The sequence below is a fragment of the Macrotis lagotis genome, chromosome 3 (genome assembly GCF_037893015.1).
Source record: "Macrotis lagotis isolate mMagLag1 chromosome 3, bilby.v1.9.chrom.fasta, whole genome shotgun sequence".
Classification (NCBI taxonomy): Eukaryota; Metazoa; Chordata; class Mammalia; order Peramelemorphia; family Peramelidae; genus Macrotis; species Macrotis lagotis.
The window spans coordinates 32,215,310-32,287,398 of record NC_133660.1 but is presented as its reverse complement, the minus strand read 5'-3'; the positions used below and the strand labels follow the sequence as shown (position 1 = coordinate 32,287,398).

The 72,089-nt window shown below is 36.2% G+C and overlaps 2 protein-coding genes and 1 long non-coding RNA gene across 3 annotated transcripts; 1 reads left to right on the top strand and 2 right to left on the bottom strand.

Annotated features, from left to right (window-relative positions):
* The first annotated feature begins 26,645 nt into the window (after positions 1 to 26,645).
* Positions 26,646 to 32,965, top strand: CSN2 (casein beta). The gene is made up of 7 exons (XM_074227374.1): positions 26,646 to 26,701; positions 27,269 to 27,295; positions 28,073 to 28,096; positions 28,198 to 28,233; positions 29,560 to 30,303; positions 31,930 to 31,975; positions 32,668 to 32,965. Exons 1-6 carry the CDS (start codon positions 26,651 to 26,653, stop codon positions 31,936 to 31,938), a joined length of 891 nt encoding a protein of 296 aa, XP_074083475.1. The 5' UTR covers positions 26,646 to 26,650; the 3' UTR covers positions 31,939 to 31,975; positions 32,668 to 32,965.
* Positions 32,966 to 42,693: 9,728 nt separating this feature from the next.
* On the bottom strand, positions 42,694 to 49,295 carry LOC141516031 (uncharacterized). The gene is made up of 4 exons (XR_012476589.1): positions 49,209 to 49,295; positions 47,616 to 47,741; positions 46,346 to 46,391; positions 42,694 to 42,964 (listed from the first exon to the last, which is right to left on the bottom strand). It is a non-coding gene; the product is annotated as an uncharacterized LOC141516031 (long non-coding RNA).
* On the bottom strand, positions 49,296 to 65,948 carry CSN1S1 (casein alpha s1). The gene is made up of 14 exons (XM_074231544.1): positions 65,777 to 65,948; positions 62,676 to 62,738; positions 61,456 to 61,476; positions 59,245 to 59,280; positions 57,672 to 57,698; positions 56,551 to 56,565; positions 55,701 to 55,769; positions 54,882 to 54,905; positions 54,442 to 54,465; positions 53,734 to 53,772; positions 51,530 to 51,553; positions 50,316 to 50,357; positions 49,804 to 49,842; positions 49,296 to 49,352 (listed from the first exon to the last, which is right to left on the bottom strand). Exons 2-14 carry the CDS (start codon positions 62,724 to 62,726, stop codon positions 49,296 to 49,298), a joined length of 468 nt encoding a protein of 155 aa, XP_074087645.1. The 5' UTR covers positions 62,727 to 62,738; positions 65,777 to 65,948.
* Positions 65,949 to 72,089: the final 6,141 nt, after the last annotated feature.

The window sequence follows — 72,089 nt, the reverse complement described above, 5'->3', positions numbered from 1 at the left end:
AAGTGAAAATTGCTTTGAGACACAACCGATCAAGGAAATGCTTTTAGCTGGAAGACTGAATGAAATCTGAATTCTCAAGTTGAATTTTGAAATAAAATTTAGGGTTCCTAACGGCTTTCTGTTTAAAAAATTGCTTTCTAACAAGATCATCAAAAATTTTGGAATTCCATATTTCTTTTCCATTTTGGCACTCTCAGTTTTCAGTTCCACATTTGATAAAGGACTATGACGTCATAATGCATTTTTTTTGCAAGTCATTGGGGTTAAGTGGCTTGCCCAAGACCACACAGCTAGGTAATTATTAAGTGTCTGAGGCTGGATTTGAACTCAGGTCCTCCTGACTCCAGGGGCCAGTGCTCTATCCCCTGCACCACCTAGCCTCCCTGTCATAATGCATTTTTGCTATAACATTGGGAAATAAAATTCAAATCTTAAGCTGACATTCTATGTTAAACAAAAACTTCTTAACTGATAATTTGGTTTGAACTATTATACCTCTCTTAGCTTTGACTGAAGTCCTTCAAAACTGGAGCTCGAAGCATTGTGGCAAATAATAGGAACCCAAGAATTGTCAGTGTTGGAAGTGAAACCAATATTGTTCAAAATATCTGATTATCTCTGATCTCATCCTCAATGAACAAGATGACCTTTAGGATGATTGATAGATCAAAAATTCCATAATATTTGTATTGAAATTAAAAATGAGGCTCTTTCTTCTATGTCATTCCCTTTGAAAATGTCAGCTCTATATCTTGCTGATTTTATTTCATATGCCCTTGGAAAGGTCAACAAAAAGTCATCAGTTTCCACCTTATTGGTGCCATATGGCTGTAATGTCCAGTTTCTTTTCCAGCTGGTTTACATCTCTTTCAAAGGCTGAATGGTATTGGCAGTCATAAATTTCTATTGATCATGACAACCTAAGTCTAAAGAGGGCATGACACAAATTTGGAAGTTGGCTTAGTTAGCTACATATGGTAACTGCTTTTTCTTCCTTCCCTTGTGGGGCATTTTCAAGTGAACATTCATCACAGAGGAAAAAAATGTCTTCAATGGATTCCTATATTTGATTTGAAAACTTTGTAATCAATAAACTTGATAATCTATGAAAAATAAGCTGAAGAGAAAACTTAAATTAAGTCTAAGCAATAAACATTTATTAAGCACCTTCTATATTTAAAATACTTTGCTTTATCTCTTATTTAGTTCAGTACAAGGAAATATAGAGTACAAAATACAATAAGACAGTAGAATTAATCGGATTCATTGAGGAAACATACTTGCGATAAAAAAATAAAAAGTGGAAATAGGTCACGTCAGATGGGAAAGGGGTAAAATTGGGCACTCAGAAAATTAGCAAATTGTGTTGGATTTTTATAGGGTTCTTATCTGGGTCAAATAATAAATAGCACATTTTGGGGAAAGAGAGATGGGAGCCTGCAACTGGGAACTGGTGCTGATCGATGTTATTAGGGGAAGAGTAGGGAACTTTTGGGTAGAATGGAGGTAAGTATATAGTCAAACACCCCACCAACAGAAAAGGGGCATTTGCTACTCCTGATGATCTTATTTTGACAGAATGGAGCTTCTTCCTTTAACCAAATCAGGAAGGGCTACGGAAGTTCATGTAGTCTGCAGTCCTACAAAAAGAAGTGTTCTTTGACCTTAGGAGATTTGACAGATACCCTAAAACCTATCAACCAGAAATCAAAATAATGCGTGGTAATTGAAGACAAAAATGCAAATGATTTAGGTTGGGTGGGGGTAGAGGGAAACAATAATCAGCTGAAGGGATAACAAAATGTATTCAGGAGCAGAGAGTATTTCAGTTAGCTGGTATCCACAGAGAGTCACAACTTTATAAGACTTATGTGAAAACTAGGATTATTACAATAGACATGTTAAGTACTATTAAGGGTCCCCCGAACTTGTTTTTTTTGAGTTGCCATGTTTTCCAAAAACAGTGGACCCAGAGCATACAGGAGACCATGAATGCATTCAAGATGACCTGACAGAATGTCTTATTTGCATCCCAAACTGGACTCCCTGTGTGTCCTTGGGAATCAAACAAGTACCAGGCTGAGAAACTCCTTGAGTAGCTGGGGTCTAATAAATGAGCAGGTCTTCATAATCTAGCAATTCCTAAGGAAAAAGAATGCGGCTTTTGTCAGCACCTCACTCCTCCTCTTTGGGAAGTGTTTTGTCCTTTTTTCCACTTTTACTGCACTTTTCCCCCCTCCCATGTCATACTCCTTAGGTGGAGATTTCTAGTATCTCCTCCTTCCTTTGTCCCACTGTTGTAAAAATGGAAACTTCTGTATAAATTGTGAACACTTTGGGTTCCATAGGTGTGTTCATTTCCCTTGAAATAAAACTAGTTTTCACATGAGTCATAAAGTTATGATTGCCAAGAGATACTGAGAAGTAAAGGAATTCAGCAAAGGAAGAATAAAGGTATATGGGAAGGTGTGAGAAAAGAAATAAAATATCACATTCCTCTTCTAAACAGAGAGAGCACAGATTAGAGGTGCAGAACAAGAGATGAATTCTTAAATGCAGGTAATTTCTGATTTCTTTTGCTGAACAATGCAGACTTATTACAAGGGAGGGATTCCACGTGCATGGGAGTGGGAGTGGTCAATTCTTGAATAGTGAGAGAAGTGAAAAAAGGAAGCATCAGTAGCATGCACAGTAGAAAGCAAAATAAAATGAAGATAGACAAATAGAACAGTTCAGGTTTATCACTTCCCTGTTAAAGTAGATACTATATGTCCCAGAAATCTTCGTGCAGTTTTAAGTTTTAATAGCTTAAAATTCCACTAAGTTTGGAATGCCCTGAACATATATATATATATATATATATATATATATATATATATATATATATAACCTAAAGAGAGAAAGGGAGCCATATATCTTTTATAAGTATGTAAATGTTCATATACATATTATATATAAACATTGTATCCTTGTACATGTGTATTTTATATATAGCTTTTCTTCGTACATTGAAATGATTAAATTTGGTGATGATTAAGTTATCAATAGGAAAATAAATTTTTCTTTGAAAGATCATGTATATAGTATGTATGGTTAACAACAACTAACCAAATTTGGTCAAAGCAAAAAGGATGTATATGGAAATTCTATGTGGCACCAGACTGTGGAAGAGTCTGAGTACCAAGCCATTGATTATGAAATTTTCGTGGTGGGCAGTAGGAAGACACCGGAAGGACTCAAGCAGAGGAGTGACATTGATCCATAAGGAAAACAAGACTGAGGTAGGAAGACTTAATAGGGGAAGAAAGACTCATGTACAAACTATTGCTATGAAATGATAGATTCAGAAAGAAAATCATTAATGAGGTAGAAAAAACTCTGGCCTTTTTGCTGGGGGGGGGAGTTAGGGGAAGCAGGCACTCAAAGTCAAAGGTATTGGGTTGGTAAGATCAGTGGAATTTGCTAGCTAACTAGATAAGTAATATGAAGGAGATGAAAGAGTCAGAGATAACAAAGATTTTGATTTATGTAAAACTATGGAACTGGTGGACATGGACAAAAATGGACATGACAATGGACATGACATGGACAAAAATCCTGAAATAAGAATGAGGGTTTGGAAAGAAAGATATTAAACCTGGGGCAGCTAGGTGGAACAGTGGATAAAGCACTGACCCTGGAGTCAGAGGGATCTGAGTTCAAATCCAGCCTCAAACACTTACTAGCTATGTGACCCTGAGTAAATCACAACCTCAATTGCCTTGTCAAAGAAAAGATAATTTGGAATTGTTGTCTGTGAGAGACCAGTAAGACATATGTAGAGATGTTCTGTAGGCAGCTAAAGTTGTGCACCTAAAACTTGGGAGAGAGGCTAAAACTAAAACTATAGATGGATTAGTCACTATATTCCCATTGATGGTTAAAGTATGGTGTGAATCAATTGGGAAAACACAGATCCTATATAAGAAGGAAAAAAGAAAAGTTCCATGAGCAGCATCCACCTAAAGTAAAAAACAGAAAAGAATGTCTAGGGGCGGCTAGGTGGCCCAGTGGATAAAGCACCGGCCCTGGAGTCAGAGTTCAAATCCGGCCTCAGACACTTAATAATGACCTAGCTGTGTGGCCTTGGGCAAGCCACTTAACCCCATTTGCCTTGCAAAAAACTAAAAAAGAAAGTCTCCAAAAAGGAATATGAGAAGGCACTTCCCACTAGACTCTGAAGAAGTGAGATGATCATGACTGTAGTGTATACTACATATATTTTCAGACTTTTTTCAGTTGATCAGTTTTGCTGATTATTTTTCTCTTCTTTTTCTCCAGAAATATTAATTGGGTATAGAAACTTTGGGAGTGCTCCATCAATTAAGGAATGGCTAAACAAGTTATGATAGTTAAAAGTAATGAAATAGTTTTATTTTGTAAGACAGGATGAATGGGGACAGTTTCAAAGAAATCTGGGAAGACTTATTTGAACTGATCCAGCTTGAAGTGAGCAGAACCAGGAGAACAACTTATACAAGGAGAGAACTATTCTAAAAATCAACAACTTTGACCTAGGAACTATGTCAATACAATGACCAACCACAATTCCTGATAGAAAGGAGCTGGACTGACATATTTTTAACATGGCCAATGTGAGAATTTGTTTTTCTGGACTATACATGTTTTCACAGGGGTTTTGTTTTCTTGGTTTCCTTTCATGTTTTCTTGTCATGATGGTTCTCTGGGAGTAAGGAAAAGGGAGGCTATTAGGGGAAAATTTGATGTTGTTATAAAAAATTGAGACCAATAAAATTTTATTCCATAATAGAAAATGTTCTTAAATTTTTATGGATTATTTATGGTGAGAAATGTTCTACCTTATTCCCCCATCCCATCCCCTATAGGACTGGCTGGTCTTACCCTAAAAGGTGTTCAAGGAGCCTTCAGGACTTAAGTGCCTCAGGGGACTCAAGACTTGGGCAGGTGAGATCATTTTCATTCACTTGAATAAAAACAGCTAAAAGAGTCTGAGGTTTGACTAGCAGAACACAAAGAGCAATTCAGTTGAGAGGGACCTTCACACAGCTGAACCAGCTCCAATGTAATTTATGCATATCCCTGTTGAATATGCTTCCTTTGCTAAGTCTAATCTCCCTTGGCTAAATGTTAAATGACCTATAAACATACTCTTTGGTAGCAAACCTAAACTCCCAAGGAACTGACCTGAGTCTGACCCACCTCAGAACATACCAACATTATGTCTAAAACAGACCAACAATAGTTCTTCATATTAATTTGCTCTGATTTTTGTTATAAAGGGGAAATGTTCAATGATTTTAAGAGAAAAAAGGATATATGTGTGTATAAATATATATATATATATATATATATATATATATATACACATATATAATATATTGGGGGGCTGTTTTCAAGACAATGGGGTTAAATGACAAGCCCAAGGTCACACAGTAAGTATCAACTGTCTAAGACTGGATTTGAAGTCAGGTCCTAAGGGCCACTGCGCTATCCATTGCACCACCTAGATGACCCAGAAAATATCTTTTTGAATGATAAAAGGTGGCTGGTTCCTTCTCCACAGGATTTAAGTATCCAGATGATGAGTGTGAACACTGCACTGGAAGTAGGACTGATAGAAGGTTGGGAGCAATGCTGCTTCTCTTGGGGTTCTCATATTTATCTGTCTTGGTGGCAGCTGATCACCATTTGTTGCAGATGATAATGAGGAAACTGGGTCCTCTGTCAAATCACATAACATCTCTCAACCTCAACTTCTTCATCTGTAAATTGAGGATAATAATAGCATCTATCCAGCAGGGTACTGGGAGGAACAAATTAGACGATATATACAAAGTCCTTTGCAAAGCTTAAAGTGTAATGTAAAATGTTATGTAAATGTTATATAAAACTGTTATATAAATAAGTTATATAAATACTAGATAATATTATCTTTTCAAAATAATATTTCCCTAATTACATTTAATTTAAATTATAAAAATATTGGAGGGAGTTAGTTTCTGAGGGTTTTTTGGTCCAATGCTCATCTGGAAGTACCTTATTTTAAATATAGCTAGGCTTGGATTACGTTCTGTGGGAGCATTCATAGAACTCTAGGCTGCATTTACCTGGCCATTTCCAGAGACCTGTATGAAAGAATTTCATACTTTGATATAAAGAAGCAAGTCTTAGGAAACCTGTTGTTCATTCCTTCAACTCTTTGACAGTGAAAGGAGGAAGGAAACAGTTACTTAAAAAAAGAGAGAGAATTTCCAGCTGATTCTCTTAACATCTACCTTCCAGGTGGCACTATGTAAGTCTGGGACATGGGGGGAGGATGAAGGAATATATACATATTTATTTATTATTTATTTATTCATATATATGTATACATATTTATCCATTTACCTATATTTATATATCTATAAAACATATGTTTATATATTTAAAGATTTATAAAATATTTATATATCTTTCTAAAACATATATCATATATAATGATGTTTATAAAACATCATTAGCACAATAAATATTCCCAAATCTCATTAGAGGTCAGGAGAAAAAAAAGAAAATGTATAAACCTTCATTACGAAATGTAAATATGAAACCCAATTGATGATGTAGAAATTTATTTCACACCTTCTTATCTAGCATTTCAAACCCTGTTTAATTATATGTGTTTAATTAAATGACAATTTGGTCTTTTAAGAGTGCCAGATATCAGGAGTTTATATTCTTGGAAATCTATCAGATTGGAATTTCTTTTCTTCCAAATTGTGATCCTCAGAAATTCTAAGAAGCACATTAACAGGGGAGTGACACACACACACAAATACACGATAACAGAAACCTGTTTCAGAAACACAGTGGTTAAATGCCCAAAGCCAAGGATCAAAGATTCCAGCCACACTCTTTTAATCCCAGAATAATTTTTAACATTCTATTCCCCAACTCACATTTTATATCTAAGGGAGAAAAAGCTAGTACATATGAGGACTGAGATCTCCCATTTTCATATTGGCATGCTACAGAAAGAGCCAAAGATGATATGAAGTATGACTTCCTATCCTAAAGAAGATGGACTTTCCCAGTTTGAATCAAAACAAGAAACCGAAGAAACAACACTGGCCTGTTCCTGGAGTCTTTTTACTTGAGAAAATGACTCAAATTTCACTACTTAGTAATTTATAAATGGCAAAATAAATTCTCTTGGTGGTGAAGACAAAAGAGTCATGAATTCATCATAAAGGTCCACAAAATGTCATTTATAACTGATCATTAATGTAATGTAATAGGGTTATGTAATCAAATGCTCTGAGTTTCATTGGATTTAGGTATTGTAAACTCTTTTGATTGACCAGTGAATAAATCCCCCCCCCCATTGAAAAGCAGTTAGTCATGTTACTATTCAAGACTTGTGGTGGGGATCATTGACATGGTAAACACAAATTTTAAAAAAATTATCCAGGAGAGAGTAATCTTCCCAGACCTTAAATAAAATAAAACTTCTGAATCACTAAACTCTGTACTAATATGGGGCACCAAGAGTAAGCATAGGAAAGGGAACATAGGCTTGGACTGCAAGTCAGGGGATTTGGGTCCTTCTCCTAAACTCTGCCACTTATCAGCTGTGTGACCTCAGCTAAGACTCTTAACCTACTTGGGTCTCAATTTACCCATCTCTAAAATGAGAGCATCTCTCAAGTCCCCTATACTTCAAAAATTCTGTGACTTGATCAGAAGTATGCTGGCAAATGTTTAACAATTGACTCTCCAAAAAAAATAGACATAAAACACATTTTTTTTTTTAGATTTTCTAAGGCAATGGGGTTAAGTGGCTTGCCCAAGGCCACACGGCTAGGTAATTATTAAGTGTCTGAGGCTGGATTTGAACTCAGGTACTCCTGACTCCAAGGCCAGTACTCTTATCCACTGCACCACCTAGCTGCCCTACAAAACACATTTTTTAAGCTTAATCTGCATTATTAATATTTTCTTCATAACTTTCTTAAATCTAGGAATCAATAAAATAATAACTCAAGCCCTGTTTTGTATTATTTGTCAATAACCAAGGTATAAATGTACCAATCATTTCTTAAAAGCTGGTTGGAGAGGATCCTTTATCCCTCTAGATTTGATAATCCTAACTCTAAGAAAATCTCCCAAAGGAAAGGAAAGCGTAAGTCAATTTCAATATAGACATGAAATACTTCATTTGGAAAAAAAAGAATTCAAATCAAATTATAGAGTGATAGCTTCAATTTTATAGTGTATGAAAGACATCTAGCAAGTATTCTGATTTCTCTTTGAAGTTATCTGCCCATGGGCCATTGAAGCCAAAAAAGCCTACATCTGAGACATGATATAACAAAGATTATGAAGGACTTTGAATGCCAAACAGAAGATATTGTATTTGATACTATATGTTATTGGGAACTGCTAGGAAAAGGGGTGGCCAGGTTGCACAATGGATAGAGTACTGGGCCTGGAGTCAGGAGAACCTGAGTTCAAATCTGGCCTTGGGCAAGCCACTTAACCCCATTTGCCTTGCAAAAAGCTAAAGAAAAATGATAGGAAAAGAGCTTCACTTTAGAAAGAACACTTTGACAGCTGAGTGGAGGATGAACTAAAGTGGAGAGACAGGCAGACTCATCAACAGTTTTTGTAATAATCCATGCAAGAGATGATGAGGGCTTGCCCCACAGTGGGGGCACTGTCAGAGGAGAGGTGCTTCAAAGGTGAACTCAACAGACATTCTTGAATGGGGTGGCAAGTTTGGGATAGATGGTGAGGAGTCCAAGATGACTCCTAAGCTATGAACTGGAGGAACTGGGAGAATGGCACTGCCCTCTATAGTAATAGAGGAGGTAGGAGGTTGAGGAGGATTTAGGGGAAAAAATAATGAGTTCACTTTTTTGGACATATTGAGTTTAAGAGGTCTACTGGACATCCAGTTCAAGATGTCTGAAGGCAGTTGGAAATAGAAATCTCAAGGTCAGAAGAGAGGTTTAGGGCAGGATGGGGAGGTTTGAGAATCATCAGTATAGGGATGATGACTTAATGCAAGGGATCTAATGAGCTCATCAAGGGAAATAATAATAATAGTGTTTGCCCTTCATTTTTGAAGAAGACTATGACATTAGGGAGGTAATGCCATGACAAGAACATGAATTGGATTTGAGTGAGAGGGATGCTGTACTAGGTCACCAGCCCCACTTTCTCCTCCAGAGCCATCTGGGTCCAGTGACCAGATAGGAATCAGGACAACTGGAGATGACCCTGGATGGGAGGTAAGCAGGGTGAAATGATTTGCCCAAGGTCACACAACTAGTAAGTAGCAAGTGTCTGAGGTTGGATTCAAACTCCCCATTCTCCTGAATCCAAAGTCAGTGCTCTAGCCACTGCACTTCCTAGCTGCCCAAGCAAAGTAATATAGAGGAAGGAGAGATGACGATGTCTGTTCTTTGTTCCTGAAGATCATAACATCAAGAAGGTGATAGCATGACAAGAACGTAAATTTGATTTGAGTAAGGGGATGCTGTGCTCACTTTCTTCTATGGAACCATCTGATTCCAGTGACCAGATATGGATCAGGACAACTGGAAATGACCCTGGATGGGAGGCAAAGGTTGAAGAGAGTTCAAGAATAAGGTTTGAGAAAAGGCCATTGCATTTGGCAATTAAGAAATCATTGATAACTTTGGAGAGAACACTTTCAGTGGATGATGAGATCAGAAGCTGCATTTGTTAGGAGGTAAGAAGAGAGTGGGAGGAGAAAAAGTGGAAACATCTATTGTTGATGGTCTCTTAGCCTCAAAAAACAAGAAAGTCATAGATTTATCGTTAATGGAATTGGAAGGATCAAATGCAGGTTTTTGATATAAAGAGATTAGCCTGGTCAAGCATCTCATTCATGTGAGACAGTTCCTGAAGAAAGAGATAGAGGCAGAAAATATTTGGGTGGTGTGAGATTAGGAAGAAGAGAAAAGAGGGAGCTCTTAGCACATGACTTCATTTTTTCTAGAAAAATATAAGCAAGATCCTTAGTTTAGGGAACCATAGGACGTTTGAGAAGAGCCTCTGTACTAAGTGGGATAGTGAGTTAACTAGAAAAGTATAAAAGATTATCTTTTATCAGTGAAGGGCCATTTGAGATTATATAACCTCATTTGTAAAGAACACAGGAAAGGCCATTATGTAATTTTCTTCACCTTCATTCAGCAACTTGTGCATAAGGGTGAAGGCAGCTGATGATAGAGATGATCTCTAGCTGAGGCTTGCTAGATTAAAAACAATGATAAGATAATGGAGACAGGGAATGAAAAGAAAAAGGGTTTCCAAAAGTACTGGTTCACCAAAAGGTCAAGATATAGTAAAGAAGAGAGAGTTGAAAGAATAAGTGAGATGACCAGGAGAAGAACTGAGGACAAATAGAAGATTTGGTATTAAGAGGGATAGAGAGAGAGGAAAAAAAAAGGAAAGGAAAGAGAAAGAAAGAAGGGAGGGAGAAAGGGAAGGAGGGAGAGAGGAAGGAAGGAGGAAGAAAGGGAGAAAACAGGCTAGAGTTCAAGTTTCTACTAGGATATGCTAGACTTTGTTTTTTTTTAAATAAATAAGGAAAAAAGAAAAAAGATTCCTGAGCATACTTGATGTTTAAATGTTTGTTGGACTGAGTATAACAAAGCATTGAAAGTAAGGATTCAGAGTGGAGAAAATCTACTTTTGTTGGTTTTTTAAAATCACTATTTCCATTTTTTCTAATAAGTCAATTCAGTACAACTTTATTAAGCATTTATTATGTTCCAGGTCCTGTGGTAAGGACTGGAATATCATTACAAACAAAACCAGTCCCTCCTTCAGGGAACCTTTGTTCTAACATGAAGGCCATCACATACAGGGAAGTTGAAAAGTGAAGGTGGGCTGTAAAGCCGGACATATTTGGTCCTGATATGAATTTCTTAGTCATTGTTATAACAACTTGTTTATGACCCTCAAAATTGATCTCTGATAAGTCTCCCATGCTCCTAAAAGGTCCTGCCCTATGAGCAGACTGAGAATTAGCCAATTGACTTCTGACTTGATTGATTAGTGGATGGATTAAGGGTGTGGATTTGGGGTCCACTGCCTCTTGAAGCTGCCTGTTGCCACAGCTACACAAATAAATGACATGCATCTCTTTCCCTCTAGGCTTTCCAACATTTCTTTGTTCTGTCTGAATCCACAACGTGCATTCAGGAGAATAGGACTTACATGAGGAATAAAGTGGAACACTTGACTGATAGAGAAGTCCAAAGAGTAAGTAAGGCAAATGTTGGAAGTGAATTTATGGCCCATTTAGTCCCACCCTCTAATTTTACAAATAAGGAAATTGAGGCTGAGAGAGGTAAATGACATGCCCATGTTCACACAGGCAGTAAGCCTCAGATCGACTTCCTTTTTTATCTCTTTTCTTTTATAATTACCATACTGCACCTAAAGCAAAAATCCTCTAGACTTTCTCCCCCAAACAATGATTACCATGCAGAATGGAGATTGAAAAGAACAGGTTTACCGGCCAAGATGGCAGAGAGAAGACAGGCACAGTTCTAAAGTCTCCTGATTTCTTCCCCATCTATCACATGAAACAAACCTCTTAAAAGAATTCTGAGCCAGGAAACCCAGAAAGAAAAGCCAGGAGAGAAAAATCTACCTCAGGATTTGTCTCCCACTGCAGCCTTGGCTGAGTACCAGCTGGTGAGTCTGGGCACCCAGGGAAGATCAGCCCAGGATCAGCCAGATTGACAGCTGAATTGGAACCAGGAGTCTGAGGGCCTGAGAGCCGGACCTGCTGGATCAGCGGTGGGGCTGTACGAGGGGGGCTTGGGTCCACGGGGAAGCAGAGGCACTGGTGTTGGTGCTGTCCCCCTGGAGCTGGGGGAAGGGGCTGCAAGGAGGGGTCTGGTGAAGGAGAGCTGCAGACACCATCCCTGGGCTCCTCAGGTCTGAGAAACTGTGAGTCCACACCTCCATTGCACTGAGGCCTCCTCCCAAACAAATGCAAACTAATTCTGCCTCAGGCCCAGGTGTGTGAGCAGAAGAACCAGCCCAGCTGAGGAATGACCTCAGGCCAGGGTAAAGCCCACCATTGATTGAAGGCAAAAGAATTCAATAGTTCCAACTCCTCCCTTTGGGCAAAGGGAGAAGGCCTCGCAACCAAGGTCACAGACACTCCAGAGAGGGCAACCAGCACCTCCTACTGGCCAGCCAGTGAAACTGCACTTAGTAAAGCCTTTAGCGATCCCAAGCCCAGGTGAGCCAGCCCCCCCCACCAACTCAAGGTCTTAGCATAATGAAGAAGGGTCAGCAGAAAGGTGGATCCATAGAAAGATTCCTGGAAGGGAAAGACCCCAAATCAGAGAGACCTGGAACCTCTGAGGAGAATACAATCTGGTCTCCAGCACAGAAAGACTTCCTTGAAGAAATAAGGAAGGAGCGTAAAAATTTGGGAGAGACAATTAATACCTTGTAACAAGAAAAAAAAAAACCTTAGAAAGTAGAATTGGACAAACACAAAAGGAGAATAAATCTCTCAGATCCTCAAATGAGCAAATGCAAAAAGAAATTAATTCTCTCAAAACCTCAATTGGTCAAATGGAAAGCTCTTTCAAAAGTAGAATTGACCAATTGGAAAAGGAGTTACAAAAGGTTAATGAAGAAAGCTCCTTCCCCCCAAAAAGAACAGAGTCTACAGAAATTAATGACTCCATGAAACAGCAAGAGTAAGTTAAACAAAATCAAAAAATAGAAAAAATAGAAGCAAATGTAAAATACCTCATCAACAAAACTACTGATCTCGAGAATAGATCGAGGAGGGACAACCTGAAAATTATAGGACTTCCTGAAAACATTGAAGAGAAAAAAAAAAGCGTGGATTTAATATTACAGGATCTAGTGATGGAAAACTGCCCTGATATCATGGAATCGGAGGGCAAAGTAGTTATTGAAAGAGTACATCGATCCCCACCAGAAAAAGATCCTAATTTGAAAACACCAAGGAATGTTGAGGCCAAACTGCAGAACTATCAGATAAAAGAGAAAATCCTGCAAGCAGCCAGAAAGAAGCAATTTAAATATCAAGGAGCCACAGTAAGGATCACGCAGGACCTGGCTGCATCAACTTTAAGGGATTGAACGGCCTGGAACAAGATAATTTGAAGAGCACGGGAGCTTGGAATGCAGCCAAGAATCTACTTTCCTACAAAGCTGAGCCTTCTCTTCCAGGGAAAGAGATGGACATTTAACGAAATGGAAGAGTTCCAAATTTTTCTGATGAAAAGACCAGAGCTAAAAAGAAAATTTGGATATCAAGCAGGAGGTTCAAGAGACACATGAAAAGGTAAAGAAAAAAAGGGGGGGGGCAGTAAAAGGAAAAAAAAAATGCAATCCAGTAAGTTGAAACTGGCTATATTCTAGCATGGGGGGGGGGGGGGAAGAGACTCTCATAAAGACTGAGGAATGTAACTCTAACAGAGAGAATACACCTAGCCAGAAATGATGGACATCCATGACCTATCCATGAGACTGATATCTAATGGGATATACCTGGCTTTAACCCCACTTGGGAGAAAGACTCAGGAATTTTGACTCTATCCAATAGAATATACTGAACTAGAAGGGACAGACACTCAGAATTTTCTATGACCTAGACACAATGATCTAAAAAAATACACTACTTCCCTAAAAAGGGGGACAGGAAAGAGACAGGAGGAGGGAGGGGATTGAATGGGACAAATCTCATTACACTAAGAGGTACAAAAAACTTATGGTAATAGAGGGGAAGAAGGGAACAGAGGAGAAACACCTGAATCTTCTTCTCATCAGACTTGGCTTAAAGTCAACCTACACATACTCAGTTAACTTATAAAACATCTAACCTTTCAAGTATTAAAAGGGGAAAAGGGGAGGGGGGGAAGAGAAAGGGAAGGGGAGTGGGGGAAATAAGGGTAAATAACAAAAGGAAGGGAAGGGAAAAGGGAAAAAGGGAAAGGGGAAAGAAAGGGGAGGGTGTGATATAGGAGGACAAACATACTGAAGGGGGAGGTATTCAAAAACAAAATACTGGGGAATATGGATAAAAGGGGGGAAAGGGGGAAAAATACAAACAGAGGGAAGATAGCACAAAGGGCAATAAAGAATTAGGAATCATACCCTTGAATGTGAATGGGATGAACTCTCCCATAAAAGGTAAGCAAATAGCAGAGTGGATTAAAAAACAGAATCCTACAATATGCTGCTTACAAGAAACTCATTTGAAGCAAAGAGATACATATAGAGTAAAGGTAAAAGGTTGGAGCAAAATATATTTTGCTTCAGCTGAAGTAAAAAAAAGCAGGGGTAGCAATCCTTATCTCAGACAAAGCAGAAGCAAAAATAGATAGCATTAAAAGAGATAAGGAAGGAAACTTTATCCTCCTAAAAGGTACCATAGACAATAAAGTCATTTCAATATTGAATGTATATGCCCAGTGGGAAAGCACCCAAATTCTTAGAGGAGAAGCTGAAAGAATTACAGGAAGACATAGACAGCAAAACTCTACTAGTAGGAGACCTCAACCTCCTGCTATCAGATCTAGATAAATTGAATCATAAAATAAACAAGAAAGAAATTAGGGAGGTAAATAGATTGTTATAAAAATTAGATATGGTAAACTTATGGAAGAAACTGAATGGGGATAGAAAGGAATATACCTTTTTTCTCTGCAGTACATGGAACTTATACAAAAATTGACCATGTACTAGGACATAAAAACCTAATGATCAACTGCAGAAAGGCAGAAATAGTGAATACATCTTTCTCAGACCACAATGCAATAAAAGTCATATGCAATACTGGGCCAAGGAGATATAGACCCAGACCAAATTGGAAACTGAATAACCTCATTTTAAAAAATGAGTGGGCCAAAAAACAAATTATAGAAAGAATTAACCATTTTATACTAGATAATGATAATAATGAAACAACATACCAAAACCTATGGGACTCATTCAAAGCAACTCTCAGGAGATATATTATAGCTCTAAATGCTTATATGAATAAATTGGAGAAAGAGGAAATCAATGAACTAAACATGCAACTAAAAAAATTAGAGAAAGAACAAATCAAAAATCCCCAATCAAATACAAAATTAGAAATTTTAAAAATTAAAGGAGAAATTAGTAAAATTGAAAGCAAAAAACTATTGAATTAATAAATAAAACCAAAAGTTGGTATTATGAAAAAAAACAATAAAATTGATAAACCTCTGGTCAATTTGATTAAAAAAAAGAGCAAGAAGAAAACAAAATTGCTAGTATTATAAATGAAAAAGGTGAACTCACCACCAATGAGGAGGAAATTAAAGTAATAATTCAAAATTATTTTGCCCAACTCTATGCCAATAAATTTGATAATCTAAGTGAAATGGATGAATATTTACAAAAATATAAGTTGCCCAGGTTAAATGAAGAAGAGATTAAATACCTAAACAACCCTATCTCAGAAAAAGAAATTCAACAATCCATTATTGAACTCCCTAAAAAAAAAAAATCTCCAGGGCCTGATGGATTCACAAGTGAATTCTACCAAACATTTAAGGAACAATTGGTCCCAATCCTATATAAACTCTTTGGAAAAATAGGGAAAGATGGAACTCTGTCTAACTCTTTCTATGAAACTAATATGGTACTGTTACCTAAACCAGGAAGAGTTAAAACAGAGAAAGAAAATTATAGCCCTATTTCCCTGATGAATATAGATGCAAAAATCCTAAATAAAATCTTAGCGAAATGACTACAACAAGTCATCACTAGGATAATACATTATGATCAAGTAGGATTTATTCCAGGAATGCAGGGATGGTTCAATATTAGGAAAACTGTTAGTATACTCAATTATATCAATAACAAACCTATCAGAAATCATATGATCATATCAATAGATGCTGAAAAAACTTTTGACAAAATACAGCATCCATTCCTATTAAAAACACTAGAGAGTGTAGGAATAAATGGACTGTTCCTTAAAATAATTAGCAGTATCTATCTGAAACTATCAACAAGCATTGTATTCAATGGGGAGAGGCTAGAGGCATTCCCAATAAGATCAGGGGTCAAACAAGTTTGCCCATTATCACCACTACTATTCAATATTGTATTAGAAATGTTAGCATCAGCAATTAGAGAAGAAAAAGAAATTGAAGGAATTAGAATTGGGAAGGAAGAGACAAAACTCTCACTCTTCGCAGATGACATGATGGTCTACCTAGAGAATCCCAAGAAACCATCTAAAAAACTACTGGAAACAATTAGCAATTTTAGCAAAGTTGCAGGTTATAAAATAAACCCCCATAAATCCTCAACTTTCCTGTATATGTCTAGCAATAAACATCAGGAAGAGCTAGAAAGAGAAATCCCATTCAAAGTAACCTCAGACAGTGTAAAATACTTGGGAGCCTATTTGCCAAGACAGACTCAGAATCTTTTTGAAAACAATTATAAAACACTTCTCACACAAATTAAATCAGATTTAAATAACTGGGCAAATATCAACAGCTCATGGATAGGGAGAGCTAATATAATAAAAATGACAATTCTACCAAAACTATCTGTTTAGTGCCCTACCAATCAAAATTCCAAAAAATTACTTTAATGAGTTAGAAAAAATTGTAAGTACATTTATATGGAGAAATAAAAAGTCAAGAATTGCCAGGAGCTTAATGAAAAAAAAGTGCAAACGAAGGTGGCTTAGCACTACCCGAACTAAAATTATATTATGAAGCATCAGTCATCAAAACTGTTTGGTATTGGCTAAGAAATAGAGTGGTGGACCAGTGGAATAGACTAGGTGTAAAAGCAGGAGAGGAGTATAATAATCTGCTGTTTGATGAACCCAAAGAGTCTGGCCATTGGGATAAAAACTCCCTCTTTGATAAAAACTGCTGGGATAATTGGGATAATTGGAAGTTAGTATGGAAGAAACTTAGATTAGACCAACACCTCACACCCTTTACCAAGATAAGATCCAAATGGTTACAGGACATAGACATAAAAAACAATACTATAAGCAAATTAGAAGATCAAGGACTAGTCTACCTGTCAGATCTATGGAAAGGGGAACAGTTTATGACTAAGGAAGAGTTGGAGAACATCACTAAAAACCAATTAGATGATTTTGATTACATTAAATTAAAAAGCTTTTGCACAGATAAAACCAATGTAATCAAGATCAAAAGAAAAGTAGTAAATTGGGAAACAATCTTTACAACTAATGATTCTGACAAAGGACTCATTTCTAAAATATACAGAGAACTGAGTCATATTTTTAAAACAAAAAGCTATTCCCCAATTGACAAATGGTCAAAGGATATGCAAAGGTAATTTACAGATGAGATCAAAGCAATCCATAGCCATATGAAAAAATGCTCTAAATCATTAATTATTAGAGAAATTCAAATTAAAGCTTCTCTGAGGTACCACCTCACACCTCTCAGATTGGCCAATATGGCCAGTAAGGATAATGATCATTGTTGGAAGGGATGTGGGAAATCTGGGATACTATTACACTGTTGGTGGAGCTGTGAACTCATCCAACCCTTCTGGAGAGCTATTTGAAACTATGCCCAAAGGGCAACAAAAATGTGCATACCCTTTGACCCAGCAATACCACTACTGGGTCTATACCCTGAAGAGATGAGGAAAAAGGGTAAAAACATTACTTGTACAAAAATATTAATAGCATCCCTGTTTGTGGTGGCAAAGAATTGGAAATCCAGTAAATGTCCTTCAATTGGGGAATGCCTTAGCAAACTGTGGTATATGTATGTCATGGAACACTATTGTTCTATTAGAAACCAGGAGGGATGGGATTTCAGGGAAACCTGGAGGGATTTGCATGAACTGATGCTGAGTGAAATGAGCAGAACCAGAAAAACACTGTACACTCTAACAGCAACATGGGAGTGATGTTCAACCTTGAAGGACTTGCTCATTCCATCAGTGCAACAATGGGGAACAAGTTTGGGCTGTCTGTAAAGGAGAGTGCCATCTGTATCCAGATAAGGAGCTGTGGAGTTTGAACAAAGTACAAGGACTATTCCCTTTAATTTGGAAAAAAAACCATATATCTTGTTGTCTGATCTGGTTACCTCTGAGAATTCTGTTCACTTTAAGGATATGATTTCTCTCTCATCACACCCAATTTGGAGCAATGTACAACATGAAAACAAAGTAAAGACTGACGGAGTGTTATCTGTGGCATGGGGGGAAGGGAAGCAAGATTGGGAGAAAATTGTAAAACTCAAATAATATCTTTATTAAAAAAAAAAAAGAAAAAAAGAAAAGAACAGGTTTAGTATGCTAGTTAAAAACAAAACAACATTCTTTTTCATGCAAAGAATAAGGGCTCTTCTTTTTTCCAAAATAGTTTACCATAAGTGATGATCCATATCCTCCTTGCCCCATTTGTGTTTGACCCTGAAGATAATCCCTTTTGAACCCAGGTCTTGATAATGAGACCTATGGAAGCAGTGAGGAGATATGAGGAAATATTCTGACCTCTAAGGTTAAGCCAAAGGAGTCCATTCTTTTGAACAATTGAGTCAGCAAAGAACATTCCCTGAAAGGAAGGATGGCACCAAGGCCACAGGTGCCAGCGTATGATTTCCGAGAAACAAAAGAACAAAGAACCAGGTACTATCAGAGCAATCATTTGTATTTTTCAGCAGATATTCTTTCTGGAACTTATCTGTGGACTCAGCACTTTACCAGTTCCCCACTGTCAGACTTACAAAGTACCAGCATTTCAGGGTAACATTTTCTAGAGGAAGTGACCCAATATGTCTGCTAGGCAGAAAGATGAAATTTCATGTGTTACTTCTGATTAGAAGAGCTAAAAAATCTCAAATAAATCAGAGATATCATAACTATCCCATGGAAACCTCAGAGAACCTATATGATCCCAATTGGAAGCAACTTATCAATGGGGGTGGAGGGACTGAAGGAGTGACTTCTAAAAGAGTATACCAGAGGGGAGGTGAATCCCAAATCTGCCACTTGCTGGTGACCTTGGACAAGTCGCAACCTCTAGGACTCATTTTCTTCATCTGCAAAATGAGAGCTCTGTATCAGATGAATTCTAATGCTTTTTCTATGTCTAAGTCAATGATCCTACAAAGTTCTGTCCAAGTAAGCAAGGATGGTGCTGTCACTTGAGTGGCTAGACCTTTGTACACTTCCCTCCCCTAACTTTAACAAACGTTCTGCCATTTTATTCTTTTAGTTTTATTCCTTTTATTCCTTTGAGTCTTGAAGGTGCTTCTAACTCCCAGAGTCCTCTTTTAAAATGAAAAGATTCCTGGAGGAGTTCCTACTTTGCCTTATTATCAACTGACATCTGAATGACAGTGAAGTGAAAGCAGGACTAGAACCAAGATGAGATTAAAAGGATAAAGGAAAGGATAGTAATAGAGAAAGAAGGCATTTAGCTTTTCTCCCTTTACCTCACATCTAAACCCTTCTTTCTAGTTCAGATCTTCCCCTTCAGGATGAGGGTAGCCTACTGGTTCATGAGCCTCCCTTAAATTTTCTCCCCACTCCACTCCACCCAGGTTTAACTCAGTCACTCTCTCCCTGCTCAGTAAATTCAATAGTTCCCGTTTCTTCCAGAATCAAATGCAAAATCCTTCATTATTTAAGACTCTTCATAGTCTTGCTCCCTTCTACTTTTCCAGTCTTTTCATATTTACTCTTCTCTATGCACTCTTTGGTCCAAAAAGACTCTCCTAATGGCTATTCCTTCCATGAGATAGTCCATCTCTTTTTCCCCTGGCTGTCTTTGATGCTCTTCCTCCTCATTTCTCTTGATATCCCTGACTTTTTTCAAGACTCAACTGAAATGCTACCTTCTGTAGAAGATCCTTCTGATCTCCCATCTTCTTCAGTATTCCTCTGTAAGATTACCTTCATTCCACTAAGTCTCTATCCTATTTGGACCATTTATTTATGTGTTGGTTCCTCCATTAAAATGGAAGTTCCTTGAGGAAGGTAGGGATTTTTTTTTGGTAGTTTGGCTTTTTTTGTATACCCAGCATTTAGCATATTTTCTGACTTATCATAAGTGTTTATTAAATGATTATGAACTGATTGATGGAAGTGGGAGAGTACTATAAGCATAAAAGCTATTTATAAGTTTATTAGCAACAAGGGTTGCTACAGTGTTAGGAATCTTCATGCAATGAAAAACTCTTAAAGCTGAAATTAATAGAATTAAATATGCCTGAATGTATGCCATGCCTGCATGGATGAATGAAGCAGTTATTAAGTATATTCTATGCACAAAACACTATTCTAAGTACTGGAGATAAAAATAAAAAATAAGACAATCTCTGCTGTCAAAGAGCTCACATTCTTTTATTAATCACCATCATTTCCTCAGTTGCTATTGCTGCCATGCAGACAGTTAAGTGACTCAATGGATAGAGTGCCGGTCTTGGAGTCAGGATGGGAGTTTGAATACAGTTTCAAACACTAGAAACTAGCTAGGTGACCTTGGGCAAGTCACTTAACCCTGATTATCCAGTAGTCCATCATCCAGTCATCCAGTCATCCAGTCATCCAGTCATCTCTAGATGGCTTTGGAGAAGAATGGATGGCTGGTGACCTAGCACAAACATCCCTCTCTCAAATCCAATTCATGTGCTTGTCATGGCATCACCTTCCTGATTTCATGATCTTCTTCAAAAACAAAGGACAAACAAACATCATCATCATCATTGCTGCTAAGGCTCCCATCCTGTCTCTCTTTAGAATGGCTGACTTGCCTGTTAATAGCCACCCTTTCCAAGGTTTATTTTTCTTTTTAATTTTTAATTTGTGGGATAAAGCAAGCATTTTCATAACATAGTACAATAAAAAGGTGATTGTCCATGTAACTGCAAATCTATTATGCATAACTTGCTATTATTTCCAAATATACAACAAAATTATCATATACATTTCTTTTTTTGTCCTTCCCTCACTTTAGAGATGACTATCATTGGATACAAGTAATTATACATATATATATGAATACATGTAAAATTATTCTATACATTCTTCTATTTATCAGTTCTTTCTCACATTCTAATGGAGGAGATTTTAATTTAAAATCAGGTGGAAAGATTACATGGTCATTAGGGAGCATTGACAAAGAAAATATTGATGCTAATTCTTAATATCTTTTCCACTGATAAAATCATATCTATTTCTGATATTAATCCATTTGGTAGATTTTAGTGGCTAGAACTTTCATTAAAATATCATTTTAAAGATAAAGAAGCTGAAGTTGAGCAAATAACTCATTAAACTAGTTAGTTATTGGTAGAATCAATGTCAAAATATAGATCTCCTGTTTTCCAATTCAATACTTCCATTATATCATTGGTTTTCAGTGGATAATCCTCAGCACACCAATGTGTGAGTTTTGACTAGGTATGGCAAGCATATGATGAAACTTCAGTGGAATGATATTCATGCATCTCCTGAATTTTCATAGTGTTTCATTCACAATTTCTCAGAACAAAGAGCAATCCTGTACCATGAGCAATGAAATTTTAGAACTGTGTTGCAATACATTTTTATAAAGTCTATGACTATTTCAATCTCCCAAGCAAAGATCTGAGGGGTTGAGTATGTAGGAGTCAGGCATGACATGGTGGGAAAGAAGACTAGGCTTGAAATCAAGAGACTTGGGTGCAAATCTTTTCTTTCACACTTGGAAGCTAGGTGAGCATGGAAAAGTTACTTAACTTGGCTTGGCTTCAGTTTATATTTCTGAAAAAGTAAGATAAATACTTACACTGTCAAATTTAGTGGTCAAATCCAGTGGACTCTCCTTGGTCCTTATCCTTCTGGATTTCTCTGTGCCATTTGGCACTAATGATCACACACTCCAGCTGGACACTCAGATCTCTGTGATATTCTGACACTCCTATCTCTTGGTTTCCTTCTAAGTGTATGCCTGTTCCTTCCCATTCTTCTTTGTTAGATATTCATCTGTATCCCATACACTGACTGTGGGTATACTTTTTTCTCTATGCTATCTCATAAGGTTATCTCTTTAACTCTTAATGGCTCCATTATCATCTCTATTCTGATAATTCTCAGATCTATATATCCAGCTCTAGTCTCTCTCCTGAGCTTTATTGTCACATCGCCAAAGGCTTATTGGACCTTTTAAACTGGATAGCCTGCAAATATCTCAAATTCAGCATGTTCAAAAGAGAAATCATTGCCACTTTTCCATATAAAAGCCCTAAACCACTATTTGAAAAAGGGGTTCAGCCTAGTTTTTCTTCCCATTTCCCATCCCTTGTACTGATTTTGGACTTCTTTGGACCTCTTCATCATGCCTCCCCCCCCAGTAAACTCATCATTACAAAAATTCATGATCCTACAAGAATTTGCCTCTTACTCAGATTTCATCAATACCTTCTTCCCCTCTGTTTAGACTTTATATCTACAGAGCCGTCATGGTCTCCGAGGCCCCAATTTAAGGAAAGGATTCAGAACTGTCTTTTTTCCTTCTTCTTCCAGTGGTGTTGCTTTTAGACTTCTCCATCACTCCCCAGGACCAGGTGACTTCTTCCTCCCATCTCCATTTTTCAGTTTCCTTTTGTGTGTTGTCTTCCTCCACTAGATTGTAAGGTCCTTTAAGTTGGGGATTCATTTTTCTTACTTGCATTTTTATCCCCAGTGTTTAATCCATAGTAGGTAATGAAGAGGTGTTTGTTGATAAATACATAATAGCCTTCTCGATTTTTCTGACAATATCTTGTCTCAGTTCCTTTGGAGTGGCTACCCCCTTGGCTGCAATATTCTCCCTTTCCATGGAATTCCTTGTCTTTTTTAAATCTTCAACTCAAAGACTACCTACAGAATGTCTTTCTTTCTTCCCCTCAGATGCTAGTGCCTTCCATTTCAAATTTAATATCGCATATATAACTATTTAGGGGCAGCTAGGTGGTACAGTGAATAGAGCACTGGGCTTTGGAATCAGAAAGACTCATCTTCAGGACTTTAAATCTCACCTCAGATACTTATTTGCTGTGACCCTGTTTACTTCAGTTTCCTCAACTGTAAAATGAACTGGGGAAGGAAATGGCAAATCACTCTAGTATCTTTGCCAAGAAAACCCCCAAATAGGATCATTGAGAGTCAGACATGGCTCAAATATCAGCATTTTCAATGCCAAAGTTTTTTATAAATTCTTTTTAAATTTTTATTGATTTTTTCTAATTTTATTAATTTTTATTCTAATTTTATTTATTATTTTTAATATGCATCCTTAACATGTGGAACAATGCCCATCACATAGTAAAAATTTAATAAATATTGATTGATTAATTGGTTGACACTGATGAATGGACTCAAAATATAGTCCAGAGACCCCTCTGAGTCCCCTGACCCCTTTCATGGGGGTCTAAAATTTCACAACTAGTTTCATAGTTATACCAAGGTATTTTAATTTTCAACATAGTAAATTTTGATTTATAAAGCATAAACAAAAGCTCTTTGGTAGGTACTCCATTTTTAGGAGGATAAAAGATTTAGGAAAAAAAAATTCTGAAACCAAAAAATTTGAAAACCAATAAAGGCCAAAGTTTTCTCATCTGTAAAATGGAGGGGTTGGATTAGATGGTCTCTGAGATTCCATCCAACTCAAATTCTAAAATTCCATGAAGTAAACTATAGTAGTATTCAAAGGGGGCACCTCTCTGGAATTATATATTGCAAAGAGAGTGTTGACTTGAATTGGGAGAAGGACTTTCCTCATCTGGGCATTCCCTACACCAATGAAAACCAAGTCCCATCTGTGTCCTGTTAGTGTGTCTAAGGGGAGCAGACCCACAGAAAAGACTGGCACAATTCTTCAACAACTCTTCCCTTCCTGTTCAAATTTAGGTTATCACATAAATCACTCCATTGTTAAAGTACTCCTTGGAAGTGCTATGGGCAAAATCTAAGCAGAAAAAAAAATTATCATCCTAACAACTTCTTCGAATTCGTATTTCTTATTGGTATTTTAAAACCACAAAATTAGCATTTCGTCAAGCTTTGAGTTTAAATAGCCTTGAGATAGAACCTCTCAGTCACCAGCACAGCTTCTCCTGACCCTTCTTCTCTCCTCTTGAGGAAAGAAGGTAATATTTGCAAGTATAATTTCATGTTATTATTTTATCATTTTATTTTCTTCTCTTCTCTATCACTTATCCCTCTATGAGCCTTATTAATAGGAAATATTAGTGATATTCTGTCAAAACACTAAATGAACTGAACAGATTCTTTTGCCTCTTTTGTTGGTGACTGTGACTCTAGACTCTTCTATCCTCATGTCTCTCAAAGTCTATTCAAATTCATGTTCATTGTTTCTATTGTTACCTTCTATCCATCTTATCCTCTGCCCTTCCCTTTTCTTTTTTTTACTTTCAACCTTCCTCAACATTGGGATCTTTTCCAATGAATTCCATCTGCTCATTATATGGCCAAAGTATTTATGCTTCAGTATCTGGCCTTCCAGTGTATAGGCTCAATTAATTTCTTAAATTTTGATTAATTTGCTTGATCAAGAGACTTTCAAAAGTATTTTTAAAATTAGATTTGCTTTTACTTGAATATAGATTATAAAAAAAAAAGAGGGAGAGGGAAAAGAAGAGGGTTTCCTGTGGTCTAATCTGATTGATCATCTTCAGGACAAATGCAAAGCAAAGGCAGTCAATGGATAAAATGTTTGACCTAGGAATCAGGAAGAGCTGAATTGGAATCCTGGAAAATTGCTAGCTGTGAGACCATGGCCAAATAACTCAATCTGTCCATGCCTCAGGTTTCTTACCTTTGAATGAGGAAGTTGGATTTAATGATCTCTAGTTGCTTCCAATTCTAATATATAATCTTATGAATAATTATTTTATAAAAGTAGCTTGAATCTTAAGCAATTAAGAGTTCATACATACATTTAATCTCTTAAAGAAAACATCCACAATTTACAATGGAATGGGCACAGCAGTAAGGCCCTTTTGCTTTTACTTTGATGGAAGCACAGGGAAAAGGACCTCTCTGAAATGTCCATAAAGTAGATGGATCTCTTTGGGGAGGCTAACTCCAGGTTGACATCATTATTTCTTACTGGATGTAGATGTCTTAGCAGTCATCCAGTTTCAGAGACCTAAGAAAGAAGATGGACAAATGAAGATCTGATAGAATAACCTAGAAAAGCTCCATATGGTTCTAAAAGAAGATACATCCTCTTAAAAAAGTTTTCCTGTTACTGTAATGGGTCCCTTCACTGGACAATGTATCGCAATGATACAGTAATTATGGCAAGATTGGACTGAATGCTTTTTGAGGAAAACTCAAGTTGATTAAGATCCTGGCTTTGCTTTTCTCCCCAGATAGAGAAGAGAAGAAACTATCTCAGAACTGTAACTAGAAGGTAGCAATGTTCCAGTATAGTAGGAGTTTTAAAATCTCTCTGAGGAAGAGGGAGGGGGAAGAGACAGAGAAGGAAAGAAGGGGAGAGACAGAGACACAGAGAGAGAGAGAGAGAGAGACAGAGACAGAGACAGACAGACAGAGAGACAGAGAGATAGAGAGACAGAAAGACAGAGACAGAGGCAAAGAGAGAGACAAAAAACAGAGACAGAGAAAGAGACAGAAGGAGAGAGAGATCAAGGTAAAGACAAAGAGTGATAGAGACACAGAGAGACATAGAGAGAATAAGAAAGACAGAGAATTTTTTTGACTCATAGAAGTTTTTGAGGAGTGAAAACATTTAATTCTTTTTTGAGGAAAGAGATGGAAGAAGCTGCCCCAAAGGCACCTCAGAGCAGAAGGTTCCACTTATTGATTGTAGCCACCTACAAGTTGGCAAGTTCCAAGAAAAAAAAATCTTCCTTCTCAATTTCCTCTTCCTATTACTGCCTATTATGAACCAACATCATTACATAATTTAGTTGTTTCTTGAATTCAACCTTTCTATTAACTCAGAGTTTTGTCTTAGCCATACAGAGGTCAGGGGGTTAAGTTAATTTAAATTTAAATTAAGGCAAAAATTCAAATTCCTGTTAAATTTGGAAATTTTCCTAGTAGTGTTTTCCAAGAAATTATAATCATACTCCTAATTTTTCATTCAGTATAAACTCTATAGAGTAGCAGAGGATGTGGGTGATTACATCTTCAGAGAACTAGAGGGTAGGAGGTCAAAGAAGGGGAAGGTTAATAGACAAACAACTGTACTTTCTGCAAAGATCCTGAAAACCATTATATTTGAGAGGTTGGATCAAAAAATCTTCCTTTTTTTTTCTTTTTCTTTATTTCATTCCTTTTATGCTCTTTTGTTTTTGCAAGGCAATGGGGTTAAGTAGCTTGCCCAAGGCCACACAGCTAGGTAATTATTAAGTGTCTAAGGCTGGATTTGAACTCAGGTACTCCTGTCTCCAGGGATGATGCTCTATCCACTGGACCAGTGCTCTGTCTACTGCGCCACCTAGCCACCACCCCCCCTTTTTTATGCTCTCTGGGAAAAGAATATAAAATTCAGAAAAAAATGTCATAAAACCAATCTCTTTTCTCATATCTCTTTTCACAGACATCAACAACCATGAAGCTCCTTATCCTCACCTGCCTTGTGGCTCTTGCCATTGCCAGACCTGTAAGTACCTCATGTAATTTAGAAAGGTCTATTCATATTAGTGGTTAGAAAAGTTTCAAAATGCCTCCCTAAAAGTTGTTCTTTGAAACCTTTGCAAGTAATAAAACTTCAAACAATCCAGAATTACAAGGGATCATATAGTCTGCCATTAGCACCGAAGTTTTCAGATAGCAGAATTTCTTCTGTTCTGAACCTAGATTTAAATGGCAAAGTCATATATAGACACAAAAGTAAACTGAATAGTGGAGGAAAGTTTGCATTCAGTTATCAATGAAAGGCAAGAATTGAAGAAATAAAACAAACCAAAAAATGACACCAATATGTGTTTACTTAAAACCTTTTTCTTTTTCTTCTTTTAAATTGACAAATGTTAATATTGGCCTTCCTAACTCCTACCACTGGAAAAACAAAAAGAACCAGACCTTTATAACCTTTATATGCATGTTATATATGCATAATCAATCAAACTCAGTTTCTTTATCTGTAAAATGAATGTCAAATCCCTTTGCCAAGAAAACCCTAAATGGGGTCATGTAGAAAACTAATTATCTTTGCTTTATTTTGCAGATGGTAGAAAAGATTTCAGAAAGTGAGGTAAGATATTTTCCTATCAAGTCTAGGATCCCTGGGGTTTCTGCATCAATAGATAAATCAGCAAGCATTTTTAAGTGTCTGTCACACACTTCATTTTTGTTTGGTAGTAGGCCACAAAGATAAAAAAAAAATGAAATATCTTCCCTTAAGAAGCTGCCTGCTATGTTGCTTGAGGTCAGTCAGACATAGATTCCTGTATTTACACTTAGAAGATGAAATGTGTTTTATGAGTTAAGATAGGGTTGCAATCTAAATTTTAAAAAATAATCACATTGTTAAGATCAAGGCTCCATTTGAATCTAATCACTAGAAAGAGGGTGTATCTAGGAGAACACATAGAATGAGATAAGATTAGAGTCCTCAGATGGAAAAAGTATAGGGAATATAGACAGTTTTGTTGTGAATCTGAAGTTGTCGATATGACTTAGAAAGTTAGCAATTTAAGATATAATATTTATGTATGAGATAAAGTATCCTTTAATAAATTTTTATGTTGCTTAGTCTTACATCTCCAATTTATAAATTCCCAAGGCAGAGATGCACACAAACTTTTACTTTTTTTCTTTTTCCTTTATCCAACCATAGCACTTAGGAGTCAGTCAAAGAACATGGTGGAAACTTCAGAAATTACTTCAATAAAAACTTGTCTAATTAGTCAAATAATTGCTCCTTGCTTTGAGCTCACAAACAATTGCTTTGAATTAGGGTGGTGCATTGAATATTTAAGTGGTACATAATCAAGAATGCTAAATTCGCTTTTTTCTTTCCTTTCCTAAGGAAGAGGTCATTGAAGTCCCTGAGGTAAGCCCATTCCACTCAAATGAAAATACTGTTAAATTCAGTAGCACTTTCATCTTTAATAGACAATGAAATTATTTTATATTTTAATTTCTTTTGTACAGAAGCATCTCCATAGGAGATACAGCATTCCAGTAAAGGTAATTTTAGTGTATCAACAAGGAGAATTCTTATTGTGGAATGGAAATTCTTGATTAAAGCCTTTGCTCAAACCCTTGATCCCATTCCCTCCCCTCTTCTTCAGCAAGTTGCCTTTTTAATAACCTCTACTCTCTCCTTTTGATCATTATCTTCTCCTTAACTAATGGTTCTTTCCTTTCTGACTTCAAACACATCTACTCTCCATCCTCAAAACTGCGTTTTCAAGACCCTACCATTCCCTCAAATTATTGTCCTTCCCTTTCAAAATCAATTTCCAATGAACTCATCACATTTCTTTTCATATTCTCTCTGCTTTCCAGATTCTATTTATGTCTCTAAGATTCATAACCTAGTTATGAATTGAATTCTTGAATTCAATTATTCTTGAATTATTCTTGAATCTTCTATATACAGTCAGTCATTATGTCCCTCTCCATGGTATATCATACATATAACCCTTTCTCTCTCTCTTGGAATAGCCACCACAGTAGTTTAAAATCTCAATGATTCTTTCCTAAACTATTGTTAGGGTTTCCTGGCTCCCCATCCCCCTACTCCAATTCATTTTCCACCTAGCTTCCAAAGGTCATTTTCCTCAAACATAGATCTAGACTAGATATTCCCCTATTCCTTAGGCTATGCAAGGAGAGAAGAAGTTTAGAATTGTTTTTTGTCAGGAGAGAGATAGGAAAAAATCAGGGAGGACTAGAAGGACTGCCTTGCTGAAATGAAGAGACAGTTGAAGTTGGATAATGTAAATTAATAATGTAAGTAGTAGACTTTGTTGTCTTCCTTCAGCTTTATTCACAGTAATTTAGTAGGAGCAGTGGAGGGGGTTGGTTAGAACAATGGAGGATTTGGCAAGGCTGAATAATTACAAACTAATTTGTTTGAATTTTAAATTTTATTTAATTAATTAAATTTAGCTAATTACTCCAATTAATTAATTGTTCATAGGGATTAATTAAATTCATTCATTTATATAAAATATACAATGGAAGTGTCTGTAGTGCTAAGCATCAAGAGAGATTCAAAGCTCAATGAGAAAGAGTCCCTGATTGTTAGAAGATTTCCATTTCATAGTTTTAATTAGGTTTTTCTAGCCCTAGGCTATATGTTCAATGCCATGTCAGACACTAGCACCAGGTCTATCCCTAAACAGAGGTTTTCATTCACTGGCTTATAATCAAAAAGGTCTTAGGATAGGATTCTAGCAACTAAGTTTTTATTGTTATGCCTGTGTTTTACCCCTACCTTATCTTCCGGTGTCATCATCATCAACTATAGTTTCATCATTGATTTATTCATCTTTTCTCTCTTTCAAGAATGAACATCAAGTTGAAGACCGTTATGTTCTGCCTGAAACCAACACGATGAACCTCTATTATCAGCATCTTAATTGGCCTGAAGAAATGCGAAAAATCAAGATGCCCAGCCTTCCAACAGACAAGAAAATGGTGGTCCTTAAATCTATTACCCAAAATGAGATGTTGTCTCCTGTTCAGCATAGATCCCTGCCTCTTCCTAAGGCAAAAGTCCTAGCTCGGGCTCATTCACAAATGCTGCCAATCCTTCCCCTCAGAATGGTGCCTCTCCTTCACAGACAGCTGGCCATTCCTAAGCAAGAGATCCTGCCTATTTCTGAGAGAGAAAGAGAAATCCTATCTGCTCATGAGAGAGAAAATCTATCTGCTCACAAGAGAGAAATTCCCCTTGTTCTTGAGAGAGAGATGCCACTTGTTGCAGAGAGAGAGATTCTAGTAGCTCCTGAGAGAATAGTTCTTCCTGAGAACAATATTCTACCTGTTAATGAGAGAGAGGTTCAGTATGTTCCCAAGAGAGAGGTTCTGTCTGTTCTTGAGAAAGAGAAGTTTCTGCCTCTTTTCCAGCACGTAGTTCTGCGCATTCCCCAGAGAGAAATGGAACCCATTCATCACAGAGACACTAATACTCCAAGAGAGATTTTGCCTATTGTTCAACAGGAAGTCATGCCTGAACTGGTCCCTTCTGAGTTCTATCCATTCTCTCAACCAGTGACCAACTTTTATTATCCCACTGAGCTGAATGAGGTAAATTCATTTATCGTATATCCTTGTAGCTATGGTTCAAAGATGATAAAATATGATCATAGCATTATAAGAAGAAATGCTAAAAAAAACTATTGGAGATGAGAAGTCAGATTTGAAAAAGTGATGTGGATGGAGAATGTTCAGGAGGGATGAAAGTATAAGTATTGGGGAACTGGGGTCTGAGTAAAGGGCACATGACTACATTTTCAAAATGGTTGTTGCCTTAAAAGAGGTATAATTGCTAATTAATTATAATTCCAAAGCCAGGAGTTCATGAATAGATTTCAGGGGATCTTATTGGGGGGGGAGAGAAATTGGATCTTCATTCTCATTCATTTATAAATGAAATTAATTAAGAATATAGGCAACAAAAACTATTCTGATAAGAGGTCGGAATGTTTTACAAGATTCCAATAACATAAAAAAAGTCAAGAACCCCTGCTCTAGATTATCAAAATTATCTCTTTATACAGAAATTTACAAAGACCACATTTTGCATTTCTTTTCATTGTTCTCTTTTAGATAAGCACTCAACTATAATTTCTTTATATTAATAGAAGAAAAGACTCCACATTAGGGTATCTGTTACAGATGGTGAAATTAAAACAAGATAGTTTTGTTATCTTCTTTCGTAACTCAATACCATGACTTAGGTCTCTGATAGAATTAAAAGAATTGGAACCCTACAAAAGGATCCAAGAGTATTTAAGTGACTTTTTTTAGACCCAACAAGGCTTAATTATCATCATGTGTGTAGAAAGTAATACTATGCCATAAGAGTTATACTGGGAGTGTGTTGAGTTCTTTAGGGAGCAAAGTGGCTGCCCAATTTCACTGTCATAGCTCTTCCCATAGTTCAGGGTCAATGAGAATAATAGTAAATGTCTTTGTTTAGAACAAAGCCTATCATAAATTAACGGCAGAATTTAACTTAATTCAGTAAGCATTTCTCACTCATCTAATTCATGATTTTCACTATGTCAGGTCTTGGTAAAAACAAAGTAGAGGAAAATAGCCTTGATAGCTATGCTTCAAGTCTTGGAAGGAAGAAAATAGCTATTTATTAAGTGCTCTACTGTGCGCTAGGCCTTGGTTAAGAGCTTTACAGATATTATTGCACTGAACCTTAGAACAAGCCTGGGAGATAGGTACTATCATTATACCCACTTTACAGATGAGGAAACTGAGGCAGACTGTGGTTAAGTGACTTGCTCAGGTCACATAGCTAGTTGGTGTCTGAAACTGGATTTGAACTCTGGGCTTCTGGACTGCAGATCCAGTATTCTATCCATTGTACCACTTTGCTGTCCCTATAGTAACAAGAAAACCATCACCCTGTTCTTACAATGTAGAAATCCATCAATCAATGACCAATTATTAAAAATCTACTCTATGTTAGACACTACTAAGTGCTGAAGATATAAAGAAAGACCTTCAAATGATTCACCATCCAATGGGAAATAAGAAGTTATAGCAAATAATTGAAATCCTTAGTTGTACAACTTGTATTAAATAGAAATCTTTTCCCAACTCATCTACTCAAATGTGGATCATCTTTTTTACATTCCTTTTTCTCTTTTTAACATTCCTCTCTCTCTCTCTCTCTCTCTTTCTTATTTTTTCCAGAAGAACTAATAGGATCACTCAGATGACTATATCTTCCTGGCATTGGGTAAGTCATTTAGGTTTATAAATTAATCAACAAATCTTCTGACTGTTCTCTAGCCTGATGAGGTTCTTCATATAGAGGAATTTTTTTCTTTTCACTTTCCCTTGGCTCCAGAATTGCTCATTCCTAGGTTCATAGTTTTGGAGCTAGAAGAGATCTCAGAAGTTGGCTAGTTCAATATCTTCACTTTACAGAAGAGGAAACAAAAGTTAGGAAGTTAGGTGATTTGCTCTAGGTCACCCAGGAAGTAGTCACCTAAGGCAGGAGAGCAGCATGTTGGAATAGCTAGGGTATCAACCTCAAAGCCCAGAAGACCTGGATTCAAATCTCATCCCCTGGATGTCTTTTTGACTCCAGGATCAGCCTTCCATCCTCTGCAATACCTAGCTTCATTTATTAAGCTTCATCACTTCTTAGCTGGATAACTTTGAGCAAATCACTTAACCTTTCCCAAGCCTCAGTTTCTTCATTTGTGAAATGAAAAATAATGTTTCTTCTACTTACTTCCTCACAGAGTTAAGAGAAAAAAATTTATAAAAATGTTAGTGTCATGCATAAAAGAGCTATTATCATTGATCAAGTAGCAGAATTGTTAGCCCTTGAATGTAGGCTTTTATTAACCCTAATGCCCAATAAGAGATTATTTCTGAAATAGGTTTTAAAATAACCAATATGATTTTCTTTTTTATCAACAGATTTGACTGCGACTAGAAATTCTACTTGCCATCTCTCATCTATTTTTTGGTGTTGAAAGTCAGCCCTTTTCTCCTTGAGTCTTCTGGCAATCTCCATATTAATTGGAATTTGAAGGATTCACCATGTACCAGTTCCCAGATTCAGAAAGGCCATCTTGAGTGACCACCGGATGAATAAGCACCAGAAATATTTGCCATATTTCTTTCATAGTCATTTTGTAAGGACAGTTTCATGAATTGTATTACTTGTTAATGCCGGGATGCCTACCAATTCTGTATATGGTCATTGTCTTTTTTCCAGCTCCTACAATAAATTATTCCTGTGGGCACATTGCACTTGACTTGTCTTGATCTTCATTCTTTTGCATTGATTGTTGCCCTAGTAGGCCCCCCATCATGAATGTGGCCACTACAACACAACTGCAGTGTGCATCTTATCTGATTGTTGATTGCTCTAAAATTTGATACTCATATCATTGAGAAGCCCATCAAAGCACAGTGTGACAATCACTAAGGGCTTCATGATTGATTTCTCAGTCTCAAGTCTCTTCTCACTCCAACCCATCTTCCATCATGCTGCCAAAGTGATTTTCCTTAAACTGAGATCTGATTATGCCATTCCTCTTTCTTCATAAACTTCCATGGCTCCCCATTTCTTTTAGGATCAAATATAAACCTTCTCTGTTTTCTTATTAAAGCTCTTCACATCCTGACCCCAATCCACCTTTCCAGCCTTATTATACAAAACCCTATCTCCAGTACTCTGTCCAGCAAACTGACCTTCCCTCCAGTCCTTATATATCGTCCTTCGTCTTCTATTTCCATTGACTGACTATCCTCCATCGCAAGAATGGACTTTATCTTCACCTCCTTTGCAAAAGGATTCCTTTTTTCCTTTAAGACTCAACTTAAGTACCAACTTACACAGGAAACTATTCCTGATCTCCCCACCTTGCTCTTAAACTACTTGTGTCCTTGCTCTTAAACTACTATTTATAGGATTCCTTTGAATTTATTTTGCATTTATTCTCCATATGCATGCATCTTTTCCCTTTGATAGAATATAAGCTTCTTGTGAGTAGAGATCATTTCTTTCTCTTTTTCTGTCTTTAGATCCTTAGTACCTCTCCACAGGTATGATGCATAGGTCATTACTAAGTGTTTGCTGATTAATCACCTAATAGCCAATCATCTTAATGATGTCTCTTCAAACTTGACTAGGCCGATCTTCAAACATGAGTGTTTGAAGGAGTTTCACTTAAAGTCTATATAACCTTATTACTGGATATACTACATTCCCCTATTTCCACACCATTTTTCGATATTTGGACTTCAATGTTGAAGAAGACCTTGACATCCTATAATGCCATGGATTGGATTTGAGTGAGGGGGTACTATGCCAAGTTATCAATCTCACTTTTTCCTCCAGAACTATCTGGGTTCAGGAGCCAGATATGGACAGATATGAATCAGGACAACTGGAAATGGCCCTGGATATGAGGCAATCAGGGTTAAGTGACTTGTCATAGGCCACACAGCCAGTGAGTGGCAAGTATCTGAGAGAGAATTCAGACTCCCTCCTTTCTTACTCCCAGATCAGTACTCTATCCACTGTGCCACTTAGCTTCCCTTTCCACACCATTAGAAGCTGCCATGATGCTGGGAAGTTTGCTTTTCCTTTGCTACTAGGTTATCTGTGTGAAATTGGATTAAAAGGCAGTTATTGTTCAAATTTATGTCCTTACATTATGACTATTCTTTTAGGCTACCAGAATCACAAAGCCTCAGTCAAATGGGACCCCAGAGATCAATAAAGCTTATTGATATAGGATCAGGAATACCTTTTCAGCATCTCCAATAAATGGCCATTTCTTCAGGAGGATACTCTGAGGTGGAACCTACTGCCTTCTACTGCCTTTCCCCACTTTGAGGAAACTGTTCCTTGTGAGCAGGAAACTTAAATCTGCCCCTTTGCAATGTCTATCCACCACTCCTGGTTCTGCCTTCTCAAACCCTCTTCCACAATAAAGTTCTTCAGTTATTTAAAGACAGGTCTGGTAGCCAACCTAATCCTGTTATCCAAGACGAACACCCCCAGTTCTTTCATCCAGTTCTCACATGAAATTATCTCAAGGTTGTATCATCCTGCTCACCTTTCTCTAGGTGCTTTTCATCTCATTTTTGTCCTCCCTAAACTTCGGTTCTTCAAAGTAAATGCAGTAATCCATATGGGACCCCACCAAGCCAGAGTACAATGCAACAACCCCTTTCCTACACCTGAATACACAGCCTCTCTTAAAATGGCCTAATATTTTATTATAGTTTTGGGAAAGAGGCTGTTACCTTATAGTGATGGATCTTGTTAAGCTTGAAGCCCACCAAAACCTTCCCATCTTTTTCAGACCCAATGCTATCTTGCCATGCCCTACCACTTTTTGTATTTGGGGCTTTGGCATTTTATGCTCATCCGTAAGATTTAACTGTCATTTCTAATGAATTTTATCTAATTAGGTTTAACCCAACTCATCAAGATGCTCTTTGGAACTTGACATTGTGTGAATTTTCTCTCCCATAGTTAACATTTTCCATAATACTATTAATTAAAATAATAATAGCTACATTTAGCATTTATGATTTGCCAGATAAGTGCTTTATTACTGTTTTCTCCTTTGATAATCATAATAACACAATTATTAAGGTGCTATTTTGATCCTTATTTTATATGGGCATGGAGAAAAGGAGGAGAAAACTGAGGTAAAGAGATGTGAAGTGACTTGTTCTGGGTTACAGAGTAAGTGTATGAGTCCAAATTTGAGTAGGTCTTCCTGATCCTAGACCTGATGCTCTTGAAAATTGTTTCAAATAATCAACAAATTAATCAACAGTGAAAATCAAGCATCCATTTTTGTGTTTTTCCATGAGAAAACTTTTTTTTCCCTACTGACATCTAACAATTAATAAACACTATTTGATTCAATTCATTCAATCACTTCTGAATCTGCCTAGTTGCAGTTTGAGCTCACATTGATCCATTTTATCCACAATAATACAACAAAAGTAAAGTTATTTACTCTAAAAAACTGTCATCCTTAGTACAATTTACCCCCTTTCCTAACACACCGCCAAAATCACTCCAGAAACAGTCCTGTGTTATCGGACACCCAGAACTGAGGGTCATTTTGGTGTGTTCCTTTTTTTATATGACCAACCTATTTTTAAGGGTCCTTTCCATTATCTCTGAGACTGATATCTAGAAAATAAATCTTGTCTATTCCTGGGGCCACTCTCTGAACTTTATGATGTAGTAGAAACTGCCAGATCATGTACATCATGTACACCAGCCTTCAAGAACCCACATTCACTTCTAAGCCACACTATAAGACATTGGAATAGAATTTCTATAGCAAGTCACTTTCGTATTTGAACAATACAGCAAGAGGAGACCTTTCCTCAAATTATCTGTCTATTATTTATACTAATAATAGTGTCTTTATGGAGGTTTAAAGTTTATATAGAGTTTTACTTATATTACATCATTTGAGGCTCACCAAAAACTCCATGAGACAAATACTAATTTTCCCATTTTATAGATGAAAAAACTTAAGGTTGAGAAAAGGTCAATGATTTGCATGGTATTATACTTCTATAAGTGACTGCTACAGTAGGTTTCAAATCAAGGTCTTTCTTTATTCCAAATCTAGTGTTCTATCCATTACCCAAAATAGTTTCTCAAAATTTTAAAACAAAGAGGTCATATTGATGATTTCTAAGGTTCATTATAAGGCATCTATAATCCATAGCAGATTGAAAAAATTTCAAATTCTTTAGCCTGGATTCAAGATCCTACACAATCAGAGGTCAATCTGCCTTTCTATCCTTGTCCCTAATAGTCACCTGAATGCCCCCTTCTGTCCAAATAAGTAGTTCAAAATCATGGTCTCTAAGGTCAAAGAAATTGGTATATTCCTTGCTCCATAAACATATTCTGGGCTTTTCTACTGCTATACCATTGATAATCATATCCTATACAGGGATGTCATCCCTGACATCACCAAAAATTGAAATTACACTCATCCTGTAAAGGTTTTTCTTAGCACTCCTTCTCTTCCTTAGCTAGCCCTTGTTCCATTGATCAGGAGAAACAGAAAATCAGATAGGCCAGGCAGGAAAAGCAGGATTCATTTGACAAGAACTGGTAATGTGGCTTTTGAAGTCACTTAATTTCTCAGAGGTCTAGACAATTTTCTAAGGCTACAAGATGTAAAAGAAATTACTGACCTTCATTTGTAAAGTCAGTCATTCAACTAGCATGTATTGAGTACTTAATACATAGCCACCACTGTATCAATCGCTAATAATAAAAATTATTCTTTATATTTGAAGAGTGTTCAATAATGAACACTACACTCTGTCTAGAAAATTCTCTTATTCTATATTCTGTAGCACTTCCCATCGATTAACGCTCAAAAGAATGAATGTTTTTTCAAAAAATATTACCCATAAAAGGAATGATTCCAAAAGAGTGAATATCACAATGGTTCAAAGAATTGTTTGCAAAAGTGTAAATAGGGGACTGGGATTCATTTCTTTGATTTTTGCCAGATCAACACCATGAATACTAGCCATAGTTGCAACACTGGCACATTCTTCATCATGACAGGTTTCTGAACAGTCCAGTACTATCCAATGCTTTAAAAATATTTTTTGTGAATTCAACAGCAATCTTACCCAGAAGTTATAAGGAAACATAAAATGATTTCTTCATTTCAATGTTATCATCGTTATTATGGACATGTCTGATCATCTCACACATTTGGTCACTATGCAAAATGTTGGAAATGCTATCAAAAAGATTTCCAAAATATTTTTCCTTTAATAATATCTGCTGGGGCAGCTAGGTGGCATAGTAGAAAGAGCACCAGCCCTGGAGTCAGGAGGACCTGAGTTTAAATCCGACCTCAGACATTTAATAATTACTTAACTGTGTGGCCTTGGGCAAGCCACTTAACCCCATTTGCCTTACAAAAACCTAAAAAAATAATAATAATATCTGCTACTATCTTTTTTAATGTAACTTCCCAGAAAATGAGCTTAATTTGAATGTTTTGGAGTATGAATATGAAATCAATCAATTGTATGTTTAATTTTTGTAAAATATTCCCTCAAAATTGGGTCATAATTTGAGAGCAATTCTACTAACTTTCAAAATGACTCTTGTTTGCTAATGGTATATCCTTTTTATGACCATGGAAGGGAAAATTTTATTTAGGCAAACACCTCCAAAAAATGACGTAAAATGTCTCTTCATTTTTCTCTCTCTATTCATTTTTACTTGATTGATTTTTATCAATAGGGTTTTTTTGGTGTTTCCATTCTATTGCCAAGTTTTCCCATTTTTCTTAGAAGGAAAGATATTGTTCAGATATCTCATATTCATGGCCTTTTGGATTTAATTTTCACCAGGATTTGTAGTCAGTTATAAAACTGATATTCCAATTTTTTGAATCATTATCTGAATATAGAACCAAAACACCACAATATTTTATTTTGAATAAATTATTCAAGTTCTCAATTTATTCATTATTTGATGGAGATTTATAAAACCATAATGAAGTTATCAAAATCAACTTAAGAGCCTTTGTTCTTACTGTTGAATGGCAGAGAAAGGTTTATCTTTTAGTCTGCAGACAATTATTTTCCTTCTTAACAAGATTAACTCTCAAATCATCTGGAGAAGTATTGGACAAGCAATGAAATTAAAATAAATTAAGACATGATTCATAAAAGTGTTAGTCTCAGTCTTTACTAGCATCTCTTCCAGATCCATTATTATTCTTATCCTATTGGTGGTTACTCTTGTTAACATGTCTTTTCTCTTCCTTATATATGAGCTTATATATATATATATATGATGCCCTATCACCTTTTAGCCCTGTGTCATTTGAATCTTGAATTGTTTCTAGAGTGGGTGCTTTGGATGTGCTCCTGTATTTCTTCAGAATTTTCACTGCCAATACATGGTCTTGAAAGCATTAAATATTTAATCAAGATATTAATTTCCTAATCTTCTAGTTTTTAAATTTAAATTTGAGTTCCACTGGGTTAGTCAGTTGATTAAATACTTACTGTATGTCAGACACCATACTAAGCCATGGGACAAAAATCAATCCATGTTCTCAAATAATTCACAGTCCTTTGGGGAAAAGCAACATGAAAACAAGAGATGCAACAAGGTACAGAGAGGAGAAAGAAGGAATAATCAACAGTGGGAAAAAAGACATTAATATTAAGGAGGATTTGGGAAGATTTCTTATCAAAGGTGACATTTTACCGAACTAGAAGGAAACCAGGAAATCTAGAGCCAGAGTTGAGGAAGGAGAAAATTCCCAGACATGAAGAAATGGACAGAGGTGAGAGATAAGTTGTTTTGTGTGAGTAACATCAGAGAAGTTCATATCACCATATTGCAAAATAGGTGGAGAAAAGCAAAGTATAAGGAGAATAAAAAAAGGTGTAGAAGGCCAGGTTGTGAATTGCTTTGAACACTACACAGAGGAAATGATTGGAAACTTTCAGAGTTTATTGGGTAGGAAGATTAGACATAATCTGAACTTTATTTTAAGATGAAAACTGAGTGAAGGATAGTCTGAAATGAAGAGAAACTTGAAGTAAGAAGACAAGCCAGATGATTACTGCTGTAGTTCAGAAATGAGGTGTTGGTAGTGTCAGAGTAGAGAAGGCAACATAGAGATGCTATGAAGGTAGAAATGATAGTATTTGGCAACAGATTGGAGATTAGGGGTGAAAGAGAGTCAGTATGACTTCTTGATTTTTCACTCCAAGGCAAGATCAAAGCATAAGTGAATAAGATTGCAGAAAAGAAGACAGTATCCTAGAATTGAACTACAGGAAAGGATCAACATGGAGAAGAAAGGAGGGTAGAAAGCATGCAAGAGGTAATGACCTGGAAACAAATTGAGGTATGGAGAGATTGAAGGACATGATTAGGTCAAAAAACAGTATTAGGGGTTGAAGGCAGAGGGAGAGATAGAATGATTACAAATTAAGATAAGAAAAGGGAATGGCAAGTCAATGATGTGGCTGTATGTAGCTCAGGTGGATTAAAGAAGTAGACAATAGAAAATGAGTAAATTGGGGAATGGAACATAAGAGTATCTGAGGTAATCAATAGTATGAGGGCTGAGCTTGGGGAGGAGAAAAAGTCTCTGACTAGAATTTGAATTCATTGAGGAAATAAAAAGAGCGGAAACAGGATGGAGACGGATAAAGAACATATATAAAGGGATTTATCTTGTCAAAGAGAAGGTCCACTTATTCATGTGAAATTGGGGTAAAAAAAGGAGACAGTAAGCAAAGACAGATGAATAATGTGAGATAGAACAAGAAAAGAAGAAGGAGCTCTCTCCAAATGGCTTTACTTTTTTTCAGTAAATTCTGAGGCAAAATTTTCAGCTGAGAGGGCAGAAGGGTAGTGTGAGAAGTCTGAGGATAAATAAAAAGATTTAGAATGGTCACTGTAGTAAGTGAGAGACTGAATAATTAGGGAGGTGTAAAATGTTTGACTTGTTGCCATGAGAGCCTATTGGAAATTAAATAATATAAATTGGCACTGGATCTAGTCACCATGATGTCATGAATTTCTCCTACTCCATTCACTAGCAATTGATTTTAATTGGAATTGACAGAATAATTCAAAGTTGGTGTTTTACAGGAAATTGGAAAGAACTAAAGGGTGCAGGGACTGGAGAACATAGTGAAGAACAGGGAAAAGAAGTTTCCTCATTTGGGATTTCTCTAAACCAGTGAAATCATATGTTCAGTTCTGATTCTTTCTCTAACTGCTCCCTCAAAGTCATAGTAAATAGAGTGTTCAACTATGAGTCCAAAATACCTCAATTTGAATACTGGATCAGATATTAACTTAGTATGTGACCCAGGACAATTCTTTTTCTTCCCTTCTCAAAATTTCATGACTGGCTTTCTCCCTCTCAGATGAGAATGTCGCTTTACATTTCACTGAAGAAATTGAAGCCATTCATCTAAAGCTCTCTCTTCTCTCATCTTCATCTCACATCAATCAACACTTTCCCTGATATCTCCTCCTTCACCCTTGATACACATGAAGAGATGGCACCTCTCCTTGCCAAGAAAAATTCCTTGATGAATAAACAATCCCTTCCCTTCCATTATCCAGCATATTCCCCCTCTCTATCATCCCCACTGTCTCAATAACCTTCAATCTCTTTATATCTATCAGTTGTTTCTTTACAACTTACAGATATGCCCATGACTCCTTTACACTGGAAAAAAATTCATTTGATCCCATAATTCCAACTAATTAAATATATATATATATATATATATATATATATATATATATATATATATATCCTCTCTTTGATGACAAAAGTCTTTGAAAATGTTGTGTACAATTAGTGAATATATTTTATTTCCTCTAACTCTTATTTTTTTTGCAAGGCAAATGGGGTTAAGCGGCTTGCCCAAGGCCACACAGCTAGGTAATTATTAAGTGGTCTGAGACTGGATTTGAACTCAGGTACTCCTGACTCCAGGGCCGGTGCTTTATCCACTGTGCCACCTAGCTTTCCCTCTCTCTTCTTTTTTTTTATTATTGTTTTTCCAATTACATGCAAAGGTAGTTTTCAACATTCATCCTTTTGTAACCTTTTTCTGCCATTGTTCTTACCCTCCACTCTCTGTATGACAGTGAAAGATCTGTACATGTGTACAATCATGTTTAACATATTTCCATATTAGGCATGGTGCCTCACTCTCTTCTGTTCAGCTTCCAAAATCATTATTCAGATTAAACTGTTCTCTCCAAGTCACCAATGAGCTCTAGATTGTCAAATGTAATGACATTTTTCCAGTCCTCAAATAAATATAAAACATTCTGTTGGACCTGTATATCTCTTTATAGCCAGGTCCCTTGCTACCTTTCAATTTTCTCACACCTTACTCCTTCACTCATATTCTAGTGACACTGCCCCCTTTGCTTTTCCTCCAATATGGTGCTCCATCTTCCATATCTTTCCTTTTTTTAATAGTTGTCTACCATACCTAGTATTCAGTTCCTTCTCAGTTCCACTTCCTGGCTTCCTTCAAGTCTCAGCAAAAATCAAAATTTCTACAAGAAGTCTTTCCTGGTCTCCCTTAGTGTAACTTTCCTCCATCTAAGATTTTCTTCAATTTGTTCTGATTATATCATGTTTATACACAGTGACTTTATGTTATCTTTTTCCATTAGATTTGAAGCTCTCTGAGAGCAGGGAATGTCTTTGCCTTTTTTTTTTGCATGTCTGACACATGTAGGTATTTAATAATGTAAGCCAACTTGATTTAGTCCCTCTGAATTTCAGTTTTAATCTATAAACTGAATTGGATTCAGTGACCTCTAAGGATTCTTACATCTTTAAATCAATGATCCTATCACTCTTTTCCTAATAATATTCATGGCACTATTCCAATTACACAACTAACTATGAAAGTGAATGACTCAATTTCTGCACTTGATCACTTTTCAGTCATAGGGAAAACAAGCTACCTACACTCAAAATGTGTTACAGGTAGACAAGTAAAATATCATGAATCCAAGGGGGTGGGGTGAATATATGAAGTGGCTTTTGATCCAGACTAGGAAGTCTAGGGAGGCTTCCGATGTACAGAATCAAAGTTGAACTTATACTCTTCATGAGCTATCTTTGGGGTCCCCTTTACATTGTTTTGTTTTATTTTTAATCCCAAGGTTGATTTTGTGTGAATATGTTAGATGCCAGTGCATGAGGCATCAGGATTAAATAAAAAGAATTAAGAGTAGGACAAAGGCCAAATAAAATGGTGCCTTAATAATTCATTTATTAAAAGCAAGAAAAAAGAAAAATGTTATTATACAGTAGCTAGGAGAAGTGCTAAGAAGTTAAATAATTCAAGAACTCTTTCATATATATATATATATATATATATATATATATATGTTCCCTTTAGCAACAGCTTTGGTACCTATAAATAATGTGTCCATACTGGAATGCCCTATACCTGACTTGTCAGGATTGAAAGTAGAATATAGGAAAGAGTTTTTAAATCAAATTTGATTAAGAGGAACAATGGCATGTAGTACACATCAGAGAAAGATTCCACTCTTCTGAATTTTGTTTTGCTTTGGTTTTTTCATTCAATAATGAGCGACAAATCTCCTGCTTAGGATGATACTATTTGTAGACACCAATAGAAGACAGATTGGAATTTTCCATCAGAACTGTGAATAAAGAGATAAATTCAGAATTAGTGATTGCCATTATTTGTGGATGGAAGATAATGTCTTTTAACAGAATTTTTAATGCATATTTGCTGTCCATCATTCCTTGTTATCACTAGGGGAAACTGAGCCATTGGTCTTGACACGAATTGTTTTCTTTCCCAATAGCAGAGCAACCAAGGCCCCTCAGACCTGGCTTAGCAGGCCAGTCACAGCACTGGTCAGTCACAGAGCAGGTCAGCCGTGAGACCTCCAGCCCCAGCACAGAAGACAAACTGTAACCGTGGAACCCCCAACACAGCAGGTGATTAAGTCAGGTTACCCCAGCACAATGAGGAAGCTGCCCATATCGGAGGGTCCAGTGGGAAATCCAGTGACCTGGCTCCGGCCCCCAGCACAAGAAGCTTGAGATAGTGCCTCCTGTGCCCCAGGAGCAGAACTCAATTTTAAAAAGCGAACAAAAAGCCAAATAGAGCCCTGACCACAGAATGCTGCTATGGCAACAGGGAAGCTCAACACACAAACTCAGAAGAGGACAACAATATCAAAATTCCTACATATAAGGAAATATGAATTGGTCACAATAGCAGAATAAAAAATAGAAAAGTCATCAGGGCTTCCACATTTAGGATTTCCTATGCAAATGAAAATTAATCCAACTTTATATAAAGAGGCAGCATGGTGTAGTGGAAAGGGCACTGTTTTTGGAATCCAAAAGAAGTGGTTTCATTGCTTTGACATTAATGCTGTGATTCTGAACATGAACCTCCCTGTGACTCAGTTTCTTCATCTGTAGAATAAGGAGTTGGATTTGACCCTAATTTTTAGTTCTAAATTTATGATGCTGTGTTTTCATGGCCATTCAGCAGACAAAGCTATTGAGCTCAAATGATCGATGATTGATTGCATATTTGGACAACTATTTATGTATTCATTCAAATATAAATTATTTCTATATTTGCTCCTCCAATTTTTATTATTCTCAGCAGCCAGTAAGTATCTGGCTTATATAAAAGTTTATTGAAGTGACTAATCATTCATTCTAACCATCTCATTTTATCAAGACTCTAACAGAGCAAATAACTTGGTCATGGTCACATAGACAATAAGTGGCAGAGTCAGGATTAAAACCTAAATTTTTTTTGGCAAGGCAATGGGGTTAAGTGACTTGCTCAAGGTCACACAGCTAGGTTATTATTAAGTGTCTGCAGTTGGATTTGAACTCAGATCCTCCTGACTCCAAGGCCGGTGCTCTATCCACTGAGACACCTAGCTGACCCCAAAATATTTTTTAATCCAAATTCAGTGCTCTTTGCTCTTTGCCTCCTAACTGAAGTGAAGCAAAGTAAAAGTAAAGTGAGCCAAGTCAAAGTCAGTCCACTATCCTCCCAATCTGCTTTAGTCCACTAGGTTTAAGATTCTATGCATCTTCAATATTTGGGAGAAGACTTTGTCACAAGAAAACTCAGGCTAGTTCAAAAGAACGTTTGTCCTGTATGCATTTTGCCTAACATGACTATTATTTTCTAATTTGCACATGATTCTGCTGTTGCAACTTATGCCCATAATCCTTGCTGGATCATTTGAATTTAGGAGTTCTGAGCTGCAATAAGACAAAAGTCAATAAGGTTCCCACTAAGCTTGGCACCAAAATGGAGAGAGAGAGAGAGAGAGAGAGAGAGAGAGAGAGAGAGAGAGAGAGAGAGAGAGAGAGGTATATAAATCCATACATATACAGATAGATAGATATGTTTATATACACATAAAATCTGCTTATCTTCTAAGCAGCATCCTTCAAATGAGATTTTGCCAAAGAATTTTTCTTCTCCCTTCTGTACTTCTTGCTAATTTTTTTAAAAGCCAAAACAAATAAATAAATAAATAAATGCTGCATGTTCACTAAAGGATACTTACTATTTCTACCAAATATTTGTTTCTAAAACCCCATCTTTTAAAATCCATTTTAATATGGAGTTAATCTTTTAACTTCTGCATATTGAAATGCTTCAAAAGACCTGTTTGTTCAGATGTCTGATCCCTCCCTCCAAGGAACACAGCTCATATGACCTTCACTCAAGTAGATTCTTCTTCCTTAGTTACCATGCTGAATGATTTTTTCTCTAGTGGACAACATTAGGGAATTCCGGTCATTTCTCATGTGTACATAAGAGCAGTTCTGACCAGTTTTAGCCTTGATTTGATCCCATTCCTGATGCTGTTGAGTCATTTCAGTCATGTCCCCATTTGGAATTTTGGAGGGAGTTTGCCATTTCTTGGTCCAGCTCATTTTACCTGAGGCAAACAAGGGTAAATGCCTTGCCCAATATCACACAGCTAGCCAGTGTCTGAGGCCAGATTTGAATTCAGGAAGGGGTGTCTTCCTGACTCCAGGAAGATCCCACAAGGACGTATTTATGAAGCACAATATCAAGTGCCTAGAACTATCCCTGGTGAAATGAAAATGAAATGAAAACAAAATGAAACAGTCCCTACTCTCAAGAAACTCAAATTCTAATGGGAGGCTTGTAGACCAGACATTCATTGAAAACTTCACTACTACGACCAGTAAACTTTTACTTTAAAAAAAATGGCTAAATAATGCTTCCCTCACCCCCACTGGAGATGCTTCTCATTATGAAATTACTTTGTCCAGAATGATGGTGAAAACTGCCCCTGTTCTGTTATAGATGAAAGGCAATAACAGTGAAGTCAGACTCATGTGGAAGGATACACTGCTGAAAGATACGGTCACTGGAGAAACACAGAATCCCATATTCTAAAAAATTGACTAAGGTACCTCAGCATCATTTTAAAAAATTATTTCTGAGCAGCTAGGTTGCCCAGTGGATAGAGCACTGACCCTGGAGGCAGGAGGACCTGAGTTCAAATCCAGCTTCAGATGCTTAATAATTGCCTAGCTATGTGACCTTGGCAAGTCACTCTTAACCCCATTGCCTTAAATAAATTTTTTTAAGAAATTATTTCTATTCTAAGGAGGACCTGAGTTCAAATCCAGCTTCAGATGCTTAATAATTGCCTAGCTATGTGACCTTGGTAAGTCACTCTTAACCCCATTGCCTTAAATAAATTTTTTTAAGAAATTATTTCTATTCTAAAAATTGATTAAAATGAAATGTGATGTTTTCAAATTATACTTAAATATAATAGTGAATCCTAAAGTTTCAGTTTATCTATCACATATCATATATAATATATAATATAATATTATTTCAATAAGGTTCAGTTTAATAATTCCCTAAATGATAATGGGTTAAAATAGAAGAGATAAGTAGCATATATAAGGGTTTTTTTAAAAAGTATTTTCCTTTGCACATATCCATGATATAAAAATTGGATCTAACCAAATTACAAATGGCTTACCTAGAATCAGGAGAGAGAGGGATCTGGAAAGTTCTTCTTAGTTCTTCTAAAAGAAAAATATTCACTTTAAATAGAAATACATACCTGGTTCACAACAAAATAGAAAATTTAAAATGATAGAGACCTAAACTATGTACCAAAAACAGCTCAACAGTCTGGCTGTATTCATCCTTCTACGTAACAAGAGTAGGAAGAGTTGACAGTTTTGTCAAACTAAGAAAAATGTATTTGCTCTCTTTGCTTGAAGTCTCTTCACGTTCTGATCCATCCTCCATACAATTGCCAAAATGACTTTCCTAGAGTGACCATGTCACTCAATACACTCCCATTAATTCTAGAATAAACTGTAAAATCTTCTGGCATTTAAAATCAGCCTTTCTCACCCTGGCCCCTTCCTCCATCTTTGATATATTTATACCTGACTTCTCTCCATGAACCTTATAATTCAGCAAGACTGACCTGCTTCTTGTTTCTTGAATGTGATATTCTATCCCCAGACTATATACTTCTTTCTACCTATATCTCTTGGTTTCCTTGGATCAGCTCAAATTCAATCTTCTATAGGAACCCTTTATCCCTCCATGACTATTCTCCTCTGAAATACCCTTCCATTTACTCTGTATGCATACTAGTTGTGTAAAATTATTTGCAAGTCACTTCCCAATTAGAATGCTGTCTTCAAAGGACAAGAACCATTTTGGCATCTCTTTGTTTTCCCTCTGCCCACCACCCCACAATGCCTAGTGCATCATAAGTGATTAATCACTGCTTATTGACTGACTGACTGACTGACTGACTGACTGACTAGGTCACTAATGCCTAGAAAAGAATTTTGCTTTGTCAAGAACTTAATAAAGACAAATTGAATGCCATTGAATTAGGTGTTGTCATTGGGAATGAAATTCAGAGAGGAGTTGATATTTAGGATGGATCAGCTTTATTTTTCCAGTAGAGTAACTTTATCCTCTGTTTTCATTTTGAATTCTATAAATATGAAGATCTTTTTTCACTCCAGATGGATTCCCCTTGAAAACTCCAACTCCTTAAACGTAACTAAAACCTTAGTGATGATCATATATGTGCCATAAACCGTGCAGAGGCTGACCTTGAATTAACCAAGGACTAAAGTATGCTTTCACTCTTACAAGAAATTTTACCTTTGACTCTATCCTAAATACATTTTTTGATATTTTTTATGAGTTTTTGATCTTCTTTCTCTGTAACATATTCAAAAGATGGTTGAATAAGACATAATCAAAACAGAACTCACCTTCTCTTCAGAATGGGTATAGACTACTTCAGTAGCCCTGTTGATAGAAGGTGCTGGGGCACTATGGGCAGATGGAATGGGGACTTCTGGAAAATGATCCATGTAAACGGGAAGATAAATTTCTGGCTGTTAATATAAAAAGTAGATGATTTCATAAGCAATTTTAAAGAAGAAAAAAGGAGAAATAGTTCAGTCACTTTAATTCACCATGAACTACTTCTCACTTGTGCAATTGGTTTTGCAGTTTTCGAAACTTTTTTCCTTACAATAACTTGGGAGGTAAGTGGCAAGAGTATTATTTTTCCCATTTTGTAGACACAGAAACTTAAGACCCAGAATAATTTGATCCAGTTCTCCAGATAGTATAGATCAATATTTCTTTTCTTCCATAATGTTTTCCTTAGGTCATGTAGTAACTATACTAACTTTTATTTTCTGGGATGGTCAATTTCCCCATTTCATGGAAAGAGAAAGCAAACTTCTACGTGGCACCTAGTAAAAGGTGACATGTCTAAGGAATAGGAAACAAATTATTTCTTAAGTCGATTATTGCCTTATAGCCATCTATACCTTAAGAAAATCTAATTCACTAAGATTTTCTTGAAATATTTAGTCCTGAATATAGTAGATGTCTTGAAGATATTTTCTTAGAAATATCTAGAATGTAGTAGGGAATTATGAAGGTATTTCCCTTCTAATACAAATATAAACAGGAAACATTAGATATAATTTAGAGGGTCACCATGGCAGAAGAAGTTAACTAGTACAGTAGTAGTAATACAGTAGAATTGAGGTCAAATCTGACCCCAGATGGTTCCTATCTCTGTGACCTTGAGCAAGTCATTAAATCTTTCTGCCTCAGTTGCCTTATCTATAAAATGAGGATAATAATAGTACCTACCTACTAGAATTATTGTGAGGGTAAAATGAGAGATAAACTTTAAAATTTTATATATATATATATATATATATATATATATATATATATAAATTTTTGTTGTTATCAAATTATCATATTATTATCAGTATTATAATCATCTTTATTGGTGGTAGTAGTAGTAGTAGTAGTAGTAGTAGTAGTAGTAGTAGTAGTATTGTGCTAGAATGGATAGAATGCTGGATCTGAAATTAGGAAAACTTGCTTTCAAATATAGATCAAAGAAAATATTGAATCAGAGTCAAATGATTATCTGGCTGAGTATCAAGGAGAATCTAATTAAACTACTAAAAGGATGAAACATAGCTTGATTGTTCATTTGCTCATTTTGGGTGAAGGTGATAGTGGTATTGGGGTTTGCTTTGCTGTTGCTTTGTCTACTTGCAAATTGACAGATAGAGGGAAAAACGGATTACCTATCTTAGGGGAAAATATGTTTATTACACTTAGGAGAAAATGAACCATTTATTTTCCCAGACCCAATAAACAATCAAAAAGAAGGACAAAAACTTGGAGACAAAGAATTATTCTGAACTATTCAGAATTACACGATTTTAGGTTAGGATCTGGGTGGACGGATCGGTAATATGGAGAAGAAAGGAGAAATATACTGGTAAATTTCTTTTCATTTTGTTCTGTCTTAGATGAAAGCTTACCATGTAGGATTCTCTGTATAGTTGATATTTTCTTAGCTAAAAGAAAATACATATATTTAGTAAAAATCCACAATAATTTGAATAACATTAAAGTTTGTAAATTAAATTAATATATCTTGCCTCATAAGGATTATAGAGATATTCCTGAATAAAAGAAAAAGAAAAATCTTTATGAAAATTCACATTAATATATATGTATATTTATAGATCATTTTACTTTTACGGTTTAAAATCAAGTTAAAATAGTAATTAATAAAGTCTCTACCATCAAGATATATTAGAAGTCTTTAGTAACTACTTCTGAACTAAGGGGCAGAATAAAGTATTTTTCTTTTGTCAGAATGAGTGATTTAGCTAAGGATAGCAGTTTTAGGAACCCAAATTGAAAATGTATTTGTCTTAGTTGTTATTATTTTAGTTACTGGTCCTAAACTACTAATAATACTTGATGAGAATGGATATGAGCTAAATCCTCCAAATGATATCTTTTTGTGTTACCGTCATAGAATGCTGTGTTCTTAGCTACTACTGGGAAGAATATCATTATACCCCATTCTCTTTCATTCATTGGTTCAAATCTTAAAAGAAATTTTACCATATACTGGAGATTGAGAGGTCTCTCTTCTTGAAATCTCTGGTGAAATAAATTCATAAAAACATTTATGAATGAGTAACATGAATGAATATATAAATAAATGAAATATAGAGCAGACAGTACTTTAAGGTCATAAGTACCAAAAGTCCTATTTATTAAGAACAATAAAGAGATTAATGAATCTTGAGAAGGAAATAAACTCTCTCTCAAAACCCCAGTGAATACAAATAACCAATGGGAAACCAAATACTCTATAGGATGAGCCCATGGTCTGATTCTTTGGACAAAGATAAAAACAATAGTCAGTTTCTTCTTTTCAGTGGTTCTGAATTTACACTGTAAAAATCTGACACACATGAGGGAACATGATCACAAAAAAATATTTCCCAAGGGCACATTCTTTCACGTAAAGGTAGGAAAATGATTCTAGTTCAAAAGGACCTGTCAGTTTAATATCACTTTTTCTTTAATTTCTTAATGATATGTGCCCCAAGTCTTAAATGAGATGTTACCTGATAGTGCTGATATTGTTCACTGACATCTTCAATCTTTCTCTGGTAAAAAAATAAAATGTAAATTAAATAAAATAAAAATAGGAAAAATATAGGATTCCTTGGAAAATATTAACACGCTTAAAATTAAGCTAGTGTATTACAACTCATTTGGAGGAAATATTAGTATTGCAAGTAAGTAAGAAAATTAATTTTTTTCTATTTTCCTATCTATGGAATCTTCTTCTATTGCCAACAAATGTACTCAATCCCCACCATCTTCTTATATTTTTCTTTCCTTTCTCAGTCAAACTCCTAAAAAGAATCACCATTTTTGTGTTTCCATTTCCTCTCCTTAGATTCTCTCTTTTTAAAATTATATTTAAAACATGTATTCACATTCCAAAGTGACAGTGGTAAAATTCCACACTGAGATACTAGTGCAAAAGTATACAAAAAGTTAGTAATTAACAAATCATTCAACTGTTATATCCAAACTTGTCAGGTCTCTTAATTGTCTAGTATAAGGGCCTTTCTTTAATCCTTACCCTTTTGGTGGTCTCAGTAATATTTAATACTATTGATCACCCTCTCCTCCCAGATTGCCTACTCTCTAGGTTTTAATAACGTCAGTCTCTCTTGGTTTTCTTCCTACATGTCTATTTTCCCTTTCTCAGTTTTCTTTACTGTTACATTATCCAAATTATGTCTCTAAAGCTCTTTCCTGAGTCCTCTTCTTTTTTAAAATACCATCACATGCATAAAATTATCTCTATAGAAGATCTACATATCCAACCCTCGTCTTTCTCCTGGGTTTCAGGGTCTGAGTCTGTATGGCATAATAGACAGGGTACCAGATTTGGAGTAAAATCATTCAGACATTACTAGTTTGTGACTATGGGCAAGCCCCTTAACTTCACTCTTCCTTAATTTTCTTATCTATAAAATGGGAGGATAATGCTCACCTGCCTCTAAGATTCCATAGCCCTAAGTCTATGAACCTGGAACTCCATGGTCTCCTAGACATTTCAAACTAGATGTCTCATATGTATCTCAAACTCAATATTCCAGTAACAGACCTTATTATCCTCCCACCCAAACTGTCCTCTTACTGTCAAAGGCACCACCATTTTTCCTATCAACCAGAAAGTCTAAATAGAATAGGTTCTTCATGAGGTTCATTTCATTAAATTTACTGAGATTCTGACTACAGAAATAGAATCAAAGTAGCTTACTTCAGCTGGAGCAAAAGTATCTTCCTATAATAATGGAAAAAAAGCCAATGTAATTTTTAAGACAGATTCAGAGTGTTTTTTTAATCCTAGAAGAGAATTTAGTAGTAGTGTATTTGACACTGAATGTGCAAATGTTTTTTTTCTAAACTGTGCAGCATTATACAAATGTAAAACATAATAACATGCCTATTTTATAGATATAATTATGAAAACTAAGGCCTAGAGTTGGATAAATAGACTGCAGAGAGATGGTGTAGACAATTCAAGGGAAAATAGCACTGAGGAAAATATTGGGACCTAGGATCAAATTCTGTCATTTATAACCCAAATGTCCTTGGGAAGTCATTTAATCCTCTCTGGGTCTCAGTTTCCTTTGAGTTCAAAATCAGGGAGTTGGACTAAGTGATCTCAAAAGTTCAGTCCAGTTCTATATCAATGATCCTATAACAACACAAGAAAAAATAAAAATAATCAATGGAGTGATGTTTTAAAGGACACAGGAAGGGATGGGATCAAGTGGTTGGGATGGCTCTGGTCAGGAGAGTAATTTAGTCATATGTCTGAGATAAGAAGCAGTGGATGAGTTAAGAAAGGGAAATATTGAAAAAAATGGAAAGGAAGTAGTAAGTACTTTGTCAGACTACCTTAATGTCAAGAAAAATAGAAGTGTAGAAACTCTGGCTGAGGCCAACTGAAGATTTAGGTAAAAGAGAAGAGAGTTTGAAATATACCCTGTGGGAAATGAGAAAAGGAATTTATTTATATTAGATCACTAAGCAACAGTGAGGTTGTGCATCATTGATCTACAAGGGAAAAAAATCATATAGCTTCATGATTTTTTCTGACAATGATTGGAAGCAAATTCAAAGAAAGCTGGCGAGGAAGTAATGGGGGAGGAAGGAGGAAAAGAGGAATTTTAGGGTACTGGTGAGCATCTCATGGAAATGGCTGAGTCCTTGTTAAGTATGAAGACAGAAGGATAAGAAATTATGGATTGGAATAAAAAAGGGATTGAGAATGAAAAACAAGCTTATCAAGAATAGGTAGGAAAGAAAGGGAGACAGAATATTGAAATACAAGGAAAGAAACATTTCAGAGATAAATATTTTTGGAGTGCAACAACATAAGGAGTTCAGTGGGTTAGAAACGATTAGAGTTGAGGTGAAGAAACTATGACATATGAATATTATAAAGAGCATATATAAACACACTAAAGTCATTGAGGATGATGGACTGGAAAGATCTGAATCAGGTACTGAAATTATCAAGGAGGGGGCAGCTAGGTGGCGCAGTGGATAGAGCACTGGAGTCAGGAGGACCCGAGTTCAAATGTGACCTCAGATACTTAATAATTGCCTAGCTGTGTGGCCTTGGGCAAGCCACTTAACCCTATTGCCTTGCAAAAAAAAAAAAAAAAAGAAAAGATATGATCAAGGCAGAAGGAAGGCTGACCTCCATGTGGGGAGATGGCACTGACAAGAACAGGAAGAGGGTGAAGTAACATAATGGTTTGATAGCATGAGATTATTAAGTGTTTGCAGTGGGTGGATTGTGCTTGCAGTTTGGAAGAAACCATGGAGAATAAGGAGTTGGCAAATCCATTCCACCATGGCCTAATAGCATGTTGCCCACTCCTCTAAGAAAACTTAGAGGATTGTTTGAAAGAAATGCCCTTTTTGGATAGATAACTAAGAGTATGGCATCCCAAAGGGATACCCAGGTTTTAGTTAGGATTTTAGTAATGATCAATCAAAAATAAAGGCTATAGAGAAGTCTGCTCATAATGAAGAAGGTATTGTAAATGTGCAGTGGAAGGGAAGGTAAAGAAATGGATAAGAATGATTTGGACCTGGGGACTAGGAATGCTGAATGAGATGGGTCAAAAGTCCCAGAGGCGATAACAAAGCAAATTGGGGGGGGGGAGTGGGGTGAGGATAGTTTTGTTTGTTGCTATTGTTGCTACTGCTGCTGTTTTCCCTAGGGTGATAATTCAAGGAATGATGGTGCTGGGAAGTGGGTTTTCTATTCTTTGGGGGAGAATCACACATTTATAGATTTGGAGCAGCAAGAGATTTTAAGAAGGAAGCAGTCAGGTGGAGGTTTTAATTTGAGCTGCCTCCCCAAATGGTCATAGACGAGATTTTAGTGGATACAAGTAGAGAGAGATTTATGTGACCTCCCAGTATCATATAATGACATCTTACCCGATTGAGGTTGTATTCAACCTGTCTGCGGACACGTTCCTGTTAAAACAAATTTGTATCAGAATAGAGGTCGTTGTAGTGGTCTGAGCTTTTTCCAGTTCGATTTACCTGAGCCTGAAGTAGAATAAAATGAGCTAATACATGAAAAGCCCTTTATAAAACTTTAAAACATTATATAAATGATAACTGCAATTATTTTCTCTCTTATGGTCTTTAAGGGCAAACCCTAGAGGGGAGGGAGGACTAGACCTGTTCCTGTGAATTTAATTCACTTCTAATTATAAGGCAGGAACTTTTTTCTTCCATCATCAAGTGGTCCCTGCCCATTCCTTGTAAACAAGAACCAGTTGACTTCTAGCCAATACAAATAGTATTGCCTACTTGTCTTCGTGAGACAGAATACTAATTGCTCAACAAAAATTACACTCCAAAAGAGATTCCTTGTTATTCTGTGTTATTCAAATCATGACTTAATTGGAAAAGCAGAATAAATATTTTCAAGATTGGAAGATATTTTTTCCCAAATAGCATTCTTTCATTTCAACAGTACATATATTTTGGCAATGTAATGAAGGAAAAATAAGATATTTCATGTTCACTTCGGTGTTCTGCAAAGGTTTTTACATTCAAAATAAAGTGTTTTACGAATACTATAGATGGAATCAATGGAGAGAATCAAAATCTTTTCATGCACTGAAATTGTCTTACTTCGGTAGCTGGAGTGACAGATTCCTTTGAAAAAGAAAAAAAGAATCGATTTTAATTTTATGTAAAACTCACAAATTCAGTATAGTAATTGGCCTGGACTCTGTGGCCAAATAAAAACATTGAGATAATTCTTTGCTTTAGTCCAGATAGTCTAGATAACTAAAAGCACAGTATCAATAGGCCCAATATTATTAATTCTTAATTATCTCCAATTAAATTGTTCATGTTATATTTTATTCTCAGGAAATTTACAATACCGGTTTCATTCTCCTGAACCACCAAACATATAAAGGAAGTCAACGAAACACAATAACAACTCCCCAAAGTATGACATGGGACCTGAACCAGTCCTAGATTATACAATAGTTTGGCAAAAGGAAAAGAGTAGTAGGGTATCTTGTTGGTTAACTCTGAGGGTTTATTAAATGAACAAGTCTCACCTCACTTGATGAACTCTTCAAAACCTGTCCAGAAAAGAAAATGAATATAAGACTAAAGATGATGTAGGAGATAATAATGCACCCACCTGGGCCCCATTTGACCTTCTCAGTGGAAAGTACCTTCTAAATATCTCTGCTCTCCAGCCCCAGTGACATATGCCTTGACTGGCAGAGAATAAAGGAGAAACCAAAAATTATGTAAACAGAGAGAAAGTAGATGGTACCACAGTATATAGAGTGTTTTTCTGAGTCAGAAAGCTCTGAGTAGTTCTGTCATTCTAGGCAACATAATACTGCTTGCCTCAGTTTCCTTATCTCCAAATGAGTGAGAGAACTAAACCACTCCTGTATCTTTGCCATGAAAACTCCAAAGGGGACATGAAGAATCAGATATGACTAAGAATGACTCAACAATAAAATTGGCCTCTTGCTAAAATACTTTTTTTGCCAGCAAGCCATGCTTTTGCCCATAATCCTTCTTACATGAGATATAATCAATAGTCTAGAACATAAATCAGTATTCACTGTGGTTGAATAGACAAATTATCTTTTCCTATTGGGCAATCCAAAAATTTTAGTGCAATTTTAAGCTTTATGGATGAGACTCTTAGATTTAAAAGATCCTCAGAATGAACCAACAAAATTCTTTGATTTTGTTGTTGTTGTCTATTATATATTTTAAAGACTTAGCTTTCAAGACTTAAAAAGATACTAAATCTTTTGGGATACACTCTAAATACTAGGAAAGTCCCATTTCCAAATAAAAATCATCTTCCGTATAATGAGAATATTTTCATTAACTTTTAAAATAATTTTTACCTCTCTGGGTTTGTTGAGCTCATAATTTTCTGGGAGAGTTCTGACTTTGTCCAGCTGCTGGAGAGATTCCTTAGAAAAGACAAAATTGACATGAGTACTCTAAGTCCATCTCTTCTCAATCAGGAAACCTGACTCCAGAGTGCCAGGAATGGGCCTGAGGCATTTACAAAGACCTCCACCCTTCTGCCTAGTTTATTCTGAAAGGTGTAGCTCCACAAAGGATTTGGGGTTATGAGCGCCTCTACTCTCCACTAGAGATTCCTTTCCATTAGAGGCTAATCTGAGACTACTGGTTACCAATAAAACATGAACTTGATTTAGCTAGAACACTGTACTTGTAAGAAAGGCAGAGAAATCATGTTCTCAAAGACCAATTTGCTTTACTCTCTTCAGTGTTTGCAGATTACATCCATACCCTTAAAAAAATACCCTAAAAACCTTTTGCTGAAGATATTTTCTTTGGTTGAGTAAGCATGAATTGACCATGAAAGACAATACATGCATGTATTAGGTAACATTTATTTCAAGGTCCAATTGTCCTGAATTCCTGTAAGTCTAGATGTAGGATTTAAGCAAAAAATGGGATAATAGGTTGGGGAAAATAGACATTATTAAAGATGGAACCTGACTCTACATAACCAATGTGAAATGAAAGAGGAAGAATTCTTTGGAGATTTGGGGCAGGATTTCTATTTAATTTAGACAAATTCATATTAAAATTATCATCTAATATATTTTCCCTATTTTCATTTCTCTCTGGTTTTGTGGACTTGAACTTAGTTGTCATAAAACAGTAGAACAGGATTGGTTAATATAGCCTCATGTCAGACTTGGGATCCAAATGTCTTACCTCACTTGATGAAACCTGCAAAGGACAAGAAGTAAATTACTTTTTATTCTTTTTTTCCCTTTGGAAGTATGTTACCCATTGGATTTGTGGGATCATTTCCTTTGACAGAAAAACCTGGAGGTCTACTATGCAAGAATCATTTCTCAAATGATTGAAAATCTCAGCATTTGCAAAGTTGACAAAAATGCTCAGCCCTGGAGACCAGGAGAGAATATGGATAACTACTTCTTTGCCGGGGAGGGGGGGTACCTTCAGTTGGGTAATAATCATAAATTCTGTCCATGTTAGTTAACTTTTATTGAACTGTCTTTTTTTCTGTTTTTATTATTCTTGTTACTGGGAGGGCTCACAGGGTTGGAGGAAGGAGCGTGAGTGGGGTTTGCTAAAACCAAAGGTATTCATAATCTTTTTTAATTGAGAATAATAATCACAACATGAATGAGATATTATTGTAGGAAGACAAAAAAGGGAGTAGAGTGTGAAAAAATACCTCAGAAAGAGAATGCCTCCCCCAAAAATTATAGCTTTGTGTTTAACACTGAGCCATTTATAAAATGTTTTAGATATCCTATTTCATTTGATCTACACTTCACTGAGGTCAAACCTTAGCCCCTGGTGGTCCTATCTTTCCTTCAGTCTTCTCAAGTTATCTTGGGAGTATAACTGCTTTGCCTATTTATTTTTGCTGCTCTGTGATCATTTTGTGGCAATTTTATCTGTTTGTGAGGGAAATCTAGAGAGTCTAAAAAGTTCTGACCTACTCTGCCTTCTTCCCAAAATGCCACATTGTATGTGACTAGTTATGTGACTTCAGCATCAGTGGGACCCTTTGACAGAAAAAAAGTCGAAAATGGACCCTGTGATCTTGTTACCTGGACAAAACATCCCCAAATAATGCTCTGTACATAGTGGGGTATTCCATATCTAATGGTTAAAACCTAACCAGAGTATTGTAGACAACTAAAGTCGCTCTAGTTTGGAGACATGATCATTTCTCTCCCTTCTTTCCTCTTCCCTCTCCAAAAACAGCTGATCAGGAAAGCACAAAACAAAGGGAGAAAAAAGAAACAGATTTCTCCCTGCCCCACCTGGGGCACTGATTATCAACCAGGGTAACTCACCTGGTTTACTGGAATGACATCTTCATTCTGCGAGAGATAAAAGGTGGTTTGAGTTCAAAGCTTGATAGAGGGAAGTGAGTCACCTGTAAAATCTCTTTATGTTACAGTATAAAAGAAGAGCTCAGAGGTAACTCCTCCAACATTCAATGCATGGAATATTTCTATTAAGGCCAGGGTCTAATATAAAAGTGGCAACTAATGAAATAAGAAGTCTTCCAATAAAACCTCTAAGTGGGGAAGGGAGGATCTGCCCAGGGGAGTTCACTATACTTCCCCCCCCCCAAAAAAAAGGGCTTGATGCACCTGCTCACTTTATCAATGTGAACAACTGCTTTGCCTTTGCTGTTATCACTCTCTAAGTATTTTTTTAACCAGCCTGCCCTTGTTTAGAGAAATAGTTAATAAGACAGCCAGACAGACAAAGACAAAGAGACAGAGAGAGAGACATAGAGACAGAGACAGAGAGAGATGAAATAAAAAATTAGATTCAACACTTATCAAGACTTATGTGCACAAGAAACTAACTTGTTAGTAGTTAGTAAGCATACAAAGGGCTGCTGGACAGAGAATAACAGTGAAAGAGTGAAAAAAATATTATGGAAGCAAACACAAATTAAAACCACTTTATTTATTTATTTTAGGTTTTTACAAGGCAATGGGGTTAAGTGATTTGCCCAGGGTCACACAGCTAGGGCATTAGAAAGTGTCTGAGGCTGGATTTTAACTCAGGTCCTCCTGACTCCAGTGTCAGTGCTCTATCCACTGCACCAGTTAAAGTCATTTTAGAGTTGGCTTCCAGTTGAGTGGGTAGTAAGATGGCTCAGGGCTAGAATGCTGGGCCTGGAATCAAAACCTAATCCAGCCTCACACAATCACTAGCTGTGTGTTCCTGGCAAATCACTTAGCCCTATTTGTCTTGGTTTCCTCATCTGTAAAATGAACTGGAGAAGGAAATAACAAGCCACTCCAGTATCTTTAAGAAAAACCCATATGGGGTCTTGAAGTGTTGGACATGACTGAACCACAACAATACCTCTCCATTTCAGAGTAAATTCTACAAGTAGTGTTCACTTCCTTGTATTTGGGTTTAAAAAAAAAAAAACACTTGAGCCCAATCTGCTTGAGGAGAGAATGGTTCTGATTATAAAAATATAATTCTTAAGAATAAAGTGTATAATGGTTCCCTTAAAAATTTAACCACTGGACCAAGACTTTTCATAACATTTCCTTATAATCATCATTGTCTAAAAAAAATTGTAAAATGCTGTCTGATTACTATACCTCAAAGATTTTCTCTGTGAGATAAGCATTTTCTCTCCCTGTCATGACTTATCATATCAATCAAGTTTTACAGACTCCTACACTAAACTTTGAGTAGTAGATCCTATTACTCTAAGGTGAATTCTTTTTTTTTTTTTTTAGGTTTTCGCAAGGCAATGGGGTTAAGTGGCTTGCCCAAGGCCACACAGCTAGGTAATTATTCGACCTAGCCGCCCGTCTAAGGTGCATTCTTAATACATATCTCTTCAATTATATCAATCATAATCAAGTCTTAACAGAATAAAATAATTACCAAACGATTTTCTAGGTCTCGAAGTTTAATATGCCTCTGTAAAAATTAAAAAGAAAAATCAGAAAATGCTGTACATATAGACAGATAGATATACAAGTTTGCATATGCAAATATACAGATATGCATATATATATTCACTCACAGATCAATCAATCAATCAACAATCATTTATTATTTGTTATGTACCAGGCTATGTTGGTAGTGTGGATGCAAATACAGATAATAAAATAATTCTTATTTTCCTGGGAGCTAACATCCTAAGGGGGAACATGATAAGTAAATATTGAATAGATGAAGGTTAGGTAGACATAGGGAGAGACACAGAGACAGACATAGAGGTAGATAGTTAGAAGCTAGCTATGGATATATAGAACAAATACAAAGAAAATAAATAAATACAAAGTATTTGGAGAGAGGTCATTAGCACTTGAGGAAGGTCAGGAAAGACTTCATGGAATATAAGTGCTCAAGCTGCATATTGAAGGAAGAGAAAAATTAGGTGAGGAGTGAGAACATTCCAAGCATGGAGACAGAATGGAGGCATGGAAAAGAAAAATTGAGTGCTGTAGATAAAGAAGAGAAAGAAAGTCAATTTTGCTGGATAACAGTGTGAGAGAATGAACAATGTATAAAGTGAGACTGGAAATATAAGTTGGAACCAGGTTTTGGAAGATTTCAGAAGAGTCTGTATTTGATCACAGGGGACAATAGAGAGGCACTAAAATTTAGTTAGTAGAGTGAAAGAATAGATAGTTGTTGAATAGTGGATAGAATGCCAAGTCTAAAGTCCTTCAGGAGGATCTGAGTTCAAATCTGACTTCACGCACTTTAGCTGTGTCACTTAGCCCTCAATTTCCTCATTTGTAAAATGACGTGGAAAAAAGAAATGGCAATTCATTCCAATATTTCTGCCAAAAAGAAACCCCAAAATGTGGTCATGAAGAGTCTGATACAACTGAGCAACAAGCAGTAGAATGACATGGTCAGATCTGAGTTTAATGAAAATGATTCTGGCAGTTGTAGAGAGAGTAGCCAGAAAGACTTGAGGCAAGGAGTCAAATAGGAGGACATTGGAAGAGGTGATGAAACCTGGATTAATGGAATGGCTCTGTGAGCAGGGTGAAGGGTTAAGATGTAGCATCATATATGTCAAAAATGAGTGATTGCATTGGTATGGGAATTTGCTCCATTGTTGTATATTGCAACCCAACTCTACCTTAGAAGAGACATCTTCAAAAGTTCCTAGAGACTCAGGGTCTCATTCAAGTTCACACAAAAAGTTCAAGACAGTATTTTCCAGATCTTCCTGGCTTCAATAACATGGCTCCAGAATATTATCCATTATAGCATGTTTTCACCTATGCTTCATAGTTATATATATTTTCAAAACTCATATATATATTAATTATATATATATATATATATTTATATATATATATATATATATATATATATATATATATATATATATATAGTACCTGAAGGTTTATATGTAACATTCACTATATTAGTCTTTTCCACAAAAACTATAGATGTACTTATATCCTTAAGATGGAATAGAATCTTAAGTGATGGACAATTGGACTCATTTTGAAGAGTTACTTCCAAAAGATGAAATTCTTTCCTGAAAAGCTGATCTAGCTCTTTTCTTATAAAGAGATATGAGGAGAATTGTTGAAAAGAGAAAGTTGAATATTTCAATAGTTTTCATCATTGAGGAATCAACAGGGCTTGTTTATGGTGTGATCCTCACAGCTGACATAGCATTATTTTATTGTTTGGCACTCTGCTAGTGAAATTTATTGTTATTATTGTTGATGTTTATGCAAACCTAGGAGATTAGAGGATTTATATATTAAAAGATAAGAAAAAACTTAACTAAAGTGGGTTTTGCAGCTTATTTTTTAAAGTATATTTAATAAATAAGAATGAAGGTTGGGAGCTAATTGGTTATAAATGAGAATAATGTTACATTTTTTGTAATGTAGAAAGATCAGAATACAGTCCTTGATTATCTTAGAATCCAGTATGAAATTATGATTAAGAAACCTGAGCTGGTAGCAGGAAAAGAAGGGTAAATACATCACATAGGTTACATATGGAAGAAATCAATCCCCAAAGTCTATAATATACACAGTCTATAATACCTGCAATATATATGTATAAACAAAAGGTTCACTATTATAGGTATGTTAAGTAAAAGATACTTACATTAATATAGCTGAGAGCTTCCTAAGAAAAATAAAAGAGACTCAATGTTAGTTTTCCTAATGAGTATAGAAACAATTTGAATGCTTCCTACTTCTTAAACATGACAAATAACTGGGACAATTACGTGAAAAATTCAAGTAGTAGTAAGCAGCAAAAAAATCTGCTTCTTTAGTGTGAATTACCCAGAATGAGGAAGAAACATTTTGGGGTGCAGGGGATGAATTTTTTTTCTACTTTTCATGTCTTCTATTTCATTTTATATTGTGCAAATTTGCCAAGTTACAAGGAAGTGTGTGGAAGTCATTGTCTAGATGGTTAATACTATTGACTTTCCACGAAAATGCTTTTGATGAAACATCTAAGTAAGAGAGGGGAAAATTGTGTCTGTGTGTGTGTGTTTGTGCAGACATCACAATAGCGAAATTATTGGAAGAATGATCTCAAACTAAAGCTTATTGAAAGTACAATGATGTTCCAGATTTGCTCATGGAATTGGAAAGCATCAAGGAACTAGGGATTTTTCTCTCCCTCTTTCTCTGTCTCGGTATCTTTCTCATTCTCTGCCTCTGGCACTGTCTCTCATGTTTTCTGCCTTCTGTTCTTGAGAGGTAACTAGTTGACACAATGGATAGAATGCTAACTTTGAATCAAGAGAATCAAGTAGAAATCCAGTCATAGACTCTTACAAGTTGTATGAACCTGGACAAGTCACTTAACCTCTGCCTGACTCAGTTTCTTCCTTTTTAAAATGATGATAAAAAAACACCTTTGTCCTAAGGTTTTTAGAAGAATAAAAGGAGATGATATTTGTAGAGAACTTTTCAAAACTCAAATCATTATTTTATTATTATGATATATACTATATAGAATGCTATACTATATATGCTTATTCTATAGTGTATAGTAATTTCATAGGAAACTATGTCTCCAAACAAGAGCCAAATGTTCATATCTCTGTCACTAAGACTCAAAGTAATGATAATAATAACTACCATTATCATTCTAGTCTCTGAATTAGAGTATTTCCAATGTAATTAATAATACCTAAATAGAACATTATCAGCCTGCTTCCTGTCTGTCTCAATGGCTCACAGAAGCCAAAAAATAATTTGAACGTCTAAACTCAAAAGTCCTATCATTTGGTTCCCTACCTAGATACTGCAATGATTCCCATCACCTGAGAAGAAGAGAGGTCTTTCTAAATACTTCATTATACTTACTGGCCTGGCCAGAGCAAGAGCCACAAGGCAGGAGAAAATGAGCAACTTCATGATGGCTGAGACCTAGAAAAGGAGAAATGAGAAATCAAAGTTGTATTGATGGTATTGATTTCATGTTCCTTCTTCCTAAATAGTGCACTTTTACTTACCAAATAAAATAAGGGTGCTTTAGAGAAGCAATTTTTAAGTTTCTGATTTGGGGACTTGATAAAGATATTCCTAAATCCTAGATCTCTTCATTTCATTAAAAAAAAAAAGAACTATTTCTACTAGGTAATTTGAAGATGGGAAACTTCCTCCTATAGGCTCAATTTTCTTGCTTGTAAAATGAGAGAGGGAGAAGATAGGATAAACTCAAAGGTTCCTTCTAGCTCTAAATCTATGATCTTAGGACCCCATGAACATTTGGAGAGAACTCTAGGACTCTTGTAGGAGTTGGAAGCTGAGCTGTGCTTTGAAGGAATTTGGAAAGAAAGATGAGTATTAGGAAAGCTCCCTCTCTCGGTTGGCCAATATATCTTTTTTTACTTTAACTTGTAGCAATATTGAGAACTCCAGGGCAAGTAAGTGGCACAGTGGATAGAGCACCAATCCTGAAGTCAGGAGGACCCGAGTTCAAATTCAGCCTCAAACACTTAATAGTTGCCTAGCTGTGTGACCTTGGGCAAGTCGCTTAACCCTCATTGCCTTAAATAAATAAAAATTTTTAAACTTATTGAGAACTTCCCCTCTTAAGTAAAACCCCTGATAAGTCTAATCTACTCTATTCCCTGAGGCTAGGAATCTCTTCAATAAAAATTGGAAATAGGGAGGGTAAAGAGGAAGTAGTAGTCATGGTGGTCCACAAGGGGTACCTGACATTTTTGCCTGAGCCTGGACCTCAACTTAGAAGTGGATGTTTCCAATCTTGTCAATAGACTGAGTGGTTGGGAAATGGTGACCAAGATATCTCAGAGAAATAGTCAGTAAAACCCTGGACATCATGTCTGGGGGTGCAGATACTAATTAGCTGCATGATCCCAGACAAGTCAAATCTTGTTATTTTCTACCTTCACAACATCCCTAATATATATGTATGTGTATATATATATATATATATATATATATATATATATATATTTCTCAATTAGACTCAACTCTAGTTGAAGTCCTCACCACCTCTCACCCACTTGGCTATAAAAGACTCCTAATTGACCTCCCTGCCCAAGTTCTTTTCCCATTCTATCCCCTCCATTTTTCCTAAAGAATAGATCTGCCCACATCCCTCTATCCTGAAACACATATTCAATTAACTCCAGTGGTTTCCTATTATTTACCCCCAGGATCAAATATAGTCTTCTGAATGGCATTTATAATTTTTAAGAACCTGACCCCTTCCTACCTTATCACTGTTCTCACACTTTGCTCCACTTTCACAGTGACAATTCCTTGGACACAACCTTCCATCCCTTATCCCTGTGGCTTTGAACTTGCTATTCCCATAAATGGGATGGTCTTCCATTTCATCTCTGCCTTCTAGCTTCCCTGTCTTCCTTGAAGTCTCTGTTTAAAATCTCCTTTTGACAGATCTTTTCCCTGCTGTTATATCCTTCCCTCTAAAAATAGCTTCCTTCTCTTCCTATCTGGGAAATGTACACTTATTTGCATGTTGAATCCACCATCAGAATGTAAGCTCCTTTGGGGCAGGAGCTCTTTTGACTTTTTCTTACATCCACATTGCTTAGTACAATTCCTGGTTACATAGTAAGTTCTTAATAAATGCTTTTTTGACTGATTGAATAAAAATACACTTCTCATAGATATATATATATATATATATATATATATATATATATATATATATTATACATCTTTCAAAAGATATAATTTTTAAAATACAAAAAGTCTTGTTTAAAATGAAAAGAAAAATAAGATGAATCATTCAAAATATGTATTCACAGAATTTCAATCTGGTTTTTATCCTTTAGAACATCATAAATTTTGAGGCAGAAGGACTTAGTAGTCTAATAATTATCACAGTAAGAAGAATACTAAGATTCACATTAAGCTTTAAGATTTGCAAAGTGTTTCATAAATATGATCTTATTTCATCTTCATGACAACCCTGGGAGGCAGATATATTATTACTCCCATTTTACAGATAAGCTGAGACAGACAGAAGTCAAGCAACCCGCCCAGGATCAACAGCTAGTAAGTACCTAAGACCAATTTTTGATTCAGGTCTGATTCTTAATCTCCCATTCCATCCCCCTGCATCACCTAGCTGCCTAATATAATTGATCATTTTGTATTGGTTATATTAATATGAATATGATTTTGTATTTGTATTAGAAGAAAGGAAAGGGAGGGGAAGTAATTTGATCAAATCAATGGAAGAGTTGAGTCCAGATATTCTGACTCTAGGGCCAACACCTTCTCCATGCTGATAATTAAGTTAAATTAATCTCATTTTTCAGTCAATTTTACTCGGTTTGGTGTTCTGATTGAATTTAGTAGGCAAATTCTCTAAGTCATAATTAAAGTAATTAAGCTATTAGTGTTAGATCTAGGAGTTATTCTACTAGGTAGCTCCTTATCATTTCTAACCAATTGGGTTTACCTAGTGGCCACCATGATCTAATCCATGTTTCCCAAGAATAGAATGATAACCTTGACAAGAAACCTTAAACCTTTCTAGAATCTACGAGCAATTTCTTCCTCTTGATTAAGGAGAGTGTATGCAAAATACATTGCAAGTCTTAAAAAGCTATATGAATACTAACTATTATCATTATACTACTGTTGGTGTTATTATTAATGCAATATTCTTAACTTATAGGAACTTATGCATATAACTTGTAATAAGAAAGTCAGCACACTTGATTTATTATTCACAACCTATATTGATTTCTCTCCCAAAACCTCAAAGTGATTCAAAAATTTGCAAAATATTTTTAATTAAGCCTTGGGGAGGGGAAAAAAATCTTAAATTTGCTCAAATTATATTTAAAATAAGAAATTATTGACAGTTTGTTCATTTTCATCCACAAACTATGAATACTTCTTAACACAGGAACAATAATGATTAGACAAAAAAATAAGAAAATATACATAAATATTACCTTGAATCAAAGGAAGGTTGTCTGATGGAACTGATGCTGACTATTTCTGCTTCCCAGCTATTTAAACTCTGTGATGGATGATATGCTAATTTTGTGGCCTTAAGGTTGGATCCATGAAGTTGAATTCTCAGAAGTCTGTGATCAAAAATTGTTCTCCCTTCCAATTTCTGTCCCTAGAATTTCTGAGGAGTGTTTTAAACAAAGGAGTGATTCATGATGTGACTTAGATTTTTCAGGAAATTAAGTCAAATTCAATATTAAAATACAGATTCCTAACCCTGGAAACCTGGATCACAAATAGAAAGATGAAATGGACAAAAGAGGATATTGAGGTCAATCCCTTCATTTAATAAATGAGGAAATAACTTGCCCAAGTAGTACCCAGGGAACAACTGAAGGGATAGAATTTGAACCCAGGTGCTTTCACTCCCAAATCATTCTTTCCATTTTGGCTATTGTTAAGAATGCTACTAATGGAAGAGATCTGCTTCATGATAAGGGGGACAAAAATGACTTTAATTTTGCTATAAGATTCCATTTCCAAATGAAAAATCTTGTGTCTAGTCTGGTCTATGCAATATGTTCTGTCTTCCAACAAGCTCACAGTATACTAAGAATTGAATTTTGCATCTATTCCACTGTTTTGAAAGATAGATGTCTTTTAAAATCTTAATCATATACTTTTCTTTGGGGTTTATTCAGTCATCCAATCAACTGATAAACATTTGCTAGGAAACTATAATTATATTACACTAAACTTGGGGTACCCACTAGAGCACAATGCAAAGAATGGTAAAAGAAAGTTCCTGCCCTCAGTGAAGGAAACAGCATGCAAATAGCTATATTCTGGATAAATGCCTTCAATAGAAGGAAGGCACAAAACAAAACATTATTAGGAATAGCTCTTCTAGAAAATGATAAGAAATCATCCTAGAACCGTGATACTGTGAAGGAGCTCTTTGTGACTTGGACAGATTCTATCTACTCAGAGACCCTACTCAGAGTGTCAAATAAGGTCGGAGGGAGAGAACCAGAAAAGTTACTTAATTAGTTTGTAGGTCTCTGAAATCTTGTGATGAGTACTGTCAAAAAGGAGGTATTGGCATCAACATTCATGTGTATGTTCTGTTCCATATAGATGATTAAATTTAGCAAAATGGTGAGCTATACTAGTCTCACACAATCTGGGGCCACTATCAACTCTAACACACATACACACACACACACACACACACACACACACACACACACACTTCCATTTCCATATCCACTTTACCAAAATACATATAGAATTATTCAATCAACATTTATTAAGGCTTTGTTATTGTTGCTCACTCGTGTTCAGCTCGTCATACCCTCAGTTGAGTTTTTCTTGACAAAGATACTAGAGTGGTTTGCCATTTCCTTGCCCAGCTCAATTATAGATGAGGAAATTGAGGCAAACAGGGTTAAGTGACTTGCCCAGGGTACCACAGCTACAGAATGTCTAGAGCCAGATTTGAACTCCAGTCTTCCTGATTTCAGGTCTGACACTATCCACTGTGCCACCTATCTGCCTCTGTTAAGGCTTACAATGCACTGTTCTAAGCTCTGGGTCTCAAATAAAGTCAGATGTACAGCCCTGATTGCCCCCCAAAAAAGAAAAAAAAAGAATGATACAGACCTTCCTTATAGACTCCTCAGGGCCTCTAACCACAGATTCCCCTAGCTATAAGTCTTCCAGGAACATCAGAACTAACCTACTATTTGACTTGAAATACATGAAGAAAGTTTGGAACAGGTAAAGGAACTGGAGGAAATGATCACAAATTACCCATATAGCATTTGTATCTAAGAGATCTATAAAATATAATGGGTATTGATTTTTTATTGATTTCTTTTTTAAAAATCCCAGGCTACCTTGTGCCTATTTTGAAATAGATGATAGAGAGAGAGAGAGATGTAGAGATATAAAGATTAGAGGTAGAGATAGAGACAGAAATAGAGGTAGGGATAGATAAAGATAGAGGCAGAGATCAAGGTAGACGTAGAGGTAGAGACAGAGACAGACAGAGAGAGGGAGAGAGAGAGAGCTAAAGAGAGACTGAGACTAAGACAAAGATGGAGATATACACATAATATATACATATTGCCTCACCATTGCATGTGAAAGTAAGCTTTTGAGGGCAGGGACAATCTTGCTTTTGTCTTTGCATCATCCCTCCTGGCTTAGTAGTATGTACTTGAGAAATTAATGTCAATTGACTAATCAATTGAAACAATGGAATTCTAGAGAAAACTCCTATCTGGTTAGGTAAAGACCTAACCTGCCAGTCCTTCCAGCTTCAGGGCTCTTTAGGCTTTAGGCTGCAAACCTACTAAAGGCTAATTCTTTGAAAGTATTTGAAGTTGGTGAACATTCTGGGGAAATATCTTCTTATTAGGCAACAGCAAATACTCTGGCAACCTTGCTGAGAAAAGTTGAAGTTTGGCTTCTCCTACACCCTTAGGAGGACTCTATATAGCTTGGTGATTTCTGGAGGGTCCCCAGTGAATCATTCCCTCTATCTAGGCCAATTATCCCTTTGTCCCTTGACATGGGAAGGAAGAAAATGGGAACAAAGGATGTTTTCTCTAACTGGTTTTCTTTATTTCTTCTTTTGTCTGTTCATTCATTCTCTGATTCTGCTCTGCCTAGTACATTCCCTAGAGCTCAAGTTCACTGGATGCCTCCAGAATCATGATACTTTCCATGGTGGGAGCCTCCCTCTTGGGGGAACCCATTCCAGGTCCACTCTGCTGCTGTCTATCTTAATCATCACCTTTTCGGTGTCTTATGAATGTTGACATCAAGCACCTTGATCTATCCTTTGATTGCTGTAGCACTGAGTTGCCTCACTGGTCCAGAAGAGAAAAAATCATACTCGGGGCCAAGGACTCCCACAAGATCCAGACCATCACCAAAAGTCCTCTTTCCTATCAAATCAGGCTTTAGGGTAAAATGATAAAGGCAATTGAGAAAGAATGTCTTTGCACAACATTCCTCTCACCATAATAAGCATAATGTGCATGTCATGCCACTATTAATTTGGTTGGTGAGGTCTCCTTCAAAATTGAAGAACAGCCATTATTAACATTCTTTCATTCATTTTAAGATTGGGTCTCCCTTTCTTGCCTTGGGTCTTTTTGCTCTATGACTCAGCATGACTGAAGCTTTAACCTAATTCATTTATAATTTAGTCTGGTTTTCCTTTCTTTAGTCATCCTGGAGCCCCCACCACCACCAGGGGGGGGGGAGAGAGAGAGAGAGAGAGAGAGAGAGAGAGAGAGAGAGAGAGAGAGAGAGAGAGAGAGAGAGAGAGAAATTGTACAAACCTTATATATGATTTTTTTTAAATACAATATTTGGAATCAGATGACCTGAGCTTGACACCTTGAACAAGGTGTTAGGCTCTTTGGCAAAATAATATTTTAATAAATATTTTAGTTATTGATTTTACCTTTTTAAATTCTTATGGATCTTATGATTTTAAATTCATACAGTAGATGCTAGGGTAGGTAGGTGGTTGAATGGATAGAGTGCCCAGACTGGAGGCAAGAAGACTCATCTTTCTGAGTTCAAATCTAGACTTGGACATTTACTAGTTGCATAACCATGAACAAATCACTTAACCCTGTTTGCCTCAGTTTTTTCATCTGTAAAAATGAGCTGGAGAAGGAAATGGCAAACCATTCCAGTATCTGTGCCAAGAAAATTCCAAAAGGGATCACAAAGAGTTGAACACTATTAAAAAATGATTGAACAACAATAATGCACTTTTATTGAGTACTGCTATTAGTAAAGTAATGGACAAAGGCAATGGAATGTTATATAAAATTCAGTCTTGACCCCTAAAAGAGGTAACCAGTAAAATAATATATATATATATATATATATATATATATATATATATATATATATATATATATAACTGCATATAAAGATACAAGGCATAATAAAATAGGAATGGAATTATTCCCTATTAGCCAGGCAGCACTAGCCAACGACTTGTGTTTATATCATGAGGATAAATTTATTTTATGTGGTTCAAGTCACAACCCAAAAAAAACCTGGAACTCCAAAATTAATTTCAGACCTAGATATTAAGTTGGCTACCATGCTAATATAAAGGCGAGATTGGCTGTCATCCTACCCTATTTAAAGTAGGTGGTAACATACCCGATCTATTAATTTCAAGCATAGTCTTTAGTCTAATTTAGAAAAGTCTGGAACCAGAATGCTGCTGCATAGGAATCATGTTCAGATAGGCTCAGGAAATGGACATGACCCAAGAAATCATTAAGTCTTTATAAGTGTCATTTGAAAGTTAGAATAAGTAGGGTATTCCAGTAAAAACTCCTGAGTAGGAATCACCTTAGAGGGAAGGGAAGTAGGGAGAGTTCCCAAGTTTGGGCCTTAGATCTTTATCTCTAACCCCCAACTTTGGCCAGAAGAGGATCTTGTAAGCCTTCAAGGAACTAAAGTATGTTTGACTTCATCTTTGCATCTTCCCAGCTAATGGAAATTCCCACTCTACTGGCAACCTTGAATCACTGAGAACAGTGTCTGCCTTGGGAGTCATGGTCAGATAAGATGTAGATCCATAGCTCCACAAGGAACCCTGCAAAGAAACTAAATTATGCCCAAGAGGAAATTCTTGAACACTCCTAAATGGAGAAAAGGACTTCGAAGCAACAGAACCTGTTAGTTACCCTTTGACACATGTAGTCTTTAAACTCAAGATCACATACCCTTGGACTCAGAATCTATTTTTGGGAAAATGAGTCATAGATTTTTAGGGGAATGTTTTGTACCAACTCCTTCCTTAAGTACATTTCCTCCTTCCTTAGAAAAGTCTGTGAATGAAGCTTGCCTCCTCTAGCTTTCCTATACTGAGGAAATCAAGGCAACGAAGAAGCAGATTTGAGCAATTGCTCTTTCTAATTCTATCCTCCAGTGTACCCCCTTGTTGGCACTTGCAGGCCCTTGGAGTTTGTACAACCCTACTGGCTCATGTCCTCATAGCTTAGCCAGTAGTCTACTCATTTAGTTCCTGGTTGGCTCCACAATTTGTCATCTCCGTGAACCATCATATGGCTCAGTTTCTACTTCCTCCTGGACTCTGTTCTTTCCCCTCGGGCAATCACTCACAAGAGCTGAAGTTTCAGAAATCTTCAAGGGGATTGTCTCTGAGATCTTCAGTCCATCACAAGGAGCTTCTCTACTTTGAACATACTCCTAAGAAAAAAGAGCAAAAAATAAATATGTGTATGATAAAATTCAAGCCCCTTGAAGATGGAAAAGATTTCAATTGTGTTTGTATCTCTGGAGTACTTAGTAGGTGCTAAATTATTGCTTAAGGACTGATTGCTTTAGTTTACTTCTCAATGAAGTGAAAGGAGATTAAATGATCCCTAAAGATTGTTTTTTTTTAAATTCATATGCATTGAGATTTGCGGGCTTTTGTGAATTGCATGTACCAGGAGCTATCATATGTGCTTGCTCTTGGTTTAACTTCACTTTATCTACAAGATTCTCTAAAGTTTATTTTAAGTTTTTCTTTTCCCACAAATTTTGAGAGTCAAAGGGAAGATTATTGCTCAATATCTCAGTTCCCTAGACAGTTTTTTAAGATTATAAATTGCAGAGAAGATATTGAACTGCATAGATGGAGTCTCAGTGGACCTTGGAATGACCCTATTATAAATGACCTCTGATAACTCTAACCCCATACTAGAAAGACCAATAGAGGAAGGGACTAGAGTCCTAGATTCAAAGAGTAGTCCTTTCAGACTTGTGATAGAAAATACCATCCACGTCCAGAAAAGGAACTGTGGACTTTAAATGAAGACCAAATCTTATTATCTTCAATTTTTAAAAGTTCTCTTATGTATTATGCCACTTTGTACTCTCTAATGTTTTCTTTCTTCCATTTGGATCTGATTCTTCTCATACAACATGTTTAATATCGATCTATGTTTAACCATGGTTACAAATATAGAGCCTCTATCTGATTGCTTTCTGTCAGGGGGAGGGAAGGGAGGGAGGGAGAAAAATTATAAAACTCAAAGCCTTGCAAAAAAAAGTTTGGGGGCAGCCAAGTGGCGCAGTGGATAGAGCACCAGCCCTGGAGTCAGGAGGACCTGAGTTCAAATCCGACCTCAGACATTTAATAACTACCTAGCTGTGTGGCCTTGGGAAAGCCACTTAACCCTATTGCCTTGCAAAATCCTAAAAAAGAAAAGTTTGGTAAAAAATTATTGTTGCATGTAGTTGGAAAAACAAATAAAATAT

Excerpts from the sequence above, each read along its gene's own strand:
- CSN2 (XM_074227374.1), top strand. The coding sequence starts at position 26,651 with ATGAAGCTCCTTATCCTCACCTGCCTTGTGGCTCTTGCCATTGCCAGA. Across the intron at positions 26,702-27,268 it reads CTCTTGCCATTGCCAGACCT|ATGGTAGAAAAGATTTCAGA; the intron begins GTAAGTACCTCA and ends TTTATTTTGCAG. Across the intron at positions 27,296-28,072 it reads AAAAGATTTCAGAAAGTGAG|GAAGAGGTCATTGAAGTCCC; the intron begins GTAAGATATTTT and ends TCCTTTCCTAAG.
- CSN1S1 (XM_074231544.1), bottom strand. The coding sequence starts at position 62,726 with ATGAAGTTGCTCATTTTCTCCTGCCTTGTGGCTCTTGCTCTGGCCAGG. Across the intron at positions 61,477-62,675 it reads CTCTTGCTCTGGCCAGGCCA|GAAGCTCTCAGCTATATTAA; the intron begins GTAAGTATAATG and ends TATTTTTCTTAG. Across the intron at positions 53,773-54,441 it reads CTGTCACTCCAGCTACCGAA|GAACGTGTCCGCAGACAGGT; the intron begins GTAAGACAATTT and ends TTGTTTTAACAG.